General features: G+C 37.6%; 1 protein-coding gene across 1 annotated transcript; it reads left to right on the forward strand.

Annotated features, from left to right (window-relative positions):
* The first annotated feature begins 6,514 nt into the window (after positions 1-6,514).
* LOC149252747 (transmembrane protein, putative (DUF1218)) lies at positions 6,515-38,333 on the forward strand. Its single transcript, XM_089459789.1, has 3 exons — positions 6,515-6,882; positions 8,504-8,709; positions 37,748-38,333. Exons 1-3 carry the CDS (start codon positions 6,787-6,789, stop codon positions 38,127-38,129), a joined length of 684 nt encoding a protein of 227 aa, XP_089315915.1. The 5' UTR covers positions 6,515-6,786; the 3' UTR covers positions 38,130-38,333.
* The last annotated feature ends 33,756 nt before the right edge of the window (positions 38,334-72,089 follow it).

Raw genomic sequence — 72,089 nt, forward strand, 5'->3', positions numbered from 1 at the left:
TCATCACTTCTTAAATATAAAAAAACATTTTCACTAATAAAAAAATTTAAAAACATCTAAAATATTTATCCATACAAAAAAAACTAAAATAAAATACAAAGAGCACACAATTTTTTAATTATTTATTTTTAAAATAAAAATTTCCTTTTATTCTAATTAAATTATACATACTAAAATTAATTATTGAATTTCTTATTTTTTTATTTTTTATTTTTATAAATCTACTTATCATTTATTAATACATATTATAAATAATTAAGACACAAACATCACACCCTATCAAATTACATGATATGTTTTATTAACATTCACACTAAATCCAAACAACATTAAAATTATTTAATTTAAAGTAACATATAACTACTTCTTATATTAGAATTAAATTAAGTTAACGTTAAGAAAAGTTTTTTCGGTAGAAATTACATAGCAGAAAATTTTGCTGATGTGTTTGAAACCAGCTAATGTGGTTCATCATCCGGACCAGATGAAGACGTAGATCATGGTTCATGCTCATAAACTAGTTGTTATATAATTTTTTGGTCCCTACATCGCCTTCTATTTAAGTTTGTGCCATGATATACATCTTCATCTGGTCTTGATAATAAATCACACTAATTGATTCGAAATGGGTAGGCAAAATTTTCTCTTATATAATTTCTACCAAAAAATTTCTTCTTAGTATAATATAGATAAAAAAAACTTAAATTCATAAAATATTTTTATTTAATTTATTTTTTAATAAATATCTAGTAAAATTAAACTTAATTCTAATTTAATTTTTAATAAATATTTGGTAAAATTAAACCTAATTCCTTCCCCTCATTCTGTCTCTTTCTGTCCTCATTGTGTGTCTCAATGGATTGGAAAGAGAACCAATTCTTTCGAATAAAATAAAATAAAGATAATGACTTAAACACGCTTCCCATTTTCCTTTCTTAATATTTTAGCGGTGGCTTCCTACCTTTTGGTGGAGTGGGGTAGGTGTTTCTTTATAGGATTCTCATTCTCAAGAAAAGTCATATATAATACGTTAATTTAAAAAATTAATATATATATTTTTAGGTATTATGTAATAATTTTGAAGTATGTTTTTATATTATAAATAATATACGATATAAAATAGGTAAATATTAAATATAATATTTGATTAAAAAATTAAATGAAATATATAATAATGATAATTGAGATTATATATATATATATATTATATATATATATTTTTATATAAAAATTTTAAAATAATGTAATTAATATAATTTATTAAAATAATGTAATTAATTTTGGCGTAGTTAAATTTATAAATGAAATGATATTTTTCACGATATTTTTTTGGTTAATTTGAATCAAAATTTGACAGAAGATTTTTAAAAATTGAAATTTAAATTGTTTAATCTACATAATTTGAGTGCCCCAGGCGTTTTTTAAGGTGCTGAATCAATTTATGTATTCAAAAACATATTCTAAACAACAAAAAATCTTGAAATTGTATTGTCAAATTTTGGTGAATTTCGATTAAAAAAAAGGTTATTTCGTCTATAAGTTAGACTACACCATTAATATTTATTGAGAAAATAATAATTAACGATTTTATTATCAATCTTTTCAAATTAAACGTAAATTAATTATTTTATAACATTATATTTTAATAAATAAAAATAACATATTTAGAAAATTGTCTTCACGATCCATCACATGAATGAATTAATTGTCCACGCATATCGAACCAACTAATGTGGTTCATCATGAGGACAAAGAGATGAGAACATATTATCCAACAAGAAATTATAAAGAACAAAAAAAATGAAAATTGAAAAAATTAGTCAACTAACCATTAAGAAATAATAATGATGATGATGATGATGATGGTTAACGTCGCTAAGACCAAACATTGGTCTATCAGACCTAAAGAAACAAATTATTTATTTTGATTTAAGATTTTATTCCTATGCTCAAAAAGCTTAGAGAGAAGCCTCACGAGTTCACTATAATAAATTAATATAAATACATAATATAATTATTTATAAAAATGAAAAACAAGTATTAAGGATAAAATAAGGAAACATAATAAAGATATATAAAAATAATATAATATTAATTTAGAACAAATTTTTATGGGAAAAATGGAATGATAATTAGGATTAAAGAAAATGGGATAAAAATAAAGAAAGTTGAGAAAATAATAAAAATATAATTAAGTATTATATTAATAAATAGATAGTATTATATTAAGTATTATTATATTGTATTATATTAATACAATATAATAAACACTAAGAGTAGAGGATAATCAAATAAAGGTTAAAAATAAATAGATAGTTAGAATGAAGACAAGGAAAAAACCAATTAAAAAATCTATTAACACATTAAAGTAAATATTAAGGGAAGAAAATGAGATAAAAATGAGGAAAGAAAAAAAAAAATAAAATATATTATATTAATAATATAAAAATATAAAAATCTAAATAAAATTATAAATATAAATAAATATATAAGACAAAATGAGGAAACATAGATATTGATATTATAAAAATAAATATGTATAACTATAACTCTTAAATAATAATAATAATAATAATTTTACAACAAACAAATCGTGAAAATACAAGAAAAATATATGTAAAAAAAATGAAATGGGGAGGGGGACGGGACCAAGAACTGAAGGGAACTTAAGAAGAAGAGAATTTCAATGCAAGAACAATGATCCAATTTCCATTGATTTATCAGTCGTCATCCCTCAGCTCGCTTTTCGATCTCGATTGCCTCTTTGAACTTTCGGTGATGAAAATGAGAGATCCTAGCAAGGACAGAAGCATCCTCAATGCAAATGTGATGCTTTATTTTAACATAATGTTCAATAAGAGCCGAAGAGCGAGAGCTATTATATCTAGTGTCCACAACATGTTCTTGAATTCTACGCTTAATAGATTGACCTGCCTCACCTAGATAAGGTTTCCCACAAGAACAATGGATCATGTAAACCCCTTTAGTGTTATAAGCACCAATTCAGTCTTTAACAGATCTAAGGGAGGATCTTATAGTGTTAAGCGACTTAAAGGTTATGGATATATTGTTCTTCTCAAGAATACGAGGCAACTTGTCTGTTGTTCCTTGAAGAAAAGGAAGATTAATAGTGGTAATATGATTGTTATGATTAGTATTAGCTCTAGGTCCTCTTGTCGCTTTTTGGAAAGCCTTTAGGCCTTGATGCTTACTATAACCATTGTTCTTGAAGACCTCTAAAATATGAGCTTTCTCTTCATCGATATGAATATCATCAGAAATCCTAAGGGCTCTAGTAGCAAGGGTGTTTAAGACACCAAATTTATGAGTTGGGTGATGATGGGAACTAGCATGGAGATATTGTTCAGTATGAGTTTTCTTGTGGAAAACTTGATGGGAGATAGAGCCATCCTCTTTCTTGGTGATGAGGACATCAAGAAAGAGAATGCTACCTTAACTTCAATCTTGGTGGTGAATTTTATAAATTTGGATTGGCTATTAAGATGTTGCAAGAAGATTTCGAGCTTATCACGACCATGAGGCAAATGATGAAGGTATCATCAACATACCTTAGGGCGGAAGGGAGCAGAAGCCAAGGCTTTAGTCTCAAAGTCCTCCTTTTTAAACGAACCAAGTCATTAAAAAAACAAAAAAAACAATACAACACTAAATATTTTTCAGCCACAAATTTGTAGATATGATAATTACGGACTTTGACGATAAATGAAAGTCACATATAATCATTAAAAATTAGACTAGGCAATACTTAATATTTATGATTGTATATATTTACATTTACATTATTATTTTTTTTATATATGGGGTAATAATTTAATATGAGATATAATTATAATTGTATTCAAGAATTATATCCTTTATACTCTATCATTATTCAAACTAAATAAAAATAACGTAATATCTAATTATACTCAAACTCAAACTTTATTCATAAAACTAAAATATTATACTCGATTACATTATAATTATATCTCATATATAAAATACTTTTATATAAGCGGCTGCACTCAACCGACCCTTAACCCCTCGAAGCGCATTGGACCAACCCATTATTCAGGCCCACGATTGATTCCGCCAGGGATAAATAAAGTCGATTTAGTTGATCCCCTTTCGAATGCGGGCTCTACTTGCACATGTGGGAAATATATGGACTGCTACCTTGTCGGGGCCTGAACTTTCTCATACGAACTCCGTTTTAGGCGCACGATAACTTGTTGGAAAGGTCTCGACAAGAATCAACAATTTCAAGGCTTAGGGAAGCCTAAGGCAAGCCTAAGCTATCACCAAGGCTTCAAAAATGCCCCTAAAGGTTCACTAACAAACTGTATAAAAACTAGCGGGACAAAATTAACCAAGCTTCCACCTTACTTGATTATCTTACTGCCCACCACACAGAACCACCATCACTGGATAAAAAAGAAGGAAGGAAGGATACACTATATATAAAAGTATTTTATATATGAGATATAATTATAATGTAACTGAGTATACTATTTTAGTTTTATAAATAAAGTTTGAGTTTGAGTATAATATTTTAGTTTTATGAATAAAGTTTGAGTTGAGTATAATTAGATATTAAGTTATTTTTATTTAGTTTGAATAATGATAGAGTATAAAAGATACAAATCTTAAAATAGTTTTTTAATATTTAAATATATTTTGAATATATTTAAAATTTTTGTTGTATTAATGTTTTTTTTTTCAAATATAAATTAATATATATATATATATATAATCCATTTTTTTAGTTAAAAATTTCGATTAATTTTTTAAAGGATTACATCATGATAAAATGACAAGCAAAATGCCCTAGTCCTCATTCTTATTAGATTTGTTGGCCAAATGACAAGCAAAATGCACTCGTCCTCATTCCTATTGGATTTGTTGGCCAAAAAGTAATAGCGAAAACAAAAATACAACATTAAGAAAAAACTAAATGATTTCATGTAGACTACCCACATTAGCCAGAAGAGTCTCAAAATGCAAAAACAACCAATCACCATCTCTAATCAGCATCATTACCCAGACCATGAGCATCCATCTCATTCCCAGACCGTTGAGGCTAATGAAAGGCCTAGTGTACATGTGTTTCCATATGCACTAACCTTCCTTTCAGACAGTCTTGCCTGTCCTGAATCCGCTTATGCCCACGTCGGAGAGAGACCAACCTGTCCGTCATATGCCATTGGTTTATGTAAATCATTCATGAAGGCTATGAGCTTGTTGCGGTCATTGTGATGGTCTCGAGCTAATTGCTCCACCATCAATATAACTTGACACAGTTGAGCTTTGATAGAGTCAAATGGAGGGGGAAGGTCGACTTGACTTGGAGGATAAGCCTGCTGCTGGTCAACCTCCTCCCCAATATCCCACTAATCCATTGAATACCTCGCTCCCTCCCCTTGAAGAACAACACCCCTACGCACGCGTCCCCTTTGGCATTGCATTGCACCCCTATCTCCCCCCCACCCCGAATTGACAGTGACTCACACCACACAGACCCCCAACTAAGAACTTCCTTGTGCGACTGACACCAAGATCGGGAGAGCAGAACTGCCAATTGGTAATGAAACCACTCCAGCCCCAAGCACGACCCTTGCTACCACCTTACACACTGTGAACTGTTGAGACCTACTGGCCCGCAACCCCTACCATGGGCGGCTTGCCCAACCACTGCCCAGAAGCCCCAGGGACAAAATACCCTTAGGCTGACTATCCAACTCTATAGGGTGCTTGCCACCGGCGACAACGAACACCAAGCCCACAACAGTGCCTAGGAAGGGACTAAAACTAGATAAAACATAACACCATTCACAAAAACCTTTCAAATATTGCCCATAAAAATGTACTTGCGAGGAAGTGAAGTGGGTTGGCCCAAGAACCACGCTGATGACATTCCCCATTGTAGAAGCCACTTCACACTCAATTTGCACTAAATTATCCCTTACCACATCCAGACAACGCGTCCTAGGGTCCTGCACCAGAGCGGTGCTGCACCGTACTGTGCTAAACATAACAAAGCTTAACCATCTTCAAACTAAGAGTAGGGAATGATTTGAATGGAAAGCCAATCTTCACACCTAAAAAATTTACTCCCAGTGCAGACTTATCTCATCCCCTGAAACTTGTAAATAAACACCGCAACCAAGCCAAACGCTATTAAACATAAAAGTCTCCATAGAACCTTTACCGGGCAGCACCAAACATAGCGTTCCCAACACACCTTGCTATCATTTAAACACCTTGCTATCCTTTATTACATATAAAAGATGAGTTATAATCCATGTTGCGCCCTCCGATCGACCACTTACCATCCCATCGGGGAATAAATTCTTTATTGTTAATTAACAACTAAATTAAAAATTAATTATAATATTAATTATAATTTTTTACACAGTTAAAATACCTACAGAGTTTAAAAAAATATATATCTGCAATGATAATATCAATGCTTAAAAAAATATAATGAACAGACAGGTGGTGATTTTAGTGCGGCACCCACCACAGGCATTTTAGTGCGACACCCACCACAGGCAATGGTAATGGTATGAGCGGATTGTTTTCGGAAATTGTGAAGTCAATAATGCAGTGAGAATAGTAAGAGGAGTCAATGTCCTCCATTCTATATTCAATTAGATTGAGACTTGTAGTACTCTGCGTTTCTTACCAAAGAAGCAAGCAGGCAGAAGAGGCAGTTTCTCTGTAGATTTTGGGTTCTGTATCATATTTATCCAATACCCAACGAGCTTTGAGACCTTGGAATCCACGATGAAGAGGTCGGAAAAGATAATATGCTCAGTGGTGGGTTTCTTGGGGCTGGTGGCGGCTGCGTTGGCCTTTGCTGCAGAGGCCAAACATATCCGGGTGAGTAAGCCTTCTCTGCTCTTTCTTTATTTTCTTTGGAGTTATTTCAATGTTTTCATGGCACCGAGAGGCAATTGATCCCTGTTGGCTGCTAAATGGACGTGCGTTCTTCCTTTTATTAGTGGTTGTTTGTGAAACTTTTTATTCCTGTTTATCTATACAGAGCTTAATGGCAATTTTATTCTGTTTACGATTCCTATTGTTTTCTTTGTTTTAATTTTAGTTTTCTATGTTATCCAAACATGCTAGCACATTCATGGTCTCAAAGTTATGTTGCCTCTCTGTTGTTCCTTTCAATTTACTTTATGGTGGGCGACAGTGTTGCCATTCATATTGTGATGCTGTTATCATACTGATGAACCTGTGTTCTTTATAGCATAACCCAAGTGCTGGTATGCGCAGAATAATACAGATGGATTTGATATGTTAGGCCCCATCAGGGTCTTTGTCACCTTACAAAAGGATCTCTGTCATGGGTTTGCTTTTCTAATGGGCTTTATAGACCTACAGTGAGCACTCATGGCTTGCATGGAGAAGAGTAAGGTTGCAATAACCTCTGAAGATATACCCTGTCACAAGAAAAGCAGGAGTCGTTTGTCCCGTTCAGGGAATCTGGGCTGAAGAATTATGGTTTCTGAGTTTTTAACCCTCCATTGGTTGTGTTCAAGAAGTTTTGAACCGATTTCTTTGGAGTCTATAAATCTTTACAACTTAAGCACCCGGTTAATGCCCTTTGTTGGTTTCTCTGGGTAGGCTTCTTATTCTTTTGATCTCTGTGTCTTGATTCCTGAAAGCTGCCTTTGTGCCTCTTGCTACTCTGTTATTTAAACCTTTGTTCCATAGAAGTTTATCTTCGATCCAATGATAGTAGAATTTGATGGGTGTGCACCACCTAATGTGAAAGAAACTTGATACACATATTTTCATTTAATAAACATATCTGTTTGAGAATGGTCACAGAAGCCTCCATTCTGAGAGTTTGAACTCGTGTCGTATCAATTGCTTTGGGGAGAAACTGTGTTGCGTGCAGAAAACTGTTAGGATCACGAAACACTGACAGAAGTGGTGGTGTCTTAAGACATCTTTGCTGGGATCCCACTGGTCACTGGGACAAATTAATATGGAGTCTTTCCGCCTTTAAATAGGATACATTGGAGATCAATACCATAGGCAAAACTATGGTTTCTCACAAAACTGGAGCCTGAAAACCTCTGATAACTTGACCAAGTCAAGTTTACCTGAACCACCCTAACAAAAACGTCCAATTGAGTTTGTTACCAACATGCAACACAGTTTCTCTCCGAAGCAGTTGATACAACAAACATATCTATGTTTATTTTAATCATGTTACAATATAGTAGTTAATTGATACTATTGATTGTTGAATTGAAAGGTGTTTATCTCTTTATGTGTATTTCATAACTCTGGCCTCGCTGTTGCTTCCAAGAGTATAGCATATATGCAATCCTTGACTCTTAGAACCAGCCATTAGTGTCTTCTAGGTTTACCCCTACTCCCCCTAACTGCTACTTAGTTTCTTTCCATATTCAAATCAGAATTGATGTGTATTTTTTGATAAACAATTTTGATATGCCCATTTAATAATCATTTCATTTAACAGGCTAACGAGGTCACACTCACGGCAGATGGGACGTGCATATATCCCAAAAGTGCTGCTCTGCAATTGGGAATAATTTCAGCGTTGGCTCTTTTGGTGGCTCAATTGATCGTAAACATTTCAGCTGGTTGCCTGTGTTGCGCACGTGGTCCTTCTCATCGTGCAAGCTCCAACAGGACAATTGCCATCATCTGCCTTGTTGTTTCTTGGTATTTAAGATATTCCTCACTGTTTTAATGGATTGCCATATCAAATTGTTCAGAAATGATTATATGTTTCAGAGTTATTGTATTTACAAGATTCGTTATTATCCTTGTGTGCTTGGAAGTCATGCCTATATGTTCTCTCATAGAGTTATTTGACCTTTTCTTGTGAAAATGTCTGTGTCTTTTCTTATACTGTGACTCAGAAGTGCAGAAGTGTAAGATAGAGTGGAATGCAGAAATGAAGGATATGTATTCTCACGCAAAGAGCTAGTACAACTTCCAAATGGCTAATGCTTAGCTTTGAGTTTATGATTCATTAATAGTCACCCTGGTCCCTTAGTTTTACCCCTTTTCTCTGTACTCATTATACTGCCCGTCTTCAACCCTGCACATTTAATGCTTCATGGTAAAAATTGAGTGGTTATAATTGAAATATCAACTTACTGATTAATTAACTTCACTTCTTGATGCTTTTTCTTCACGCTGAACCACTTTATTTTCTCATTGTAATCACAGGTAATGTTTAGAATGTGTAATAGGACGTTAGGCGGCAACGTAGATTCCTTGATCTTAATTGTTGCTATTTGTTAGTTTGGGGTTGCGAGGTAATGTGCATGGGTTGATCCTTATTTTGACAAATCCTAAATTTCTTCTGGGTCATTTCGTTTCTTCTTCGTATAATAGTGATTATATCAAAATGCATGTGTTAGCTCCATTATATTTGAATTGTGATAGGTTTTCTCGCATTCGAGGATTGGTCTGTAAGTGTCAGATTCTGAAATCCTGAGCTAAGGCAAATTGCTAGTATAACACTAATGTACTTTTTATTCAATGTTCCAAATGAAGTTTTTCAGACTGTTGCTGAAATCGTCCTCGGAATAAAATCGGCAAGGGTCTAGAAAATGGAAAAAATGTGAAAATATTGGTAAACATTGACGAAGTTAAAAAAGGAAAAAAAGAAAAAGAAAAAAGTGGGTAAACAATAGCTTCCTTTGCAATGGGGATTTTTTTTCTTGTCAATAATGACAACTACTGAATCACATGATTATTCCAATTCTTAAGAGGGTCACCATATTTTACGAACTTCAACTGGAAAATCAGGGTATGGAAATGTTGTGACTGAAGGAAATTCAGCAATGTTGCCTAAAAGCTATAGCTTGATATTCACGGCTCAAAGACATCCTGCGGAAGAGTTTTCGGAGCAAGGCATAAGCAACATAAAGAAAATCAAGTCGTTGTGGGCGTTCTGTATTTCCTATAATTGATCTTTCGTGAGCTACATTTCTTTATTTTCTGCCTTCAGCTTATCCTGGTAGAAGGTCTCGTGTGACTCAGGTCCTTTCTACATACCCCTCGTATTTGTACGTTGGGTTTGGTTGGAACTTTCTCCCCACTGCTTATGGGAAGCGATCTTATTGTGTTGATATTTGCATGTCAACCATCTCAGCATTATATGTAGTCAGCTTTTAAGTCTATTTGAGCAGGTCGTTCTTGTTTAAGTGAATTGAGCATGTTGCCTACATGCATTGAAGCAACTAAGACAATATGTTACATTTAACATATATGTAGATAAGGATATCCTATCCTACTGATATATGAATCTGTTGGGGGCTCTGGGTTTGTGCTAATAGGATCCAATTTCCAAATAAATATATGTCCTGGAAGCAACCAATGCAGTATAAAATCGGCAAGGGTCTAGAAAATGGAAAAAATGTGAAAATATTGGTAAACATTGACGAAGTCAAAAAAGGAAAAAAAGAAAAAGAAAAAAGTGGGTAAACAATAGCTTCCTTTGCAATGGGGATTTTTTTTCTTGTCAATAATGACAACTACTGAATCACATGATTATTCCAATTCTTAAGAGGGTCACCATATTTTACGAACTTCAACTGGAAAATCAGGGTATGGAAATGTTGTGACTGAAGGAAATTCAGCAATGTTGCCTAAAAGCTATAGCTTGATATTCACGGCTCAAAGACATCCTGCGGAAGAGTTTTCGGAGCAAGGCATAAGCAACATAAAGAAAATCAAGGCGTTGTGGGCATTCTGTATTTCCTATAATTGATCTTTCGTGAGCTACATTTCTTTATTTTCTGCCTTCAGCTTATCCTGGTAGAAGGTCTCGTGTGACTCAGGTCCTTTCTACATACCCCTCGTATTTGTACGTTGGGTTTGGTTGGAACTTTCTCCCCACTGCTTATGGGAAGCGATCTTATTGTGTTGATATTTGCATGTCAACCATCTCAGCATTATATGTAGTCAGCTTTTAATTCTATTTGAGCAGGTCGTTCTTGTTTAAGTGAATTGAGCATGTTGCCTACATGCATTGAAGCAACTAAGACAATATGTTACATTTAACATATATGTAGATAAGGATATCCTATCCTACTGATATATGAATCTGTTGGGGGCTCTGGGTTTGTGCTAATAGGATCCAATTTCCAAATAAATATATGTCCTGGAAGCAACCAATGCAGTATAAAATTATAAATTCACGTGGTGTTATCTCTCTGCTGAACTCTCTTGGTTCTGTAGATATAGCAAATGATGCATAGAGTTGTTTGTGGTGGGTGTACAAGTTTTGGGGAACATGCTACTACCTAAATAGTCTAATTCTACTATGTGGTAAGTACCCTGTTAGTCCTGGAACACTACAATTGTGTCTGTTTCTATTGCCTTTGCAATTGCAGGATTCCTTCTATTAGTAGCAGGATTCTTCACACTATGATTGCTTTAGGCACATGTGTAGATACTGTCAGGGTTATTGGCAGTCTTCTCTGTGCCTTGTTTTGGGCAATAGATGTTTTATGAGCTTCCACTTCTGTAGATTACAGCCCATAATCTTTACAATTGTTTACATTCATGCATATTCAACACAATTTAATCTCATACTTTGATATAAGAAAGAGCACAATATTGTTTGTCCTACGAGAAGAAAATAAAAATTCACAATGGAAATTAAAAGCAATACAAACCATGAAAGATTTAGACAAAGGACTGCATATTTTCTTCTCTTTTTATTGCCAACTGCAATATTTATGGAATTTATACTTCTCATACTTTGATTTAAGAAAGAGCACAATATTGTTTGTCCTACAAGAAGAAAATAAAAATTCACACTGGAAATTAAAAGCAATACAAACCATGAAAGATTTAGACAAAGGACTGCATATTTTCTTCTCTTTTCATTGCCGACTGCAATATTTATGAAATTTATACTTTTCCTTCTCTAACCAAATCTGCTGGTGTGCATCTCCAAAATCTTACATTTGGTTCTTGCGCATGTATTTGCCCATCTTCTCTTTCAGGAAGATTATTGTTTTGTCTCCTTTTTTCCTCCATCCTCAGCCTACCCAATTTCTAACCTCCTGTCCAAGTATTATGAACCAACTGGAAAATCGCTCTTATTACTGAAAGATAAACATATAACTGAAAATATGAGCTGAAAATTGGAGAATCTACAGGTGAATTTTAAAACATGAATTTTGTGAACCGAAATTTGAAACTGGCTTTCTAAACAATAATCTGAAAAATCGTCCAACTGAGGGAACAATACAAAAAACTGGAAAATAAACCCATACAGTTACTTCTGATTCTTTCAGACAGTCACATGAGGTAAAGTAGCTCTCCTGAGTAAGTATGGGTGCCAACTCATATCTAAGTCTCCAAGGAATTAGTCTCTCATAGACTACGCATGGAACAGATTCTTCAATAGATTACTCATAACCTTGGTACTAGCTTGTTTAAATATATTCTTCTCCCTCAAAGATTAGGCAAGATAGCAATATGATAAGAATAGAACAATTCTAAATATAGTCCTAGAGGGATAAGGATCAAGATAAGGTACAATAAAATTTGGAGAAGATAATACTAAATTAGAAAAAGATAAGGAAAGAGGATAGTAATGCTAATTTAGATAAGGTAAAGACATTTTTTTGGAGAAGATAAGAATGCTAATTTAGGGAAGATTAGAATACTATTTTAAGAGGATAAAGACAGTATCCTCAGCCATGGAACATCATGCTCAAGCATGTATTATTGGACGCATCTTCTGAGCTGGATTTAGTTTTTCTTTTGGCCCTTGTCATATCACAACACAATGTTAGAAACTGCGTTGGCTATTACGATATTTCCTTTTTCATTAGTTTTGTGACTGCCTTTTATTTTCATTCCAGGTTGTGCTATCTACACCTCAAAACGTGTGGACCTCCAAAATGTGGATCTCTTCTATGTAATATCTATGACTGCCAACCTCTGAAATTTCTAACATCATGTTATTTAAAGGTAGTTTTCTAGGGCCTAAAGTTGTATGTCTAAGGCAAGATTTGATAGGTTGGAAAAGACCATATTTTTAAATGGGAAAAACTAACATACAAAAAACTTATGTTCAACCGAATCTAAACTTTTTGATACCATTTAAGCTCAATGGCATCAGCCATACTACTCCATGTACTCATTTAGCACACAATATATCACACAAACCATATTGCTTTAATATCAACACGAGGATGAGTGGTAAACACTCTTACCAAATGTGAGATGATTGACTTGAGTTAGCGCTTTGATAAGTGGCTGTAGGTAGGCAAATATTTTGCTGTTTTGTATTTTCAGACCTGCAAAACTGTTGAAAAGCTCAGAAAAAACAGCAAGCTAATATGCCCCTTAAGGCCACCCACAAGTGTGAAATCACATAGGATCAAAGATTTGTGGTTGACTAAGCTTGGGTAGCAACTTGCAAGTAAACAAGAGTAAATATGGCCCAATACTTGATATCTGTGAGTAAATTTGAGTTTCCAACAATCTGGAAACTACTGATAGGAAACAGGGGTCAAATCCCTCCTGGTCAAAACCAGAAAAATATTCCGGTAAGAAAATTTACCTTAAAATGGATAGAATATAGAATATGTTTATTTTCACTCCAGAAAAGCAAAAAATATGCTATATAGTTAAATCTGGAATAAAACGAAGGAGTTCTTGGTTAAAAATACTTACCTAGACAAGCCCCTTGTATGGATTTTTTGCTGGATTTGTTGAATCTGGCTGTAACAAACTGTAGATCTGCGAAAACTCTTGCAATAAGTGTAGAAAAACAGAGGGTAAAATATATTTGGGTTTAAAATAGATCTAATGTTGAAACTTCAAAGATCTACTAGTTAGTAAGATAAAAAATTTAGCATGAGCTAGAAAAATGTATTTAGATGGTTGTTGTAGTGAGGCTTCCCTTTTCATTAACTTCCAAAATGCCCGATTGTGATCACAATGCTTTTTAAATCAGCTTTGCACCTTGGACTAGAGAATGGGCTTGGAGTTTAGCGACTATTGCACCCAATATAGTGTGGGAGTATGGCTGTAACAAACTACAGATCTGTAAAAACCCTTGCAATACCTTAAATCAGCTTTGCACCTTGGACTAGAGAATGGACTTGGAGTTTAGCGACTACTGCACCCAATCTAGTGTGGAAGTATGGCTGTAACAAACTACAGATCTGTAAAAACTCTTGCAATACCCTTGTGAAATATAAAGTTTAACTGCAAAAAAATAGAGGGTATCCAAGCAAGAAAATAAAGTACAAATGCGCAAAAGGGGTCTGAAGTGCGCAAAAGGAGCTGCAGACTATTCTTGGGTTTTAAAGGTACGCAAGAGGAGTCTAAGGAGTTTTCTTGGAGTGTTAAGGGTGCTCTATGAAGGACTAAAGTCTATGATGCTGTGAAGTGTGTTGTTTTTGGGTTGTCATGTTATGAAGTGCATTAGTTTGTGGTTATGTTTTGGGTAATGATACTGTGAGGTTTGCTAGGGCATGAAGGCTAAATCTGACTAGGGTTTGAAGCTATGTCTGAGATATAAAGCAAGGCAAGGCGATGGAGCATGGAGGTTAAGGGTATGATGCTGCTGCGAAATGCATGAAGTATGAAGCATGTAGGTGAAATCAGAAATACTCTATGTATGAAGACCTTAGGTTGTTGCCTATCAAGGTTTTGCTAAGTTGATGTTTAGCTAAGGAAATAGGTATCTCCAGTAGGTGGTCCCTACACAATATCTTGTTGAGTTGGTGCTCAACTAAAGAGATTGGTGTCTCCAATAGGTTGGTGCCTACAAGCTTTGTAATAATAGGTGGGTGCAAATAAACTTTTATAAAGATAAGTTTTTGTGGTTTTCTCCCACAAGGATTTCGGTGTTAAACTATGTGTACTATGATTTGAGTTTACATGCATTTAATGTTTTGAAGTTAATGAAAGCTTGATGAATAATCATTTAAAAGAAAAGAAAAAAGGATCTTATATTGATTCACCCTGCCTCTTAGTATAAGCATAAGTTCAATAATTGGTATTAGAGCAGGTTCCTTTGAAAATAGTCTAACCGTTGGAAGGTAGATTTTGAGAGCACACATGGCTGGTCAAGATGGGTTCTCCACAAACAAAGGCCCATAAAAACTCCTCCAACAAATTTGGCTAGGAATAAGGCTAGTGAACTTAATGCAAAAACCATGAATGCTATCTTGTGTGGTCTATTAGAGTCAAATTTTTTAAGGTGATGCATTATGAATCAATGGAAGAAATGTAGGACAAATTTCAAAACATCTATGAAGGCGATGATAACGTGAAGAAGGAAGAGTTCTAAACTCATAGAATATAGCTTGAGAGTTTGAAAATGAAGGAGCAAGGAAATCTTGAAACATTTCCTCAGTCAACGAACAATCAACAAACCAAGGAATATTTGGCCTCCAAACTCCAGTCAATAGCTTGGTCAAACAAGAGAGAAACAAATCAAGTCAACGTTGGTCAAATAGAAGTAAAATAAGTTGGTCAACGCAGCAGTCAATCCTCTTCCTCTTCTTCGCTCGTGTGAACAGATCTCCTTGTGATTGGTTAAATGAGTGAGTGTGATGTGATGCCAAATGAAGTCAATCGAATGCCAATATATATGTGAGCCAAGAGGTGGGTTTTGACCTTAGGGTCAAACCCCTTCAAGTGGTGGGGCCGACTTGTCCATTTGAGGCTGACTTGGACAGTTGAAAAATACATAATTTCTCCTTCAATTTTTACCTTGAAAATACCAACCAAAGCTACCAATTTCCAACAGAGTCTAATTTGTGCTCTATTCAAAATGTAGACTTTAGTCTTTTCTTCATTTTACTTCAAAATGTAGACTTTAGACTTTTAAGCTTATAGGATTTTCTTCATTTTCCTTTTCTAATGGCTTTGTGACCTTAATGCTTGCATCTCCCTCATGTGCCTTTTGTTTTTCATCATAGCCAAGACCTATCTTGATGAATGGATGCCTTTGGCAATTGAGAGTATTATATAAGATGTCAGCACTCTTTCCAAACTTCAAACTTCTATGTTGTTTTCTCTAGCTCCTTAAGGAAACGATTTCAAATTCTAGCTTCTTGCAATTTTCTTCCTTTTCTTTCAACTAGCTTCTCACCACTTATTCTATCATTTTTGTCTTTTCTAGTTGAGTATTCAGAATGATAACTATTTTTTTGTTTCAACAAGATCATGATCCTTCTTTTCATATATCTGCAATTGCTCCTTTGACTGGTTTTGACTTGGAAATTATTGAGGTCAGAGATTGGCATTTTGACTAGAATATTTTGATGTACATTTTGATAAATTGAACTCTCTCTCATAAGGAAAGATTATCGTGTTTTCCCCCTTGTGGGGTTTTGTCCCAAGAAATTTGGTGTCTCTTGTTCCAATGTCTTACTGTGATCTCTATTGCAAAGTTTATGGTTGATATTTTCAAGTATATTTGCTTAATGATTGGAATGTTCTAAAGAAGTCAAATTGCATCATTGGAAGTAATCAATTTGAAAATTGCTCTAGTCTTGTTTGCTACTAGAAAATCAACAGAGTGAACAACAAGATTCTTTATGAATTATGGAAAGGTACACTAGCTATAGTCTGTTGATGTTTTGGGTGGCATTGAGAGTATTCTCACATGTGGGGCAAGTGGGTTAAGTGGTGGGCCCTTGCACCCATAGACCCATGTTATTACCCATGGTGTTGCACCCTTTGGAAAAGTATTAGGCTGAGTGATTTGTCTTTTGGTTTGGCAAGAGAGCAAAGAGAGCTTGTGAAGGGTTGAGAGGGTCGAGTGAGCTAGTAGGGGTAGAGGATCAGGAGCAAGAGCCTTCTAAGGTTGAGTATGGATCAACAATAAGGACACAACCTGCAGATCTGGAGGAGTGAGATGTTCCTTTAAGCTCTACCAGACCTTGGAGGGCCGAGAGAGCCTGTGGTGGTCGACAAGGGAGCATCTTGTGGAGGAGAAGGCTGAGTAGGCCTCAAACCCCTTGAGGGTCGAGAGGGCTTGTGGAACGTGGCTTGGCAAGAGAGCTGAGAGGTCCGTGTAGGGCGAGCCTAGAGGGCTAAGAGGACTGAGATGGACGAGTAAGGCCAAGAGCGCCAAAAGGGCTTGTTGACCCTGCCGCCTACACCTACCTACAAGTCAGTGAGAAAAGCCTTCAACCCCACAAGGTGTGGTTGGTGGCAGGGAACTTAGAGAAGGGGCTGTCACACTAATCCCGACTCTCTCCGTTTGAGCTATCTCCTAGGTTAGCTAAGGGGGGTGGTCCCTAATGAAAAGTTTAAAAGATGTGAGTTTCTAGGAGAGTGTTATAGTGAAAATGGATTACTTTTAAGGATTTATGGGCAAATAGGAAGTAAGCAACTTGAAATAACAATGCCAATCATTAATATGAATAAAAACCATAAAACCAGTGCCTTATAAGGAATTTGCTCAACAATTTAAAGATATATTTGCTCAAAGTAAAATGCAATGCTCTCAAAAGAGAAAACAAAGTAACCCTGAAATGTAAATAAGAATTATTAGCACAAGATATGTAAGATACAAAATGCCTTTGAGATCATCAACTTTATAAATCAAAACATGTGAAACATATCTTGCCAAAACCCAAAAATTAGTAATTAACTTGGAAATGTAAAAGAAAGGAAGTGCTAAACCAAGACATCAATATGCAATTAGACTTGAAACATGAAAAGAAACACTTGTTTGAAATGATTACAATACTTGCTTTTGGAATAGACTTTGCATATGAAAACTCAAACCATCAAGAGACAAGTAAAGTAAATGTAATGGAAAGTGCTCTTGGTTAATTTTATTAATTAGCTCTACAACAAGATTACAATTTAACTCTTCAATCCTCAGACCTCACCCTCGCCCAATGATATGGATCTCACAGTGAGAAGTCAATAGAGGAGTAGAGGATCCCTAAGATGTCTACTTCAACCAACTTATGTTGGAAGTAAAATTTTAATGAGGTTTGGGGCCTTCCTACACTAAAATGTCTAGATGAAATGCAAATTGTGTTAATTCCCCAAATTAAAATAATGATACATGCAAATGCTTCAAAGAGATTGATTTGCAATGCTTGAAAATGAAATAGTGCTCAACATAAGTTGCAATTATAACTTCAATTGGAGGAATAAAATTAGTTTACAAGTGTTGCATGTGTTTCATCAATGAATTAAGATGATACAAGTAATTTGCTTGAAAGTAAAATTTGTTTCAAATAGACAATGACAATAAATTGCTCCAATATTAAAGATAACAATGTAGCATAAAATTGAAGCATGTATTCAAGTGCTTATGAAACAATTTACCAAGGTAAATGGAAACGAATCAAAGTTTGTTAAGAATATAAAATGCTTGCATGTAAATGATGAATTGCCCAAAGTGAAGTGTAAGCTTGTAGCTCCAAGCAACAATGAGAAAGAAAATGCAAAGCTCAAATGAAATTTTAACAAACTTTAACTTAATGAAATGTGATAGTGAGGTTGTGTTAATTCCCAATTAAAGCATGCATGTAAGTGAATGAAGTATGAAAGCTTAAACCATGCAAATGTTAATCCACCCAAGAGAAGCCGCCCTCTAAATGGGGAGATAGGATACCATGGGAGAAATCCCAAGCTCTCACAAGCAAATTAGATCTTTTATTAATATTACAATGAGAAGAGGGCCCTTCAAAGTTCTCAACTATACTTCAAGGAGAGTCCTCACAATAATTTCTTGAAACTTGGACACTAGACCTCTTTTCTTGAGAAAGTAGTGACAAGATCTCACAAAACTTATGCAAGGGAAACAAGGTGTGAGTTTCCTCCAAATGCCCACGGCTTAAAGAGGAAAATGGGCAGCCCTCTAGTGAACTCGACTTGGCCAAAATAAGCCTCAAAAGGGCTCATGACATCCTTGGAAATCGAACCCCCAACACTTGCCAAAGGTCCTGCAAACACTTGTTAGATGTTGTGGGAAGTTGATCTTCAAAATCTGCCACACAAGAGTTAGCAAACAATCCAAACAATGGCTGCAAAATAAGTTAAGTATTAATGGAAAAATCAACAAGATAAAATGTATATGTACAATTATAATTTACAAAAGGCTAAGCTAAAGAGTGAGAGTAAACTCTCGTCTTTGCTTAGTCATCTTCAAGCTCTTAGATAGCAAATGAAAGAAATGAAGTACAATGTTTTTTTTAAAAGAGATTTAAATTTAGAAGTTCTCGGCTTGTGTACAAGCTATGTGCCGAAATCCCTGCAAAACCACTTTGTAAGATAAGACTATGAAGGTTCAAAGAACAAATGAGAGTTCTTTTAAGAATGTATCAAAAGTGGGTTGGTCTCTCCAAAGACTTCTCCTCACGCTTGATTCTGTAATCCCAACAAGATGTTCCCTCTACAAAACTTCAATCAAGAATTAGTTCCATATAGATTTAGCAATAAACAATGATAAGAAACTCTAGAGATTTATTTAAAACCAACTAGAGCATTCTATATCTAGAGCATACTTCTAAATCAAATGTCAATGCAAGATAGCTCTACATTAACAAATCTACAAGAGCATATGGAAGCAAATTAGATCAAAGCATGAGTAAAATGAATTATACCAATGCTCAACAATTCATCACACTCGAAAAGGAGGAACACCTCATGAATGAAACCCCAAAGTCTTTATTGATATTTCTGAAAGTGTACAACGCAGCAGCGCTTCCGCAAGCACAATAGCTAGTAACAATAATCTTTAATGTGAGAGCCCATGACTCTATTATATAGAGAGTTGGGAGCAAATCCCAATGAAGAATGACAATGACAAATGGCATTGGGTGACAATCCCAAAGAGAAATTCGAATTTGTTGAATGGAGTTCCAATGCCAAGTGTAAAAATCGAATTCTGGCAAGTGGACATCATTTTCTTCTTCCCCATAATTTTCCACCTCATTTCCACAACATTTAGCATGTGTGGATATTTATTTTTCTCCGTTTATTTAATTTCTGGCTTAATTAATTGCCAGATTTTCCACTAAACTTAGGAAAAATGGGTTTTGAGGGTCCAAAACACATTATTAACCCCTCGAAGTGTGTCATAGTATAAAGTTGAAGGTGAGAGGTGTAATTTTGATTACTCATACCCCATACAACTTCTTTAGAGTACACTTATTACAATTTAAATACAATTTTATTTGCAATTTTTGACCTGCGGGAAATATAAAAAATTAAAAAATGACTACCTAGACCTAACCAAATTCCATGAAATTTTTTGTGTGATCTAGTATGGTGATATACATCGACTGTAAACACTAAGATGTGTCAGGGCCTCAATCTTCAAACCGTCACCCCAGCTTTGGGGTAAAACGTGAGTGAAAAAACCTAAAAAATTATCCGCCTCTGAAAAAGAAGGGATAATTAACCAGATAAAAAAAACACTCCAAGGTGTACTTGTTCGCTGATCGAGTCCCAACATCCCAGGCTTGTTACAGACTCAAAACTCATCATTACTAGTATCACTTATTACAATTCCCCGTAGGGTGTGGACTCTGGGTACAAGAAAGATGATGAGAAGATAGAAGTAGAGTTAAAAAACTTTGTTGACTGACGATATCTGATGGTACAAGTGTCCTCTGGATCATCCTTGGGCATGGAGTCTTCATATAATCATCATGTGCCACTCCAGCAGTCAACAGGGCCGAGGGTGCCAAGCAAGGCTAAGAGGGTCGAGAGGGACGAGTAGGGCTGAGTAGGATCGAGCAGAGCACAAAGATGTGAAGGGGCACGAGACATTGAGAGAGAGATCCTCTCAAGTAAGCAAGAGATTTGCATGAGTGATCTTGTAGGTTTGCTGTGAGTGAGATACTCAATTGTGCCAGGTTCAAGGAAAGAGCACGAAGCAACAAAGGGGATCCAGATCAGCGAGATTGAGGGCGAATCTAGGGCTTGATCCACTAGATCAGATCCAGGGTAATTGTTGTATATGTAATTTCCTCGACGGCCATTATCCCAATAAGGGATCACGAGTAGGGTTTGAGAAGAATTTAATGAAGAATTGTTGATTGAGCAAAACTCGTGTGTAATGTGTTTACTATGCATGATCTAATTTCTAGTTTTATAAGTTCAGTTGTGCATAATTAGTTTTTGGTTAGTCACATAAGTGTGTTTCAGTTCAAGCTATGTAAAGTTAATTTTAGTGTTACCAAAACTGGTGTGTGTGTGTGCAATGAGTCTAGTGCCAAAAAATTCTAATATGGTATCAGAGCATGGTCTCAGAGAAGGGTAGTTGGATTTGAGATTTGCAAAGGTGACAACTCTGAGGAGCTGTAGGAATTGTTACAGGTAGCAACTGTGTTTTGAATACCCATGCCAAGAGAGTTGGCTAAGTATGGCAGATTACTTGAATAGGCCGTGAAGGCCAAGATCAGTAGGTCTGGTGAGACATGGAGCATAAACCATTCGATAGAGTAATTATTGAGCATGGGACATGGTGCAAAGTTTACAAGGGTTGCAACTTTGGTCTGCCGTGAGTTTGAGCAAGAGATCAAGGGCAAGAGCAGCTGTCGAGCAGCAATTGCTGGGTGCATGTGACGACGATATGTTTTCTAACACATGGGTATTGCAAACAACCAAGTTGGGAGTATCAACAAGGTTCAACCAGATTGTAATAGCAAAGAAGGAAGAGTGTAGATGGATTTGAGGGTGTTTCCAGGACGACGGATTGTTGGAGATTGCAGGGATGAATTGTTGAATTGAGAAGGAAGTCAATTTTTTGGAGAGGCTGATTTGTCAGGGTCGAATTTCCTGTAATAAAAGAGGTTGTATGAGGGGAAGACACAGGGTCGAGTTGCTAGTGAATAGGTGGGCTGAAATTCTCCAGGCCGAATTGATTCAAAGGTTGATTTCTTGTGTGCTAAAATTCCTAGGGTCGAATTCTTCTAGTGGGGTCGAGTTACAAGTTCCAGCCAATGCATATTTCCTTGGCTGTGATAGGAGGTTGCAGTGCAAATACAATGAGGATTGACAGGGCTACACACACTATAGGAGAAAGCAATCAGACGTGTGGGTGCAGTAGTGCACAATCTACAAAGAGGTTTGGTCAATATTTTGACCAAGACTGTTGATAGGGCTACATAGGAATGGTTTGTGGAAGCAATGTCGTAGAGCGGTGTGAAGGATTGTGCCGCGGGTAGAGTGCCACACTGGGCATGATCGAGTAACTGTAGGATGCAGTGGGCAGCAGGGAGTCATTGGGCAAAAGGATCTGTTGCGATAAACTATGAGTTTCGGCAATGTTTAGTCGATAGTTTGTTGATGTTTTGGGTATCACTGGGAGTATTCTTGCATGTGGGGCAAGTGGGCTAAGTGATGGGGATTTGCACCCATAGACCCATGGTATTACTCATAGCATTCTGATGACCCATGGTATTGCACCCTTTGGAAAAGTATAAGTACAGTGGTTAGTGATTCGTCTTTTGGCTTGGCAAGAGAGTTGAGAGATCCTATGAAGGGCCGAGAGGGGTTGGAAGGGCCAAGAGGGTTGAGCGAGCCAATAGGGGTAGAGGACCAGGAGCAAGAGCCTCCTAAGGTTGTATGAACCAACAACACCAACAACAGGGACACAATGTGTAGATCTGGAGGAGGAGCGAGATGTTAATTCGAGATCTACTAGGAGAAGGCCAAGTAGGCCTTAGACCTTGGAGGGTTGAGAGAGCTTGTGGTGGTCAACAAGAGAGCATCTTGTGGAGGAGAAGGCCGAGTAGGCCTCAAACCCCCCTTGAGGGCTTGTGGAACATCAGAAGGGCTGAGAGGGTTGAGTAGGGTCGAGCAGGGCATAAAGACATGTAGGGGCATGAGACATTGAGAGAGAGATTCTCTCAAGTAAGCAAGAGATCTGCACGAGTAATATTGCAGTTTTGTTGAGAGTGAGGTACTAAGATGTGTCGGGTTTGAGGATAGAGCACGAAGCAACAAAGGAGATCCAGATCAACCAAGTCGAGGATGGATCTAGGGCTTGATTCACTAGATCAGATCTAGAGAAATTGTTGTATATCTAATTTCCTCGAGAGCCATTATCCCAGTAAGGGAGCTTGAGTAGGTTCTGAGAAGAATTTAATGAAGAACTGTTGATTGGGTAGAACTTGTGTGTAATATGTTTTCTGTGCATGATCTAATTGTTGGTTTTATAAGTTCTGTTGTGCATAATTTGTTTCTGGTTAGACACATCAATGTGATTCAGTTCATCAGCTGTGCAAAGTTTTGAGATTGTTACCAAATCTGGTGTGTGTGGTGCACCAAATCTAGATCCCAAAAATTCTAACATAGTCAAATACTTCAAACTATTTGAGAGCAAGTGCTATGTGAAGATAAATTAAGATAATTTAGGCAAGTTTGATTCTAGAAAAGATGATAGTATTTTTCTTGGTTGTGCATCTGGAAGCAATGCGTACAAATGCTACAACAAAAGAATGCACAAGGTTGTAGAAAGTATTGATGTAAGAGTCGATGAAGCTATACATCAAAAAGAAAAGTCACAAACAAATGAAGATCTAGAGGAGAGAATCTACAAAGAACAAGAAAAGGAAGAATAAGAAGAGGAAGAAGAAAAGAAAGAACAAGAAGAAATATAACCCCAACATCCAAGACACCGTTCAAATTTGTCTAATGGTATCATCTGGGAAATCATTGTTGGCTTGTATGGGCCTAACCCAGGTTCAAATGTGATTTAGCCAAGCAAATCTTGGTACTACTAGCCCTTTCGGCAACAGTCCGTGGAGCGCGGACTGAGGTCTCACCCGAAGTAGTATGGGAGGGTGCTAGAACCAGGTTTCCGCACCCTGGGGATGTCTGATGAGCTTCTGGAGGTCCGCGGTTTGACCCGTTGCTACGTGCACTTACTATCCCTTCGCAACCTGCGGTGCTACTTCCGCGCAGCCCTACTCGGGGCGCAACCCGTATAATACCCAAGTTCCTTGCTATTTAATCTGTTATTATCCGATTACTTAACTTGTTTATGTAAGACTAATGATTATTACAGCATATTCAACAATCATATCAGTGTGCGCGATAAATAAAACAATATAAACATAAAGAAGGCAATGCACAATAGATACACAGAAATAGGAATCAACTTCTCTTTATTAATCTTCAATCCTAATTACAGACTCGATACCGCCCTGCACACTCAGCTGCAGGGGTCCGCGCACTCAACTGCGGACTCTACTAGGCCTTTGCGCATTCAGCTGCATAGCCTCTTCCTACTACTACGACCCAGTACACTTAAACTCTTACTCTAAGCTCGAACCATTCGTATTCTTCTCCCTCTCCTTCCTCCATTAACTATCTTTACAATTTAGAGCGTCTCTCTATTTATATAATCATGGTCCGCGGACCATGGGTAGGCCGACATGACTTTACATTACATTACATTACTTTAGGGCTGACAACCCTATGACTTAACCTATACTTCGCGCTTTGCGCCTGCAATTCACAGAGTCTTACAAAACCTTTGACCAAAACTTGGGCTTTGAGCCCCAAAACATGCTGTGGGGGGATTCCATGCCCAACAATCAGATTTTTGATGATATAGATACAAGAGTTTAGACTAGAAGAGGATTGGTAAATACACGAAAAGATGCAAACATTTCTTTGCTATCCAAAATAGAGCCCAAGAACTTTACACACGCTGTTGAAGATAAGCATTGGGTTAATGCTATGGAAGAAGAAGTGAATCCGATTCAGAGAAATGAAGAAAAGCCTAAAATCTACATTTTGAATAGAGCTCAAGTTAGAGTGAACAACAACAAGACACTTTATGAATTATGGAAAGGTAGACTAGCTATAGTCAAATACTTTAAAGTATTTGGGAGCAAGTGCTATATAAAGATAAATGAAGATAATTTAGGCAAGTTTGATTCTAGAATAGATGAAGGTATTTTTCTTGGCTACGCATTTGGAAGTAATGCCTACAAATGCTACAACAAAAGAATGCGCAAGGTTGTAGAAGTAGTGATGTAAGAGTGGATGAAGCAATACATCAAAAAGAAAAGTCACAAACAAATGAAGATCCAAAGGAGACAATCTACAAAGAACAATAAAAGGAAAAAATCTTCAAATGTATTTCTAGCTATAAAATGCAGATTTAACAAAATCCTAACCCTAGTTTACTATAAAATGAAGAAAAATGGAAAATTTGAGTTGATTGACACACAATGACTAGTGCCTTCAATCAATTGGGCAATGGAAGCAATAGGATGAGGTCAAAAGACCGAGAACCTTGTATAGAGGAGGAGAGAGAGTTCTCTTCACCTTCAAACCCACTCTCTATTTTAGGAGATTTAAAGTCAAAGGATGCAATCTAGTTCCTTTGATGGATACTTGATGACAAATTTTGCATACAGGTGGGACTAGAAAGTGTTCATAATTGATATTGCAATTTTTAATATGGCATAAGATAAACCCTAATTTTAGTAATTAATTCAGAATGGAAGAAGAAAAATAACATTAAACTTACACCATTCAAGCAAGCATCACTTCATCAATCCATGGAAGTTTGTCCATGCAAAACATATCCCCCCCAAGACAATTCACATACCCTATTTAGCCATTTCATCCAAGTGAAAGAGAGAGAACCACTGTGCACTCTTTGCAAGAGAAAGAATTGAGTGTGTTTGACAATGATCCATGTAATTCGATTTCCTTCTATTTATAGGAGGGTAACATAGCTGAATTACCTTCATTTACAATTTAAAGCCCTAAAACATGACTTTTAAGTGCTCACAAGGCTAAAAGTTCACAAGTCGACATAGAGATAACTTTTTGTAATGATACAACATAACAAATGATTCTTTTCTCTCCACTCGTGTGGGAAAAGTAGCTCTCTATCATAACATCATCCTTATAAAGTGAGCATCTCATCAAGCAAGGTTTCAAGGAAGGCCCAAGAGTGCTTCTCACTCAAAGACATCTCATCAACAGGAAAGGGTGCATCGTTAAGCCATAACTCCCCAAGCCATACATAATCACTCTAGGGTTTCCAAGGGTGACATTGCAAATGTAGGGCTTGATGTCATCATCAAGAAGGGGTGTACTAGCCCTCCCAAAGCATCTCAAGTCATCATCATCCTTATCTGAGCTTTGGAACAAGACAATGATCATTAAGAAGGTGTAAGGCTATTCTATGGGTGTCCTGGGTCCTGCAGTCTACATCATCAATCTTGGCAACAACTTGGCCTCTATGTTTAGCGTTTCAGAATCTCGAGGTCAAGAAGGTGTCATACATCCATGTGTGGGCCCCTCAATAGCTAATGCTCATCTCTATAGGGGAAATGTTGTGGCTGCAAGGTTATAAGTGCTCTCTTGATTGGGCTAGAAATCCTCTTCAAGGTGCTATAGAAGTGTCAAGCCATTCCTCAAGGGACATTGTAATGTTCCCATTTCCATTTCTCCTTGTGATGCATTCAGGATGGTCTTCTAGGGTTAGTGGTCACTAGTTTATAGGAGTCAAATTTCGTTTACAGAGGTCCCAAAGGGGTTTTGAGGTGTTTTGTGGGGTATAATGGGGACTGCTCACTGTATTTCACCATCAGGGTCAGTGCTGCACAACTTATTCTTGGTTCCACGACATTCCGACAATTCCCGTAAAACAAGGTTATTATTGAGCCTAACTTAATTAAATATGCTTAAGGTGCCATTTTGGGAAGAATATTTGATGAAACGCCTTAGTGTAATAACTAATTGGAATCAGAACGAAGAGATCTACAAGATGGGATGGCGAAAAGTGGTTTTTAGTGGCCTGAGAGATTAGAGAGGCAATTCACCATTTTCCTAGATTAAAAGTCAGTGTAATAGTTTTGTTGGAACCGAAATGAAGAGATCTACAAGATGGGATGGTGAAAAGTGATTTTCAGTGGCTTGAGAGATCATAGAGGCAATTTACCATTTTCCTAGATTAAAAGTGACTTTAATTAGTCACTTAATTAAACGAAGAGGGGAAATGATTAATAGAGGAAAAAGGCCAAGTGATTCAAGTAAACTAAACTAAAGTCACTTAAGATAAGGATAAGAGGAGAAGCTTCTAGAGCGGGAAATAAAATAATGAAATAAAGGCTAGAAGGTTGGAGAGAGATCCATCAGATCTATAAAAGGAGGAGAAGCAGTTCATTTGGGAGATCATGGATTTGTGTATTTATCTTTGGTGAGGGTTGGAGAACTGAGTTCTCTGCTTCAGTAGCCCTGGGACAGAAACCTTTGGGTGATTTGGTGAGAGTGGACGAAAACCCATCTCATCCCTAGGTGAATTCATTCATAATTCAAATATGTATTTAGTAGTTCAGTTTATTTTGGATGTCTGGTTTAGTATTGTAGCAAATTTTTTGGTGGCCATCATTACAACGATTTTCTATCGAGGGCTTTGTGTGTAATTGCCTCGGTAAATGAATAAAGCTGCATTATTCTCTATTTCTCGTGTTATTTGCAGCACTTCTGGGTTTTATTGCAAATTTTACTTGTGTTGGTGCTAATATGTAATTTTGATCAAGATTCAAATAAAAGTTTGTGGGTTAATTTTCTTATAAGCAAAATCCCGAGAAATTTGTAAATGCGATATTACAAATATCCAATGCATTTGGGAGAAACTACTCGTGGCATACCTTCAAGATCAAGTGCGATCAACGTCATTAGGTAAAGAAACAATATAAGTATCATAGTGGACCATATCTAATACTAGGGGCACAAATACTTCATGCAAGCCTTGCCTTCAAGTGTCTTTCTAGCTGATGATTTGTAAGCAAGTTACCACATCATTTTTTAGGATGGCTATTTAATAATCCTATTAGGTGCTTCCAACCCCAAGGGGAAGGACAGTTCCTAGGAAGTCACACCAATCCATAGGTGCATGTGATGAAGGTGGACATGGAATGGGAAAAACTTCAAGGAAGATGCCATTGCCTTGGTACTAGCTAAATGAGGTCCAACATCTTGAGTGTAATGATGAGAAGAGGGGGCAATCATGGGGACCTAGTTACCCCTTTCCTTGGCCTATTTTTTCCACCCCTTTGGTGCACCTTTTTGTTTAATGATTTTCTTTTTTCTTTTTTTGCATAGCTTGGGTAACCAACTTGCCTGATGCTTTGTAGTACCCCTTAAAGATGTAGTAGTTTATTGCTCATCGGGGTTGGGACATTCATAAATTCCTTTTATTTAGATAGAGCATGATATGCTTAGGAATTGGGTGATGGCTAATGAGGGTGGTGAAGCTCAGGCTAGACTTTTGTCCACACACTTAAATTGTCCTGACTATCTTTTTCATTTTACATTTTCTTTCATTTGTGGCTATATATGCTTTTATCTTTCTTTTAGTTGTGTCAACCTTTTAAGGGAAAAGTTTCTTGGCCCTTACTGAAAGATGAGGATAAAGGGTGTTGGTTCGATGACAAATGATAATCAACCCAAAGAATGGAGGTGGATACAAGGGATTGTTGGAAAGTGATAAATATTGATTACCTTTGTGCATGTTATATCAATCAATGCCTCATATTTGTGCCCCTCTTGAACAGTGGAAAGAAAAGGCCTCAATTATGGTCACACTGGACTAGGGACAAGATTGGACTAGGGATAAGAGATAATCTACCCTAGGTGAAGCATGGGACCTAGGATACAATCAAAAGCGGTCAATTAGGCTCTCTGTAAAGGATAAGTGCCCCCCATCTAAGGTTGGGTATAGTGGCATAAGATAGATCCTTTTGAAAATTCCCACCTATAGCAGGTGACCACTTTCTTGATAAGAGCATGCCCTAGGGATCAGGAACACCAATGACAACTATATCCATGAGCATAGCTATAACGTGGTTAACAGTCAGAGTGACCTTGACATGTTTAATCAAATTGTAGACTTGGATATATTTGGAGTCAAATCCACACACATTCATATATGGTCTAGTGATTTGCAACTCATAGTGATTCAGGCATTATATTTGCAGAGGCTCTAGAGTCAAGTATAAAATTCCATAGGATTAAATTATTTACCACTAATGAAATGTAGAAAAGTGCATGTCCCCCATTATTTTGATCATAATACATATTTTGTAATATTACAAGAGGATCTTTAGGCTCTTTCTCAAGGTTAAGAAACTTATTTATTTGAGCCATTTGGGGTTCAAGTTTTGTTAGTTCTAAGAAAGGGATAGGAACATTCACTTTAGTTAATGCATTTCCCAAATCAATATCTAAAGAAGCATCATTAACTTTTTGGGTTGGTGTGGTTTTGGGCTTTCTATTACTAAAGGATAAATATGCTCTGTTCCAACTCCTTGGTGGGGCACCATTTCCACTTGCCTCATGATTTTTTGTTTTTATTTCTCCTAGTATAATGCACACCCTTGAATCCATCCCTAGCTTCAACAACATTAACATGTTCATTTGGGTTTCGTACACGTCTTTTAATCATCTCATCTTGTTGTTGAGAAGTAGGGAAAGTTTTATATGGCAAAGTAGTTAAAGGATAGAAGTCATTTATCAAGTTCAAATGCTTTGAGCTTTCCTCCTCCCCAATCTCACTATGAAGTTGTGTGGTTAAGGATCAAACTCTGAAGTAGAAGGATTTAGTTTGGCCTAGCCCTAAAATAGAGCCTCCCCAACAAAGCATTTAAGTTGTAAATGAAGTGGCTTGTAATATATATGTGTGGTACGCTAAAGTTAAATAAGTTGGAGCCGACTTGCGTCACCTTTGTGTAGCCTGTCACATGCTCAGGAGAGAGGTGGGGCGATAAAAAAAGATAGCTCAATTAAATTAATTGACCATCATTTATATTTTTCCTAAGTCTAACTTTGGAAAACTGGTTAATTAATAGCAATTAACTGAGAAAGGTGAGAATTCTCTAGAAACTCCCATGGATCGACTTGGAGATGATCTCAGCCATCGATTAAGTTTAAATCTTGGCCGTTGGAGTCCCAACTAGAGATTATAAGAATAGGTTGATGGGTAGATGGAAAAACACACAAGAGAGAGCCAACAATGTGAGTTCCTTGGGCAATTCGAGCTAGCCAACAACAGAGTTTGAGCCAGAGAAGGGTGCAAAGCTAGAGAGGGGCAAAGACAGTGATCCAGAGGAAGTTTTCCAGTTCTGGAGAGGCAAAGAGAGAAGGCCGAATTTATTTCTCCAAGAGGCTACACTGGGCCTGCACAGAGCCTCAAAGAGGCAGTTCGATTTCGCTGAGCTGGAGGTGGATTCAGTTCCTAGAGGTCGGGAAGATTTCGAGAAGGCTAGGAGGATCATTTCCAAAGCAACAACAGGCAGGACGACTTGAGTAGCAGTAGTTCTTGTTGAGTGTGTGATAGGCTGTGTAGAGGTGACGAAGAAGCTTTTGCAAAGGGTTTGGACGACTTGCTTGGAGTTGTCAGTTTGTGCTGGATTGCTTGGAGAAGAGGGTAATTTCCCTCAGTTGATTTTGCTAGTCCTTCTCTCAGATTGGATAGCTAGTTGGGCATCCATATTTATTGTACTCAAACTTTCGCTGTTGCATAATAATAAAAACCCTCAATTGTTGCACTGGCTTTCCCGAATTGGGTTTTTCCGGGGACAATCATCAAAAAATAATTGTGTCAAAATTTGTGTGTGCTAGTATTTCTCAGTTTCCAACATTTTTATTTCTGCAACATTTATTTTATTTGGTGAAGAAATTTCAGTGTGATTAATTCGATATTAATCAAAAAATTAATAAATTGTTAATGAGTTTGGATAATTAATTCCAGTTGCTGCATTTTAAGGAATTTTCACATGGTATTAGAGCATATTTGACAGATAGGAGGCTCAGGGACAAATAAGGAAGATTTCACTATTCAGAGGAAGCAACAAGACGAAATTTTCTAGGGTTGCGCAGTGCCTAGTCAGGTAGTGCAAATTGCTGGACAGGGGTCTGATTTTCCAGTTGTAGGTGGCAGGAAAGTTTAATTTGTCGACGAAAGCAGTTCCGACAGATAGAGGGAGCAACAACTTAGTATTTTCGTAGAGTAGATTTCTTGTCTGGGCACAAAGGGTTTGCGACAGTTTGCTAGAGAAGATTAAGTGTTGGGTAGAAGGGAAAGTGCACACACAAAGGGAGTTTCCCTCAGAGGGTTTCTAGCTTCAGAAATCCAAAGTTTGCAGTTATAGTAGACAAATTTTCTCACTTCAGAAAGGAGTGTGAATAATAGTTCAAACCACTGAGCATGTGAAAGAGGGAGATTTCTACCTCAGGTCGAGTTTTTGCAGAAATGGCCACAATTGGGCTTTAGAGATCAAGAAAAATTCAATGGCGGTTCCAACTATATCATTTGGAAGGCCAGAATGTCCTTTCTCTTAGATGAGCATGGTCTAAAGACTTATGCAGATAACGTTGTGGCAAAACCTATAGACCAGCAACAACTAGCGAATTTTAGGAAGGAAATGGCCAAGGCAAAGCGGATGGAGTTCAAGATCATAGTCTCTCACATAGCGACCAAGAATGTGGCCAAGGAGATGTGGAATGCTCTTGCAGGGTTATATTAGAATCCTTTCGAGCAGTGAAAGATGTTTTTGAAGGAAAAGCAGAGGAATGCTAGGATGCAGAAGGGTGAAGGCATTAACCCCTTTCTCACCAGACTTTTGGATATTAGGGATGAGCTTGCAGTTATAGGAGAAACACCTCCAGCTACAGAAATGGTGAGTCGGCCCTTAACATTGTCACCGAGGATTGGGAGAATTTTGTGAAAGGCATTCTAGGACGAGATATGTTGCCTAGGTGGGACCAGATGTGCACAGATCTCACAGGAGGAGATGAGGTGAGCTTTAGTAAAGAGCTCCATTAGAGACAATAGTAGCAAAGGATCAAAGGAAAGCAAAAGGTCCCAATCAGTGACAAGACTCGCGAGGAGAGAAGAAAAAGAAGGATCTATCTAAGATCAAGTGATTCAGGTGTGGCAAGTTTGGCCATTATAATACTTAGTGTCCTCAAAGGAAGAAGGACAAGAAATAGAAGTAGGATCAGGCGACATCATCCCGCAGAGATAGACCAGGTATCCTCTAAACTAGAGGAATATTTCGCCATGCATGTAGCTATACCTCCAGGAGAGAAGTGGGGCAATATGGAGCTTTAGTCCTAGAGTCGTGCAAAGATTTATACAAGGTTCATCATCGGATGGTGTTTCCTCATGGATCATTACCTATGCTATAGGGGCTCATAGTATTCAATAACAGGAGGATCAATGTCAGTTGGTGCAATCAGTTCCAGAGTGACAGTTGTAGACTAGTTACAATCATATACTGAGGAGCGCAGAGCAATGTTGATAACAGTGTAGGAGGCATAGTGCAGAATCAACAACGCAAATTATCCAGTGGACTGAGTAGAGGCAAGTAGTAATCAGAGTCTCAGGAGACATTTGCAGCACAAAGACAACTAATTCAATATTTTTGATGCTTCTCAGTTGCAGTAGTAGAAACAACAATGAGAGGGAGTATTAGAAATTTATTGAGAAAGGTGACAATTCTCTAGAAACTCACACAAATTGACTTGGAGATAATCTCAACCATCAATTAAGTTTTAATCTTGGTCGTTGGAGTCCCAACTGGAGATTATAAGAAGAGGTCGATGGGTAGATGGAAAAACACACAAGAGAGAGCCAATAGTGTGAGTTCCTTGGGCAGTTCGAGCTAGCTAGCAGTAGAGTTCGAGCCAGAGAAGGGACACAGAGCTAGAGAGGGGTAGATACATTGATCTAGAGGAAGTTTTCCACTTCTGAAGAGGCAAAGAGAGAAAATCGAATTTATTTCTCCCGAGGGTTGTGCAGGGCTTGCGCAGAGCCTTAAAGAGACAGTTCAATTTAGCTTGAGCTAGAGGTGGATTCAGTTGCCAGAGGCAGAGAAGATTTCCAGAAGGCCAGGAGGATCATTTCCAGAGCAACAAGAAGTAGGACGACTTGAGTAGCAGTGGTTTCGGGCTGAGTGTGTGACATGCTGCATAGAGGTGACATAGAAGCCTGCGTAGAGGGTTTGGATGACTTGCTTGAAGTTGTCAGTTTGTTCTGGGATTGCTTGGAGAAGATTGTAATTTCCCTTAATTGATTTTGCCAGTATTTCTCTCAGATTGGATAGCCAATTAGGCATCCATATTTATTGTACTCAAAATTTCACTATTGCATAATAATAAAAACCCTCAGCTGCTGCACTGGTTTTCCCGCATTGGGTTTTTCTGGGGACAATTGTCCAAAAATAATTGTGTCAAATTTTTTGTTTGCACTAGCATTTCTTAGTTTCCCGCATTTTTATTTCGTAGTGTTTATTTTATTTGGTGAAGAAATTGCAGTGATTAATTTGATATTAATTAGAATATTAATAAACTGTTAATCAGTTAGGAGAATTAATTCCAGTTGTTGCATTTCAAGGAATTTTCACATTAAAGTGACCTTAAATATATTTTTGATGACATTCAACCTCAACTAGTTTCCATATGTAGAGGGCCCACCCTTGTGGATCTCAATAATGATGTGGAGACGCAGTTCTTCTTTGAATGTAAAGGTTGGGCTGACCTATTTTTGATATTGGTTAGTGCTTGAAAGGAGCCGACTTAAAGTGATTGGTGTGTCCACATTTCAAAAACTTAGCTCACTGGGTAACATGTGTTGTGGACCAGCATACTCACATGTACCCATTGTTGGGGGTGTTGTATCATTTGTGGATGGCCTTTCCACTCACCTCGGAGGACCCTTTTAGAGCATTGTTGGCTGATTTCATGGAGTGTCCATTTTTAGGGGGTTGAGTATGGAACTTGGGAAGCTCTTGTACCCGCCTGGGAGGCTACTATGGGGCATGGGTGCCTACATTAGAGGATGTTTAGAAGGCTTTGGGTAGCAAAATGGAAGACTTGTGGAAGAAGTCATGTTGTTGAATGGCCTATGGAGGATGGATGCTGCACCAAGGCACTCTCATCTCTTCATTTGTGGGATTTGGGTCATATTTGAGGGCTTGAGTCCCTGAATTTTGTACATGTGGCATTAGAAGTCCCATTTAGTATTATTTTAGATTAATTTAACTTGTAGAGAGGGCCTTTTGCCCCTATTAGGCTAATTTAGGGGATTTTGGCTTAGAAAATTATTATTTTATTATGAGGGAAGTTTAGCATCTCCTCCATAAATAGAGGTGTACTTCCTATCATTTTCTCATGGAGTTTTGGTGGAGAAAACCACAACAATCTGAAGTTTTTGTGATTTTTCCTTTTAATTTTTTTTTGGCTATGGATATTTCAAGTTGAGTGAATTTTCTTGGATTAGATATGTATTGCATGGAATAATTTTCTTTGGATTGACGAAGTGACACTTGGATGAATAGTGCTATTTTATTGTGAACAGTACCTTCCATTTTGCTGTAATTGTTGAATTAGGGTTTTTGAGCCGCCTTATTAAATGTCACATCTCTTATGAACTCATCTTCTTCATATGCAAAATTTGTCATCAAGTATCCATCAAGGAAACTAGATTGCATTCCTTGACCTTAAGTCTCCTAGTTTGGAAAGTCGCTTGGGTTAGATTGAGGAGTTATCCTTCTCTTTTTCCCATTCAATCCAAGATCTTCAACCATTGACTCAGTCCTTGTCTGACTCCATATGCCAAGAAATTCATTAATGATCCAAGGTTTTGATCCTCAATTCTCCACCACTTTATACTTTTTGCAAATCAGTAAATTCAAAGTAGCATGTGTTTGGGAATCTGCTTGAGCATCTCCAGGGCCTATCTTGAGCTATAAGTCCTTTGACTTTGCAACTTCATATCACCTGGAGCCACACATTATTGAAGATTATTCTGGGGTGTCTATATAGAGGGATCCTTGGAGGGTAGTTAGCTTTTGAATCGTTGGGTTACTTCATCTTGAATACCTGCTGGGAAAGCCTCCCTTATGGGGATAACATCCGCCCACAAAACAGTAGGGGAATTTGCTACTAAGGTGACAGTGGTGGTGGATCCCATTGTTGCCAGGGATCTAGTGCGGTCTAGCACTAGGGTGATATTGTTTCATAAAAAGGCTGGCTTTTCCCTAGAACCAGGGGCTACCGGCTAAGAGTAAGATTATATTTTTTTCCACTGTTCAAAAAACAGTTGAAATAAACCTGTGACAGAAATTGATAAAATAATTTCTGGTCTAAATTCGGGTTACTCATTTTTCTACTGCCTCACTACTTGGCCAATACCTGTTGAATTTGCTGACATTGGCATTACCTTTACAAGTCTGGGCTCCAAACCTTGTCTGATCTGAGAACACTGCAAGCATTGTAGCAATTTGTGACATTTGTCTTCTCTATGGGGGAGATTTCCCTTCATGCTTGGAGATTGTTGGCTCTGGAAATAGCTGGAGGCAAACCTCTGTAACCTGTTTCTCATTGCATTTTTGAATACCCACTGAGCATTTCTGCATTCTAGATATTCTTCAAGGGCTGTGAAACATGTGGAGATGAGGGCATTGCCACTGGGGAGCAGAGGCAGGGCTCTGTCTCGCTGCCATGCTTGACTCTTTATTTAGCAACTGAGATTCAGGTTCATGAAGCTGCAAAGACTGAATGCTGTTTGCAGTCACAGTCATTAGACCAGTGGTTAATTTTCCATGCTGATCAGGTGAAACCTTAAATTCCAGCAGGAGCGGGATAACCCACTTTCTACCCATTCACCCACAGCTGACTTGACTAACTCATGAAATATGGCTTTTCTCTAACTTCTTTATTTGTAGAGATTTTCACAATTTGTTTCGTATTAATTTTTGTGTTGGTCAGACTCAGGGTTCTTTATCATGTGCCTATGTTCTAGCATAGCTTTCATGTGATTGTGGAAATGTTACTATAGGTAGAAGCATTACTACCTTAATGCTTCCTGCAATTTTTTTTTTTTTTTTTTTGTTGTCTCTTTTTATATTTATTTATTTTTTTGTTGGTTTTCTCCTCTTTATTTTTTTTTTTAAATTTTTCTATCGACTTTCCTGTCTATTGTCTTTTGTGGGATTCACTGAGAGTTACGGCGAACTTTGCTCTATACCCTTGCTAATATTGCTGGTCTTTGCTGAATAATTTGATAATTGTGAGATTTTATGTTTATCGATCAAGCTTTACATATGTCTATTGTTCAAGCTTTTCATAGCAGTGTGCTTACTAAGCCCAAATTTTATAGGAGCTGTACTTGAGCTACATTCTCGATTACACCTTAGGATGACGATCATATTTTAATGTTGACTATTGATTTTTGAGTTGAATCAGGGTTCTTTGTCGTGTATCTATGTTCTAGCATGGCTTGTATATGATTGTGGAAATGTTACTATAGATAGAAGCATCACTGCTTTAATGCTTCCTGCAAATATTTGCTTTTTTTCTACCGACTTTACTGTCTGATGTCTTTGTGGGATTCACTGTGAGTCACTGCAAACTTTCCTCTGTACTTTTGCTAATATTGCTGGTCTTTTGAGAGTAATTTGATAATTGTGGGATTTTATGTTTATTGTTCAAGCTTTACATAGTCTATTATTCAAGCGTTCATAGTAGTTTGCTTAGTAAGGCCAAACTTTATAGGAGCTGTACTTGAGCTACATTGTCGTTTACATCTTACTTAGGAAGATGATCACATTTTAATGTTGGCATTTAATCTATTGATATGCCTTTTTCTATATTGATTTTTGAGTTTGTCAGACTCTGGATTCGTTGGTATGTGCCTATGTTCTAGCGTAGCTTTTAGGTGATTGGGGAAATGTTACTATAGATAGAAGCATTACTGCTTTAATGCTTCCTGCAAGTATTTGCCTTTTCTCTACCGACTTTCCTGCTTATTGTATTTGTGGGATTCACTGCGAATAGTGACAAACTTTCCTTTGTAGCCTTACTAATATTGCTGGTATTTGCAGAATAACTTGATAATTGTGGGATTTAATGTAAATTGTTCAAGCTTTTCATAGCAGTAATGCTTAGTAATCCCAAACTTTATAGGAGCTGTATTTGAGCTACATTCTTGTTTACACCTTAGGATGATGATCATATTTTAATGTTGGAATTTAATCTATTGATATGCCTTTCTCCGTATTGATTCGTAAGTTGGTCTGACTCAGGGTTCTTTATTATGTGCCTTTTGTCCTAGCATGGCTTTTATGTTATTGTGGAAATGTTAATATAGATAGAAACATTACTGCTCTAATGCTTCCTGCAAATATTTGCATTTTTTCTTACGGACTTTCCTGCCTATTGTCTTTATGGGATTCACTGCAAGTAGTGACAAACTTTTCTCTGCCTCGCTAATATTGCTGGTCCTTGCGATTTTAATAATTTATGTTTATTATTAAAGCTTTACATAGTCTATTGTTCAAGCTTTTCATAACAGTATGCTTAGTAACCCCAAACTTTATAGGAACTGTACTTCATCTACATTCTTGCTTACGACTTAGGATGATAATCATATTTCAATGTTGGCACATTTTAGCTGTAGGTATTTGTCAGAGGATTCAAACCTTGTGTGTATGGAAAGCAAGTTGCAGTACAGATGGAGTTTACGTTTCCTTACACACTATTTTAGTGTTTATGTAGTTCATATTTTGTTGATCTTATATGATTCCTCAAGGTTTCTAGGTGGAGAAATCCAAGTGTCGTTGTCCAATTTAAGGCCAGTCCATTCATTTTGATTGACATATTTGCAACCATTTTAATGTCACTGACTCCTAAATATGCAATGTCACTGCATGCAAAATGTAAAGATAACTCTTGACTATTTGTCATGTTACAGGATTACTTTCGGAATTGCCTTTATCTTACTGATGGCTGGAGCTGCTCTTAATGACCAACATTATGCAAACATGAGGAACTTTGATAATTATTGTTATGTTGTGAAGTCCGGTGTTTTTGCAGGAGGAGCAGTACTGGCCTTAGCCACTGTGACTCTTGGCATATTCTACTATATCACAGCATCTGCAGTGAAGAAATCGGCTGAATGGGGACCCCAGAATCAGAATATTGCTATGGCACAACCACAGTATGGGCAGTCCAGTCTCCAACCTGTTTTTGTACCTGAAAATGTAAACTCACAGTACAGTGAGTATCCTCAATATCCTTATGGATCGCAACAGCCTCCACATGCAGGACATACGCAAAGAGCCCCTTGGAAATAGGAGATGGTGCTCTGTAATTATAGCTTTTGAACTGGATAATGTAAGCCTGTGGTGGCTACTCATGCATGTTGCATCTGTCATAAGTTCTTTTTTTCTTAGTTTCTGATCAGTTCAGGCCAGTATCATTTGGTGTATGTACTTCACTGTATCTTTTTCATAACTGTTTACTGTGAAGAAAAGAAATGATATTCAAGTTTCTAGGCATGCACATTGATAAGCTGTTGGATTCCTTGGTTCATTTTTGATATTCAGTGCTATTATGTTTCATTTCCAAAGAGGTGTTGGATGAAGTTGACATTCAAAAATAATACTGGAATATGGCACTCCGTGAATGATTCGATGCCAGTCAGAGTGGTCCACTCTCCGAGTTCATTTCAGTCTAATTGGTCCACACAAAGTATTCATTCCAGTCTACTTGTTCCATTCTCAGAGTTGATTCTTGTTGGTTAAAAGATGAAGTTGATAATTATTTTTAATGGTATTAAGCCATTTTGTGCTATTCCATTTATAACCGAATTCACCCACTCTTATGGATATCAAGTTTTTCTTTCACATTTTCAAAAATTTGATGCTGGTTGCAGAATGTTGTTGCAGACATCGAGTGTGAAACCTCTGTTGTTTGTCTTTCACACACGCCATCATATTTTGTGGGATCTAAAACACATCTATGCATTCTTTTGAAGGTGAATTAAGTATATTTTGCATGGTAGGCTTCCACATCTAATGCTTGGTGGTCACGGGGAGTCCTATATTGTTTGGTACGTATCTTTCATAATATTGTTTTTTAGATGTCATATTTACATCTTGCCTAGATGCTTGCATGGACCACGCCTAGTGGTCGGTACTGGTGGGCAAGTAACAATGAGGACATAGGTGCCCAATAAGAATGGAGTTATGTTTGAGCTGTGACCTTCACCAACATGAAGGAAAAGGATAAACAAAATGGTAAAAATCAACATGCCTAACTTGTGTATGGAGTTATGTTTGAGCCGTGGCCTTCACCATCATGAAAAGGAAAAGGAAAATATGTAAAAATCAAGATGTTTGACTTGTGTGTTGTTTACAAATCAAGAATTCTTGCTATGAGAGGTTTTGTAAACATACCATTTTTTTGGGAGTTTGTGCAACCATGAATAGTTACATAAAATGTTTAGTCAGGGGAGATGATTTATCATCAACAAAATCAAAGAACCGAAGGGTTTAGATTGCTCATTTTTCCGAACTACATTATATCATATCAACTTACAAAATGTAAGGATTTAAACCAAACACTTTCAAGAAATTAGTTTGAAAATTTGTTCATTGTTGAATGGACATGTCCATTTGAAATAAAAAGGGGTTTGGATTATTGTTATCAGAACCATACCATTATTGGATGGATATTTCCATTTGCAATAAAAAAAAAAGGGTTTGGATTATTGTTATCAGAATCAGGCTGATCATCAAACTAGTGGATTCCAAAAATGCGAACCAAACCAAAACTGAAAAAAAATACAGATAACAAACTGATTCATTTAAAAATATATAAAATATCAAAATTTTGGGAAAAAAAAACACGTATATATAATGGTATGCAAAGTCCAAAACCATAGTACTAATGAGTAACTATACTGACAGTCCACCCTTTAGACTCTAGACTCTACTGTCTGATCATATAGTCTTCCGTTTAGACTCTAGATTCTACGATCTGATCATATGGTATTGATCTTTGGTCATGGTTGCATTGAGTGCTGAATTCCTCTTTCATGATTCTAGTGAAAATGTACTTTTCAATCAAGCCATGGAGATGCTAGGATCATGATAAAGAAGTTCAACAATCAATGCAATCAACATCAAGGTATACAAGGTTTAGTGCTCTTAATTAAATACTAGTTCCATATTCTCATACATGATAGAATCTAGTGGAAATGGTGCAATCTTACCAATCTTAAAATCTTGAAAGTTGTGTGAATTTTGCTGAATTTTGATGGAATCCAAGATTCTACTTTCTCCAAATGTAAGTCCAATGATGTTGGAACCACTTTCAAACACCTTGAGACAATTAATGGCGATGTTAAAAATTTAAGGGTATGAAAGAAAAGATAAGGGAAATTCCAACTTTTACAAGGAAATATAAGGAAAAAAAGAAAAAGAGAAGGGAATGTTAACTTTTATAATGATAAATAAGGAAAATGTCAATTTGTATTTCAAGAATTTGACATTACCATTAATTATTAGGGTTGAGTTTTGTAGGGCCTTAGGGTTGAATGTTTGGTTTTCCTTGTAAATTTTGTTTATTTATTTTTATAATAAAAAAATTAAGATTTGATGATCTATGGCCGTGTTGAATGGTATTGTATCGAATTGATTGGTTTGGTGCTTTAAGCTTGGTTTCATATTAAACTAGTTGGTTGAAGTACAAAAATGGCCTTAACTTGTGTGAAACACCAAACTTGATTGATATGAAGTTGAAATTGGTTGGACTAGTAAGTTTTGTGTGGTTTATATGGAATTGGCTGGTGCAATAAGACATTGACCATAATCAGTTTGAAACATTGAATCGAATTGGTACAACGCCAAAACTATGTTAGCGTGGTTGATGGTGTTGATTCCGACCTATTTTCAATAACATTGGTTTGGATACCCCTACTAGAAAAATGTTTACTGTTTTGCATATCAATAAATGTTTTATTGGAAAAAGTTACATTATGTTTTTAGGTACTTCTACTTTACGAGAACGGGGAAACTTCTAATTACACTATGTTTTGAGAAACTCCTAAAGAAGAAAGAAGTCTCCTTTGAGAGGAGAGGAGTGTTGGTATTGTCAAGCGTCATTTATTGGAAAAAAGTTACATTATGTTTTTAGTGACTCCTACTTGACGAGAAAGAGGAAACTGTAGAAAATCTTCTAGATTCACAAGCTTATGCAATGTTCTAAAGCACAAGACAAGAATCTACTTCTACTTTCAACCAGCGAAAATTAATAGATCGATGAAAACAATATGAACAAGAAGATAAATTAATGGCACATAACACAATATGTATATGGGGAAAGCCACTGCTCAAAACCCCGCTATTTGTATTGCATATATCAGAAATATGAGTGAAAATACAAAACTTGTTCTCACTAGAACAATTCCCCACAAGTATGCTCAACTCTCTCAGCTCACAAACTAGTTCTTGGCCAACACTAAGCCAATTCTGCAGCTCTCCAAGCCCCTAATCTCTTGCGTAATTCCTAGGATGAATAACCTGTATTTAAAGGGAATTCATGCTTCCAAAACTACGCAATCCAAACATAGGATCAATCTCTGATGTATGCATGATATTTACGCTCCAGTAAATAATACAATGAATAGTACGTTGTCCCTGCACTCTAGTCTCAATTAGGTTTTTCTCAGAATTGACATGCATCAGTTTCTCATGAGGGAATCTTCAGTTAACTTGAATGACATTTGTGGATGCACTAGTGCACCAATTGATTGTTAACTCTCTATTAGTTCCTCAAACAATTTGAAATTAATTTAACTTAACTTAACTCAGTGAATTTAGTGATCTAATTTTCAACTCAATTTAAACTCATACTCGACACCTAAAATTTAGGGAGAACATATACATGACTTTAGAAAGACTTTCGACTCGAAATTCCTAAGTTAATTAAACTTAATTGACTATTTACAAGTTGCTATAAGAATAGAATTCAATTTAACTCTCAGTTTAATTCAAGGACAAATTAAATTGGAATTTTTTGTTGCCATTTCTCAACATAAACCTCTAGTTAGACTATGCTGATAAAGTTACATTATGTTTTTAGTGACTTCTAGTTGGCGAGAAAGAGTAAGCCTTTAGTTAGACTATGAGTTGAGTGATTCCTAGAGAAGAAATAAGTCTCCTTAGAGAGAAGAGGAGCGTTGGTATTGTCAACCTTAAATTGATAATTATTTTTTAGAGAAAAAATGAATTAAGACAATATCGAAGCAGCTAGACAACATGCAATTTATGTGGTAAAACCTAGAATGTATTAGGAAAATATCCATAGGGGAAGGTGTGGTATTTTATTGCTTAAAAAGGAAATTAGGTTTACAACCAATTCAATCTATATCTTGGGAAACACAAATATTTCTGTCTTGGCACCATTCCACCAGTTTTGTAAATAAGTGCCATTATACAAACCACCAAAAATTTTCATGAAGTAAAATTTTGGTCTTTAAAATATATTAATTTTAACTTATCAATGGTTGTCATGAATTCTAACAATCTCCATCTTGACAACAATTTCCATGAAACCTTGTCCAAGTCCAATTATCACCTCTTTTTGTAAGCTAGGAGAAGCTAAACATCGTTGTAGTTTCCCTGACATCATTGGTGTTGTAAGCATATCTACACAATTTTCTTGAGTGTGGACTTTTTTAAGACCTATTCCACCTCCATCAATAATCTTGTTTTGCAAAATGTACTTATATCGATATGCTTAGTCATATTATGATAACTTGGATTTGTAACCATATGGATTAAATTTTGACTATCACAAAATATAGTTACACTCTCTTGGATTCTTCCAACCTCACCCAAAAGACCATCCAAATTTCCTCTTCATAAGCTTGTGAAACAATGATATATACTGTCTCAATTGTGGATAAAGAAACTATTTTTTGAAGCTTCGACATCCAACTAATAGATCTTCCTGCATAAGTGTAGACAATCTTAAGTAGATTTCCCCCTATCCAAATCACCTTCAAAAATCTCAATCAACATAAGTACAAACATAGTCATTACAATTGTTAAAGGTGATTCAATAATTAGTTGTGACTTTAAGATATCGAAGCACCCATTTCACTACATTTCAATGCTCTCTTCCTAGATTTGCCATGTATCTATTGACGACACCCATTACATTTAAAATATTTGTTCTAATACATATACCATTGCATACATCAAACTTTATACTTTCACATACTTAGATTGTGAAAACTTGACCTTACCATTTTCCCTGTCTTTGTGTATTTTTATGCCCAAGATTTGTTTTGCTACTCTTAGATCTTTCATAGCAAAGGTCCTAACCATCTTGAGCTTATTAATCTCATCCATGCTTTTTCTTATAGCAAGCATATTGTCAACACATAACACCAAGATAATAAATATAGTATTTAAACATTTGAAATCAACACAATGGTCATATTGCTAGTATAATCTTGGTTCATCGTGAAAAAATCAAACTTCTTGTATCATTCATTGGGAAATTGTTTTAAGTTCTACGATGAATTTTTGAGTTTAAAACTAACTTTATATTGTGATGTTGAACAAATCCTTTTGGATGTTCCATGTATATCTCCTCATCCAAATCTCAATGTAAAAATGTTGTTTTAACATTAATTGCTCAAACTCTAAATCAAGTTAAGCGACTAGTGCCAATACAATACAAATAGAAACAAGCTTAACAATCGGTGACAAGATTTCATGGAAATCTATACCTTCTCTCTGAGAGTGCCCCTTTGCAACCAATCTAGCTTTGTGTCTTTCAACTTTACCATCAACGCCTTTCTTTAATTTGTAGACCCACTTCCACCTAACTTCTCTATCTTTAGGAAGTTCTACTAGGTCCCAAGTTTTGTCTTTCTTCAACACATCCATCTTTTCTTTCATTGTCATCTTCCATTTAACATTATAAATATCATCTATTGCTTACTAACAACAAGAAGGTTCTCCATTGTCAGTGATCAAAGAAATATATGAAACAAAATCAATATACCTTTTAGGAGATTTTTTCCCATGTAGGTCTTGGTGTTCTTTGTGGAAATTCCACATTTTCTTGAATATCTTTGGGTTTCACAGATTCTTTATCCTCAAAGTTTCTCCCTGCTTCCTAGCTTTTGTGGATGGTTGAGTTTCCAATTGAATTTGTTGATTTAGTGGCACTTATTCCTACTACAAATCAACTTTTACAATATTTGATTTATTTAAGGGGGATTCATCAAACACAACATCTTCTAATGATGATTTTGAGTGCAGTAGGATCCCACAATTTATATCCTTTAGCTACATCATCGTAACCAACAAAGACATATTTTTTGATTTCTTGTCTAACTTAGAATGTTGTTTTTTAGGAGTAACAACACAAGCTTCACAACCAATTTTTTTTTGAATTTGAATAATCTCGAGGATGGCCTACCCATACCTCTTTATGAATTTTACAATCTATTGCAACCGATGGTTATTGATTTACAAGACAACAAACAATAGTGGTTGCTTCTGCCCATAATTCTTGTTGAAAATTGGCATAGTTGAGCATGCTTCGTACTCTTTCTAGAAGAGTCAATGCTCACACCATTTTTCTAAGGAGTATATATAGTGATTATATCCCAATTTTTTTGCAATATTTTTTGAAAAAAGATGCAAACTTGCTTCTATTATCTATTACTTAAACATTAGATTGTCCAACCAATGTTCTTTTCTACCATAACTGTAAATTGTTTAAATGTATTAAACATGTCACTTTTCTCTTCAAGACTTAGACCCACACTTTTTTAGAGAAGTCATCTATAAATGTTACAAAATATGATGATCCTTTGAAAGAAACTGTAGGGGATGGTCCCCAAACATCTGAATGGATATAATCAGGATTACCTTTACTAATAGGACTGCCTAATTTAAACTTTTGTTTACACTACTTTCCAAATATATAATGTTTGCTGAATATTTCATCTTTATAATTTGATGCATGTATTATTTGCTTGTTATCAATTGTATTCCTATTAAGGATCATTACAGTGGTATCAGAGCATGATCTTGGCCTAGCTGTGGGAAATTAGCCAGAAGATCATGGAAGCTTTGGGTATGAGTGCACAGTGACGGGTGAAACCGGAGACAAACCCATGGCTCAAGGGAAATCCAGTATGCAGAAATTCTAGGGTAGAATTCATTGGGACAATGAGAGATTGGCCCATTTGAGGAGGGTGACAGACCAAACCCATCCTCACCCTTACAACAAAGACATTATAGGTGAGCAGGTTGTGGGGGTGCAGCCCTCTGCATTGTGTGGGGAAATTCGACCAGATCTCCTAAAAAGGAGCAGACAGGACAAAGATGATTAGAGGGTGAAACGAGGGGGCGATTTTGCTGGCAGAAACCTGGCTTTAGATATCAGGAGCCTAAGGAGGAGGTTGAGCATGATGTTGAGAGCCCACAGGATGGTGAGGAGCACATCGATATACCTGGTGTGGCGCAGGAGTCACCTTTATTAGAGACCTCTTTGATAGCCCCAGTTGACACCCTGGTGGAGAGGATAGAGCCTACTCACATAAAACCATTTGTTGAGGGGGTGCCATCCTTAGACGAGATACCAATAATTGCTGAGGTATCTGGAGCCGTGACCGAGTTTACATGTGATAGATGCCCATGAAAATTCCATTAGTTTCAGGTTGACCTTCTAGCATTAAAAAGGAAGGTCGCGTTAGTGCGAGAGGCGATTCTGCAGCAAAACGAGGAGTTGGAGGGCATGAGAGCAGTTTGTGTCGAGTCCACGACCAAATTGACTCACGTTGGGGAGAAGTTGGATTCCCTACTGGTGCAACTAGAGTGCATGTTGGAGTGTGAGAGCAGCCCTCTTCGGACATACATAGACGGGGCTGGCAACACTGTTAGGTTACCATGGCCCATTGGATGGAGGGAGTCAGAGCTACCTAGTCAGATTGTATGTATTGACCAGGATAGCGAGACAAGACGACTTGAGTTGCACATGGTGCAACATCCTCATGGTGGGGTTGTTCTATGTGCGGGTGTTCATGCATTTGATCCCTCTTTTAGGGTTGGGTAGCGAGAGATTCTGAGTTGCTACCTGGTGGAGTGGACTATGGAGATGGTAGTGGACCCAGGTGGAGCTCAGCAGGAGTTTCCAAGCACTGGGGATGCTAGAAGCCTCGACTGGCATTGGGATCTGGGAGGGACTATCTATTATTTCCCATGCATGTTGGTTGACTACAACCGGGATGGTGTAGTTGACCTAGCAGTTGAGCATGTGCTTTCGCTAGGGTAGTCTCGGTCAACACCAGTGGTTGACCAGTTTATGGACAAACTCTTTTGGTTTTCTTGGTATGACATTTGTACATAGGATCACTAGGTGACCAGCGTACTCTGGCAAGAGTTTGTCAAAGGAGGTGGCATTGGAAGGCCACCAGACGATGCCTTGCATGGAGCTAGGGGCTCTTCACTTTTGTGCAAGGCACAGAGGACGCAAAGGAGTGGAGCAATGGTGGCATCACTGCTAACACATAGGGAGAGTCACTTCTCGAATCCCTTAGGGGGGATTTTGAGGGAAGATCCATTCATCGACGGGGATAATGATGTGATGGTGGAGGTGATGACACTGATCGGGTGTGCCCTGACACGTACAGACATAGATCTAGGCCATCATATCCAGGGATGTGTGGGAGCATATAGTGTTGAGCAGTGGTCTACAGGCGAGCATGGAGATGCATGGTGGTGTGTTGTAGTCTGTTGCACTGCGTTGTAGAGTGGTAGTGCCTCAAATCGCAGTGAGTAAATGCGGGGAGTGATAGGTGCAGTGACATAGGTAGGAAGTAGGATGGTACAAGATGGCATAGCTGTAGCCGAGGGTATCCCGCAGTGTACAGGGGTAGGCCGCGGTGTACAGTGGCATGTCCAGGAGTACTGGGATGATTGGTGGTATGCAGAGGCATATGGTGCTGCACAACGAGGTCTTCGAGTGCTACCTCCAGGGACACCCATGGACAGAGACACCAGGCATACCTTTGGGTGTAGTTCACCCAGGATCGATGGGGACACAGATGAGCGATACTTGATGGTATCTGCGGGGACTCACACTCTTGACCCTCTTCTACGTCACTTATAGGAATGGGCGATCTGGTTGTTTTCCTTTGACACTTTGGGCACGAGCACTAGGGGGCAGGGAACTCACCCAAGATATTTGGAGGACACTTGGTGCGATAGAGGGGAGACTTCTCAATGGAGGCATCGAGTCATTGCACGAGTTGACAACCACATGTCGAGGGATGAGGTGATCACAAACAAGGATGGCATATGATTCATCAATGATTCTATGCCTGGGGAGCTGGTCACGGAGGAGACATGTTTCACTCTTTCCACGGGGCATGTCTGGACCATGCATGAGCAGAGGATACTGTGTGCGGCTGAGATAGTTGTCCATCATGTATACGAGATCCCAACATTGTATCAACATATTCTCTAGGGGGTTGGTAGCCGAACCAGTGGCAATGGTTGGCAGGAGAAGGACAGATCCACATACATTGAGTCGATTGCGTGTATCATATACCCATCTATTGGTTGCATTCAGGGGGTAGCTATTTGGCACACGTGGTTTCTAGTGGTCATTAGTACTACACAGTGGCAGGCACCAGACAGTTTAGCATGCCTCAGATTAGTTCATGATGTATGGAGCCTATAAATGGGTGGCATGCATGGACTAGAGATGAGGGCCAAAGGGATTCCATCGGTTGTCAGGGCTATGCCACAACAGGTATGCAGGGATTCAGTTGTTCGATAGATCACTCATGTTGAGCGAAGTCGTGGTAGCGAGTGATATAGTTCGCTCTTGGGATGACACATGGGGGTTCACAGAGGGTTTCATCATATGGGGAGGCAGACATTCTCTATTGTTGCACAGGTTCAGAGTTAGATTTGGATGGGTAGAAGTTGGTGCCATGGAGATGCCCAGGAAGGATGTGTCTCACATCTTTAAGTATTCCACCATCGAGTTCCAGGAGAGTAGGATACAGTCTGCGCATGATGGGGAGTATGACATAGTCAGAGTAGCGCAACATTAACATGGTGGCACCACTCTGGGACTAGCAGGGAACTGGGGCATCACAACTCTTCACAACTCAATAACCTTTAGGGATGTGCCAGATACTGTAGGGGGAGATCATACAGATCTTCCATTTGGATTTAGCGAGTCACTGATGGAGCAAGGGACTTCTGGTACTTGCACCGGGCAGGATAGTGAGTGGAGCGAGGGGAGCTTCATGTTGGACAGGATGGTCTGGGATCCTGGTATTGAAGGATTCTTTCATATCAGGACAATGTTGAGGCCAGGGAAGATTCAGTGGCACATCTGGGACCTTGGCACATGTTACAGTGACAGTGGGGAGCAACAATTAGAGAGGATGCTCGTTTAGGCATTGCTTGAGGACAAGCGATTTTTGGGGTGTTGGAAGAACTTGCCGGATGAGGATGCCACCTGGGAGGGTGAGCCCATATTGGAGCACCCAGCTTTGAGGTTGCTTGAGGGAAAGCAACATTTGGGAGGGGAGGACTGTCATGTCCCTTCTCAAACCCATTTGTAACAGGGTGCTGCTACACAATTTTGGCAGCAATTTTGGTTTAAGAGGAGAACCCCACACGCAGAAACTTAGGAACTATAGGCAGTTCAAATTATTTTTGGCAGCTAGTGGAATGTGGAGGCCACCCATGCATAATTCGAATTTGGCCAAGGAGGACGTTGGAGGGAATTTGAGTTAGTGGAAGGAGGGGCCCACAAGAGGCTAAGGGAGCCCAAGGTGATAAAAGGGGATGGAGCTCTCATTTTCGAGCATTCTGATTATTTTGACAAACAAAATCATTTTGTACGCTCTGCTGTTTAGCGAGTTTACCTGCTGTTTATCCATGAGTCTTCCGCAGGGAAGATTCAACCTCTACTTCGGGGGAGCATTCGTGCCCTCCCTAGGGAGGCTGTCACACAAGAGTTTCCTGGGAGTTTGGTACAGTGACACACTTCAGTCAAAAACGCAGGGAGGAACTGTGTATTCCTGGGAAGTGAGAGAACATGCAGGAAGGGTTAGAAATTAGCAAGGGGGATTCACAGCTTGCTGGGAGAGCCGGGAGTTGAGGAGGCAGTGTAGAAAGGGCAACTCTGCTGGAGTAGCAGCCAACTAGACTAGCGCAACAGTCAGTGTAAAGGCCATTGTAGCAACAAACTCGTGGTGCTGGGAGAGAAATCATCCGGACCAAGGGTCATCTGGGAAGCAAGGATTTAGTTAGTACAGGTGGACCCAACGTTCTAGGGGTATTTTTAGAGGGCTTGGAAAGCTATTTCTTGCAAGTCGAATTTGGCTGTAGCAGCTGGGGAGAGGCTCCAAGGAGGCCAAAAATCCAAAGTCAAAACCAGAGAAATTCCCTTCTGAGTTTTTCTGGGTTTTTGACAAGGATCCCAAATCTAAAGTTTCATAATTTTATGAGCACTGGAGGTGGGGTTTTAAGTCGTATCTTTGTAGCAGGCAGTGTAGAATTGCTGGGGATTGAATAGTGCCTTTGGGGGTCGATTTTGGGAAGTCCAAATCAGGCCAAACTATTTTTGGGTTTTTTTGGGTTTTGGCCAAGGAATTCAGGGTTAAAAGCATATAAATTTTTGGGCAGTTTCAGTGCACCTTCCATCCATTCGAACTTCAGTAAAGCAATAGTTTCTGGGCAGCGCAGTGCAGATTGGTGCAGTAGCTGGGTAGCCTTCAGCTCAGCCATTTTCCTACCTAGGTTTGGTCCTGCTTGTCCTTTTAGACAAGCCCAGGTGCACCATTCCATCATCTATTGTATTTGACTTGCATAAATATAATAAAATGAATTAGAAGTTCTCCATTTGCAACTTTATATGGGTGTTTGCTGAGTATTTCGTTTTTGTAATTTGCTACATGTTTATTTGCTTGTTATCACTTGTATTCCTATTAAGGATCATTACAATGAGTCTCTTTTTATCACCAGCAAAATGCCCCTCTATGGGTCAAAATTCTTCATTTTGCTATGCACAATCGATGACTACCTAATCTCCTATGTGATTACACAATCAACAACCTAGGGTTTAAAATTTATCTACTTCTTGAATACATATACAAAATATGAGCCACTCTATATTTTCTCAGGTGTTTGTTAGGGATTTGCTGCTTGTCCTCCTCAAAATGTTGGATAGATGGCTTCGAATTGGTACAACCTTCCTTGGTAAATTTATCTATGCTCCACGAGCCTGCAACTGGCCCATATTCCCATAGGTGAGATGGAAATAACTCAACCCTTTCACCTTTTATTTGATGCCACTTGTTGGTATTGTTGAACCTAAATCAATAAGTAATTTTCATAGATAAATGAATTAAGACAATATGGAAGCACATAGAAAACATGAAATTTACGATGTAAAAAAATGACAATGTATTCAGGACACATCCACGGGGAAAGGTATCGTAATTTATTGCTCAATAAGAAATTCATGGTTACAACCAATTCAACCCAACTCTCAAGTTACATAGATATATCTATTTTGGCATTGTTAAATGTGTTACACAAATTGCCATCGGTTTCGTAAACCAATATCGTTATACAAATTTGGTGTGTATACGTGTTTTCCTATTATTTGGGTACACTCGTATTACACAATCATTTAATCTATCAACCCATAGTCATATTTTATATTGTGATGAACTCAGTATAGTATACACAAAAGAGAAGGTTTCTTTAATAAAACCAACTACCATGCAATCTAGTTTTACTTGGCATATAAAGTAAATGAAAACAATTCCAATCACACTTGTAAATTAAAACATAAAGAAAGGGAATCATCAATGTTCTTGATATTCATACTAGTGATGGCAACTCACAAGGTAAAGAACTTGGGAGTTGTGCCCATCAATTTTACCATTAAGCTCTATCTACCAAGTGAGAACAAGAACAAGGTGATTCCATAACACCCTGATTATGTAGCAAAAGTTGCAGGAAACTTAAAACATAAAATAGGGCACACAAGAAACTAAAAGAAATCAATGACATAGAAAGTAATTAACTCACAACAAAAATAAAACATAAATAGGTATAGGTATCAATGACACAACACTTTACCTCGAAGGGGCCCTCTCAAGGTTTGGCCTCTGCAGGCACTTACATAATCACCAAAATAATGTTATGTTATGATCCATGCATAAAGTTCAAGCATGTATGTAGATATGCTAAGTTTTATATCATTGCTACAAAACATGAGTTCTTTACATGCGAGCTAACACCATCATCCTTGAGTCTGAGTGGATTACGACATTTATATATAAGAAGGGAGTTTTTCAGCTCCATAAATGGAGTGGTAGGTCCCCTCAAAATTTTATTACAATTTTGAAACAAACATACAAACTTAAAGGATTACAACTTTTCATTGAACCTTTAACTTGATTGGTTTTAACAACTAACCCTTGGTTTAGTTCTTAGTTGACCAAGTCATAAAATTCCTCTTTCCAATTGGTAGATTCATAGTCAACTTGTGACCCACTTTCCTTTCCATCTTCTAATGGCTTCAAAAGCATCAACATGGTTATGCAACACTAAGGTGGTTCAAATTAATATTTGATTCAACCTATAAGTTTATAATATGGAATTAAATGTACAAGTGCACTCAATTCATAACCATCACAATATTCAACGAGATCCTCATGGCCATGTTTGAAGATATTCCTAGTGATCAAATACTTTTCAATGTACTTGATAATAATCTTGATGATGAAAACCCTTGCAGTCACCTAATGGTATGGTTCAAGGGTTAGTTCCCTACAAATGATTTAAAGGTATGATTGGTGACTAAGCCAATGCACTGACATGGAAAATACAACTATATGCTTTAGACATAATTGAGTTTGTGCGTTGAATTAGAAATGCACTTGTATATGACCACATTTATAATAATCAAGTTAGTAAAGCCTATGCGTAGTTATAACATATTTTATGCAACAACATAATTAACCTCAAAACACACCTTAATTCTAACTGTAAAATAAACTAAGAGATAAAATGACAATTATGTGTACCTTTGAGCAAGATCATAATAAGGATAAATGAATGATCCCTATACACAATAGGAGGAGGAAAAATGTATATGTATTGGATGAAAAAAGGAAATGTTTTTGTAGCAAAAATATGACAAGATAACAATCCATCATCTTCCCGTCTACTCCAATTTTGGGATCCCCTGTATGTAGTTCTCCCTAGTCAAAGGTAGGGTGTCCAAATTCCCATGGGTTATAATAGCCTAGAGTTCTATCCAACTATATCCATTGAGTCCTCTCATCTTGGTCATCCTATTTTGTTAGTTTCTTATAAAACCAAGTGGGGAACCAAATGACATGATTCCTATCCATCTACGCCCACACTTCATCAAAGAGTTTGTATAAAAAACAACCTTATCGAGGGATAGATTGAGACAAGGATATCCCATTGGATTTCTACTTTTCAAGTAATTTTATAATTTCTCATATATATCGTGAGAGTTTAGTAGAGATTCTAGGGAGTGAGCTCTTACCGCTTCTTGCTATTTTGCCACTACATATATCTGGTAGTGCTTAATTGTCATAGACTCACTTGGATCATATCTCAACCTTTGATAGTCATCCATAATTACTCCTTGACGTGGATATTCATATTGAACTATTAACTTGGTATATGACTTTATTTGGGCATAGAAATCTTCCACTTTCTTCCACTAGGCCAGATTAAGAATATAGGATTTTAAGGTTCTTAATTGGACATCCTTGACATAAGGGGTTCTAACAAGTTTTATCCTAGAGTAATAAATTAAACTAATACAACTCACATAATAAATTTTGGTCTCTAGAATCAATAGAGAAAAATGTGTCCATAAAGTCTTGTTTTTGTTTTATTTCATAATGTTTTGTTGCTATCAATCGTCTTAGTCTAAAAGAGGTCCATTGATCATGCATAAATGTGGGATATTACTAAGAGGGTGTTTTGCAAGATACTTCTTCAAGGTCTAATTCAGATGCAATTTGTTTCAGTTTCAAGGCTTAGGCCTATGACAATTGTTCTTTGTACTCTTAGATATTTCGATTTCCATCTTTTCTTGGGTAAGGTAAATGGATAACCACCTTTGTCTCATCTCCTTAATAACTTGATGCTGGCTTTGTTTGTTTATGATCCCTAGATCAAAGATTTCACCTTTTGTTCTCCATTATGGAAAATAAGGTTTCATCTAGACAAAAGCATAGGTATTTGTGATTTTATTTTTTTGGCTTGACCCATGGGGGATTTGAACCTTGAATCTCATGGTTTAATGGATACTTCATAATGTGACGATCACCAATTAGGCTTCCCACCATGGGAAAGTATTTGTGATTATATAATCAAGAATGATATTAATATCTTGTTGGGAATCTTTTGCACACTCCCATGAGTAATTGTGTGCCCTAAGTTCTTGGCCTTCTGCTTGATTGATGGCTTCTAGTAATGTGTCCAAACTACTAAATTTTGGTCTATTTTGTCAAATATTGGCTCTAAGCCTTTCATTCTTTAACAACAATTTTTTGTTTTTTATGCATAGGGTTTGGTAGCTAGGACTGCAAAATTGAAATAGTTTCAAGCCAAGCATCATGCCTTTTTTCCCTTTAATATTATTGACTCTGCTTGGTCCTACTTCCTTAGGTCCTATGACAAAGCCTTGGTGCTAGGGTTATTTGGCCATAAGGCCGTTGGTGTAGGTTTTAACCCCTTACAGAAATTACCTGCATATAAATTCTAAAACACTAAAAATAAACAATAGCGAGAGCATAACACATAAAACAAATATACACAGAGATTTTCCCCTGGATCCCAAAACCGGGACTACCAGATTGATTTTTCATTATGTTGCTTTCAATGTTACAATACATATATATACATGCCGAAGCATCCAATACAATGGACCGAAAACCGTCGCGCCCAAAACCATGTGCGAAAACCATGCACAAAACCATAGGTAGGTCCGCCCACCTAATATAGGGTCCAATTTTCTTTTCCCCGGGACGCTGCCCTGGACCCCATAGAGGGGGCTAACCTCCCCCCTCAAACCCCCTGTACAGGGGGGGCTTACGCCCCCCTTGTGACCCCCCCATTGCGTAATCGGAAATAAAGGGGGGGCTCCCCCCCCCTTCTAACCCCCTGATTAATTAGGTTGGCTAATCGTGGAAAGAATATAACAAAACCCAAAACTTGGTTTGATCTTTCAAAATCAAGGATATAGGTTATGATGATTTAAATTCCCTATCCATCTTATAAGGTCTACTTGCACTAGTAGCTGAAGTCCATACAAGAAGTTCCATGGAGTGAAAGATGGACTGTCCGAAGCCATAGAGTGAAAGCCTTAAGCAGTAAGTTCCATGCAGTAAGGTCATAAGAGTAAGATCCATGTAAACATAAGGGTTCTTCATACCTTTCATTAAATTGCTCCTCCATTTTATCTAAGGACAAGTTAGGTTCTTCGTTTGAGCCTAAAAGGTTTTCTATGTTTGGTCTTGCTTGTTTTCGACTAGAGGAGAACTCCTTTCGGTGTTCATTGTTCCTGGCCCCATCATCCCTAGACTGGGGTGATTTTGTAACAACCTAAATTTCGGGGCTTGCATCCCTCTTCCACTTTACTATAAAGTGGCATTGTGAATCCCTTGTTGTGTAATGTGGATCTAGGACTCGAGTCGAGGTAGTTCTTGTGACTTTTTCTGAGCTAATTGACCCTTTGGTGATGGTTATAGGTAGGGATGGAATTTGATAGACAAATTGGCCATCACAGGGTGATTTTCCCATCAAATAAAGTTTAAAATTTTACAAAACCATCAATATCCTTCTTTGAAACTTTGATGATGAGTCGGGGAGGTGTAAAAATCGTCAAATTTAAGGGGCAGGTCTGTTTTGAAATTCCGACCCTGGTTGTACGTATAATCAATAATTCAACAGAGCATTGAACTCAGGGTTACCAACGACTCTAAAATTGACTAACTCGATAGGTTATAAGACTTCAAAAAATGATATTAAGTTCACTGTGAATTAGTATGGTAACGTTGGATAAATCCTTGACATGTGTGGGGATATGAATTGTTTCAAACATCACATCATTTTCATGATGCCGAATGTACCATTTGATATGCTACTGAATTGACATACATTTGAAGCATTGTGGTTTGTTATTCTACAAAATGGGTTATTGTTATGAAGTGTATCATAATGACATAGTAAGGCATGCGACGAAATGGACCAAAATTATAAAATAAGGCATGCTACGAAATAGTTATTATTAATATATTCCTCGAATAACATATTAAATTAAAGGGTAACATTATGACATATATAAATTTAATTTTGGATATGACTGTTATGATACCAAATACTTTTTGGTTAGTAATAGGTCCACCAAAGTGTTCAAGTTGTGCATTATGACATATAAAGTTCATTTTGGATATGAATGTAATGTTACCAAATAGTTTTTGGTTAGTAATAGGCACACCATAGTGTTTAAATTCAAAATAAGTGTTATGAATGTTGAAAAATCTAGGGAAACTAGATTAGGTGATTTCTCTTACTTTGATAACTACTTGTGATGTATTTTTACTTAACTTGATTAGCTTCTTCTTTCACTTGATTTATAATTATGTTCTTATCATCAAACAACTATCAAACAATGAAAGAACAATGAGACAAGAGGACACAAAATGTAGGTTGCTAGCCAGGGTCAAAACCTCTCCTCTTGAGAGGAAAACCCACAAGAATTCTTCTCTTCTTATAGAATCTTCAAATGACGAATTCCAAGACCTAATAACATTGAGAAAGACCCATCCAATACCAAGTCAAACTTCCTTCTTGATTATAGTTCCTTACAAAACTTACAACAAAAACCTTTTACCTCCAACAACAACTTTGACCTCAACAACTTCTCCAACAAGTTTGACCCCAACAACTTTTCCAGCGACTTCAGCAACTTCTAGCAATTTCGACTTGCCTAACAACTTCCAACAACTTCTACTTTCCCAAAAAATTCCCACAAATTCGACATGCCCACCAAGTTCTAGCAACTTCGACTTTCCCAACAACTTCCAACAACTTCGACTTGCCCGACAACTTCCAGCAACTTCGACTTGCCCAAAAACTTCTAGCAACTTTGACTTGCCTAACAAATTCCAACAACTTCAAATTTCCCAACAAATTCTAGCAACTTCAACTTACCCAAAAAATTTAAAAACCCTAACACAAGAGAGAGAGAGAGAGTTCCAAAACTTCGATCTTTCTTCCTTTCTTCTTATCCTTGATTTTCATCCTTTTCTTCTAGCCTTGCCGCTTCTTTCTTCTGGAGATCGAACTTGCTTCTTATTATGTCCAAATGAGGTCGAGTTCCTTCTTATATATAGGATTTCTAGGGATACGAATTGATTCCATGAGGACGACTTGATCTTTCATGTAGGATGACTTGATTGACAAGGTCTTGGAGGGCCTTTATGACATTTTTGACTCTACAAAAATTTTCTTTACAAAATACAACATGCCCAAAGGGGTCTTATATGTATGAAAATGACTCTTTTGACTTCATAAATCTATGACAAACCTATAAGCACTCAATGGATGCTTTAAATAAAAATAAATTCACCTTGAGCATGAAACCCATGCATCAAGAATGAAAATAATAAATTTATTTTTTCTCTTTTCATAAAATACATAAAATCATGATTACAATAGACATTATGAAGACTGAAACTAGTTACACATTTCAACACCTCCTGTTAACTAGGGAGGTATTCATAATCCATACATGGTACTTGGAAATTCTCGTACTGAAGAATTCTCATAAGAAGAGTCAAATTGGTAAGCCGTCTCATAAGCTATTGTTTCAACTTATCTTATTGCATCTCATCATACAAACTAGCATTTTCACATAGCAATGCCTTGACTAACAACTCTATATCTCCACAAGATCATAACACAATGTTGGTGGGACAATCATTGATAGACACCATCATCATTGTCTCTTAAGGCACATGACCCACCCAGATTTTAACATGGTATGTCCTTCTAGGACAATTCTTGTCTTGGAATAACACATCCCCAAGAAATTTCCTCTTCGACTACTCTTACCTATTGGATGCCCTACCACATCCTCAAAGAGTATTGGAAACCATATTCTTACACAATTTTCCATTCTTTCTTCATAACATAAAGACAAGAATGATGTTTCCATCTCTCCCTAATGCCCTTCACTAAGACTTACGACTATTAGTCCTAGTAGAGTGCATGACACATGAAGTAGAGAGCCATATTCGTCACTCTCTCTTAACCAAGGAAGATCTAATCATTCCTATAAAAGGAATATACCCCAAATCCCTCTTACTTAGGGACTTGTTACCAACAAAACTATATGCTCTTTGGTGGAGATCATGGTACTATCAGCTGCTTGTAAGGCTCCTCTTTCTGCATCATGTCATGAACTTCATCTTCTTCATCATGGAGCTTTCTTCATCATCACTTCATTGTAGGGAATCGACCATCTTCTCCATCACTTTCCCTTCAACAAAATATAGGGTTGAACAATAGTCATGTCATAATTTTCTTCATCGAAACGTGATCTTCTAGTCCATATCTAACTTTTCCTTCATACAACTACATCTTCCAAGTTATGTTTCTTTCAGGATATTCCATCTAATCTCAGGAGTACTAGTTGTAGGTGACATCTACAACTCTCTTTTGGTAGCCCTGTTTCAATCCAACTAGATGTTTTAAAAATAAAAAATGAACATCAAATCAAAGTTACTTTTTTTATGATGGCCTTTCATCATGACATATGCTTCTTGCAACATCAACATCCTACACATGTGTAAGACACTCCCCCAACATTTACCCAATCTAACTGGTCAACTGGGGTAAACATGTGACGAGAGGCTACTATGATGTGATTCAACTCCCTAAGTACAGTTAAGGAGGTGGAAATGAAAAACACAACCAAACTGACCTTCCCCAGGAGCAACAAACCCTTATGGAGGTAACCAATCCTTCCAGGTGCTTAACCCCTGAGATAACTTGTCTTTTTAATGTACTAGAGCCTTATTTGCTCCCATGAAAATGCATGCATGTGACCAAATCCTTCCAGTTTCTCCCACAACAAGGCATGCCAATGAATATGGACATTTCTAGGCAGTTATGAGCCAATGACCCCAGATTCTATGCCACTTTTTCAGGGCCAGAGCCTAAGCCATTGCCCAAAACTTCATGAAAATTTTAGGAATGATAAATGACACTGAAGCAAAGGTACTAATGCAAACACTTGAGTAAGGAATTTACCAGACCGCTACTAGCCATGACAGGAATTTCGTAAAAAATGTCACAAATGTGCAATCTACAAGTCATAAAATTAGATTTGAGCATAGTTGTATCATACTTATCTGAGATTCATAAAGAAGCATTGTTGCCTTATCAAAATAGTTGAATTATCATCTATTAGGTCATATATTCATTGCACTTTAAACTATTAATAAAAACGTGATGAGAGCCATACATCAAGTCTGTCATAAAACATACTCATAACCAACATATAACCAACAAAAATAACAGGATATAACAGCCATAAGAATAACATATGAACCAATATATTTACACATGAAAAACCATTGAAGAGGAACTCTTATTAATGAATGCAAAAGCAAACTAGGTACGAGACTTCCACAAACGTCCTAACCATAGATTGGTTGAACCAAATATTTTAGCCAATCACCCCCGTGCCATATTCCAAGCCTGAATGTGGGACTAAAAAAAAAACAAACGAGGTTTCTTTGTGCTTTACCGCAATCCCCACTGGATCACTAGGCCCTAAACAAGCATGGATGCCATTGGATTCCTCCACCTACGCCATGAGGAATTTTCCTATCTCATAGTCTCTAGGATTTACCATATATCACACCATTCACCGATCAAGGATTCCTAGGCTTGATCAAGGGTACACACCTCTAGGATTTACTATATATCTCACCATTCACTGTTTTAGGATTCCTAGGCCCACCGAGGCACACAAAATCTGTATTTAACGTAATCCAACCTTCTCCAATCCATAGATTCCTAGGCCTTGTGTTCTTTCTTTCAGAGACCACCTCACTCAATTTCGAAAACCATCCGGAAATCCAGCTCAACCAAATACAAGAGAACCCATCGCACCATGAATATCTGGAAATGGAAAGCCAAGGCTAAAAAAAACTATCACACCTGGAAAAACCCATGCCGATGAAAACAAGAGAACCAAATACACACATGCATGTACCATGCATGCCAAATCTAGCAAGGAAATCACACATGAAAATCGATACCTGCAAGTAAACCCATTATAGATGCTTGATCCTACTCTTCTTTGCTTGATCTTTGCTTCCCTTTTCCTTCTTTTCTTTCCTTGATCCAACGTTGAAGTGCTCCAAGAAAATCTAAGTGTCTAAAAGTGTGAGAGAGAGAGAATAAAGAGAGATCTCCAAAATTGAACTGACAAAAGGTTGTCAACTGATCCTCAGAAGCCTTCTTATTAATGAGGCCTCTATTTTCTTTAATTTTCCATTATTTTCCTTCATTTTCCTCCTCACATGAAACCTGTGACCTTTCTCCTTCCTTTTCTCCTATTTTCCATTATTTTCATAAATAAATTGCCAAAACTGCCATTTTGCCTTTCCAAATCCTTTGCCATTGCCTTTGACAATTCCCTTAGCCATAATAAACCAAATTTACACCCACACTAGGATGCTTTTCCCAACTCTCAACTTGGAATACGCATCCCATGACCTTGGTCATTATTTTTCCTTTATTAACTTTATTACACGGATTTTTTACTAGGGCTGTTACAAAACCCTCCTCCTTGGGGGAACACCGTCCTCGGTGTTTAATGACACCTTCAACCAATAAGGCTATTGAAATCAAAACATATTTCCCATGGAAATTTATAACTTAGCTCGATGAAGTATTTATAATGATCAACCTGCTGAGAATCAACATGAAAAACATAACAACATGACAATCATGACGGCATGACACCCATATCGCTTATTGGAGATTTATAACACAACTCATGGCAGAATTTACATCCATATACATATGTACATATACCAAAACATCACAACAAAAAATATACCAAAAACATTCTCTCAACCAACGAATAGAGAAGGATACATAGCCCGCACCTGATCTCCATCTCCCATGTAGCTTCATCGGGCCCAAAGTGCTTCCACTGCACTTTAACCCGCTTGATTGCTCAGTTTTAGAGCATGAGCATATTTTTCTGCAATATATGTTGAGGTTCCAGCTAGAATTCTCCATCTGGATCCACCTGTAATACAAACCAATCAATCAAATGATCAACATATTTAACATACTTCTTAAGCAATGACACATGGAAAACATCATGGAATTTCACTTTCGGAGGTAGTGCAAGTCGATAGGCTACTGGTCCAATCCTTTCAGTAATCTTCAAATGTCCAAAAAACCGAGGTGCCTACTTGGCACATGATCTAATACTCAAGGATCTCTTCTTCAGATTGATTCACAAGTACACTTGTTCCCCAACCTGAAACTCCTTAAACAACCTATTTCGATCTACATAACTTTTCTACCTGTTCTGTACTACCTTTATATTCTTCTTGATAACCTACATTTCTCGTTCCATCTCTGCCAACATGTCTAATCCTATCAATAACCTATTCACTGGATCACTCCAACTAATGGGAGTATTACAACTCCGCCCATATAGTGCCTGCAATGGACTCATCCTCAAATATTCCTGATACCCATTGTTGTAAGAAAATTAAACCAACGAAAGGTACTCCTCCCATCTCCTCTACTAATGCATCACATACATCCTCAACATGTCCTCCAATACCCTATTGACCCTCTTTGTCTGTCCATCTGTCTGTGGATGATAAGCTGTGCTGAAGGCCAACTATGTCCCCAAACCTGCAAACAACTCCTTCCAAAACTTGGAAGTGAACTTAGCATCCTCGTATGACACATTCTTCCTTGGAACTCCACGCAGCCTCACTACATCTTTGATGATTACTAGTGCCACATCACTAGCTGAATAAGTAGACTTCACTGAAATGAAGTGCGCTACCTTTGTCAATCTGTCAACCACAACCATGATGGAATCATGTTGTCTAGATTTTCTCGGAAAACCTTTGATGAAATCCATGGAAATGACCTCCCACTTCCACTCTAGAATTGGAATTGGCTGAAGCAATCCACCTGTATGCTTACACTCTACCTTCACCTACTGACAATCTAAACATCTAGCCACAAACTCTACCACTTCCTTCTTCAACTTCGACCAATGATAAAACTTATTCACTGCTATCAATTTTTTCTGGTATCCTGGGTGTCCTGAATATGTTTTTGCATGAAACTTTCATAAGATAGTATTATTTCTCTCACTTTCATTCAAAACATATGTCCTGTCCCTAAATTTGACGAAACCATCTACTATAAGACGATAGTCCACATCTTGACTACCTGTACCCTACTGTAACCTGTGCATAAGCTCCATGTACCTGCCATCCTGTTGTCCTACCTGTAAGATCCAATCCTGTAAGTCTATTCCATAAGAACTCCTAGCTGCTATGTGATTCACCTATACTTTCCTGCTAAGAGCATATGGAACCCTGTTCTCCTTACCCTTGATGTACCTGATCTCAAAGTCGAACTCACTGATCATGCCTAACCATCTAGCTTGCCTGGCATTCAGATTCAGTTGGTCAAATAGATACCTTAATCTACTGTGATCACTAATGAGTACAAGCCTCCTGCCAAGAAGATAATGTCTCCACATATTCAATGCATGGATGATTGCTTCCAACTCAATATCATGTTTCGGATAATTATGGTCATGCTCATTCAATTTCTGTGACTCATAGCATACTACTTGTCCTTCCTACATAAGGACTCCACTAATTCCTCTCTTGAAAGCACCTTTACACACCACAAACTCTTTTCCAGATCTGCAATCTTTAACACTAGAGCATTTGTCAACAACTGCTTCAATTGCTCAAAACTGGCTGCACATTACTTTGTCCATTCAAATTTCTTACCTTGCAGTTGTAGTGACATAATAGGTTATGCAATGAAAGAGAAGTTCTTGATGAACCTCCTATACCCATAAATGATATTACCTCATCTGTATTTCTAGGAGCTTCCCAATATATGATAGCCCTTATCTTCTCTGGATCCACTGCTATGCCTTCCTTGGAAACAACATGTCCCAAGCAATGTACCTCTGTTTAAAAAAAATCACATTTGCTATGTTTGGCATACAAATGATGCTCTCTCAACAATCTCAATACTGTTGTTAAGTGTTCATCATGTTCTTCCTCATTTTTAGAGTATATCAAGATGTCATCAATGAATACAATAACAAAATTGTCTAGATAATGATGCAACACAATATTCATTAAGCACATAAAAGTATCTGGATCATTAGTCAAAACAAATGGAACTAAAACAAAGTCATAATCCCCATAATTGGTCCGGAAAGATGTCTTCTAATTTTCCTCTTCTTTAATGCATACCTGATGGTATCTTGATCTTAGATCAATCTTCGAGAACATTGCTTCTCCCTTCAACTGATCGAACAAGTCATCAATCCTTGGCAACATATACTTGTTCTTGATGCTCACCTTGTTCAGCTGCCAATAATCAACGCATTGCCTGAGAGTACCATCCTTCTTCTTCACAAATAATACCGGTGCACCCCAAGGTGATACACTTGGCCTAATGTATCCCTTGTGAAGAATTTCTTTCAACTACAACTTCAAATATATTAACTCTGGAGTGCTCATCCTATATGGTGCCTTTGATGTTGATGCTTCCCATGGTACCAACTCAATGGAAAATTACACTTCTTTGTGAGGTGACAACTCTGAAATATCTGCTGGAAACACATCCTAAAAATAATGCAAGATTGGGTACCTACTCAATACATCCACATCCTACACATCCTTACCCCTATCACTAGAAATATTCACTATAAATAGCACACACCCTTTTTTGCGACTACGCTTTACTTGCATAGATGTCACCATTCTAATTGATGTTGCCTTCTTCTTACCCTGCAAGATCCTCTATTATCCATTGTCATCTAGACACTTAATGGCCTTGTCATAACAATCCACTTTGGTCCTATGAAGATACAACCAATTCATACCCAAAAGCATACTATATGAACCCAACAAAAATACATTCAAACGTGCTGAGGTAGGCATACCATTCAACTCGAATGCACAAGCTCTTACCCAATGATACACTCTCTTCTTTGTACATGTAGCCAACTGCACTAACTGGGATTTTGCATGCACTTATTTATTCAAACCACACTTATCTGTTGAAAATGGCAACAAGAAATGCTAAAAATAGAAATGCTAAAAATAGCATTGCTATAAATAACATTTCAGGATATACTCCAACTCTGTTGGAAATAGAAAAAAATAGAAATGATAAAAATAGCATTTCTATAAATAGCATTTCAGGATAGATTCCAATTTTAATTAGTCCTTGAATTAAAATTCGAATTTGGTCTCAGCAGCTGTTTGAAAAATAATTAATTAATTCATCTTGAGTTAATTAGTTGGAGAAAATCAAACATGAAGTCTATGTAAAGACATGCAATAGTTCTCCCTTTGATTGAGGAAGTTATCCCTTAATTAGGGAGATAAGGATGAGTTGTAATTAGTTAGCTCAGTTAATTGAGTTAAGTCCAGTTAAATTAGTTCCAAACAGTTGGAGGAACTAATTGTGAGTTCAGTCAGTTAATGCATGCATGCATGCAACTAGTGTTCTCCAGATAATTGAATATTCTCTCACAAATAAATCATGCATGTCAGTTCAGAGAAAAACCCAGTTGAGATTAAAGGAAGGGACAGTGTACTATCAGTTGGAGGAATTTTCCTATAAAGGAAACTCATCCATGCAGAAGGAATTATCTCCTTCAGGATTGCGCAGTTATTTCAGAGGTCAGTGTTGTGTGTGAGGTGAGAATCACACAGGTTGCAACTGGAGGACCCAGGAGAAATTGCACAAGGAAATAGGAGGCTTGGAGGACTGAAGGAAGGCATATGTGTTGTCTATTATGTATATGAGCAGCAGTGAGGGATTATACTGAGAGCTGGATAGCTTGTGAGCTAAAGCTTTGTGTAATCCTGAGATATTTCCACTTGTATGATAATACAAATAGCGGGGTTTTTAGCTGAGGCTTTCCACAAAGTATTCTTCTATGTTTCATGTCTGATTGATTTCTTCTTCATCTGTTATATGTGTTTTATTTGATCTTGCTCAAAATCGATTAAGCTTCCGCAAGTTTGATTGTAGAAGTAGATTAAGTATATTGCTTTAGTTACATTGCATTATCAGGTGATCTACAGTGAAATTTCTACATGGTATCAGAGCAAAGGTGATCAAAGCAGAGAACAATATACAAAGAAGTTCGAAGTTCGAAATTTGAAGTTCTTGATTCTAGGTACAAAATCGATTTCTTATCACATCTCAAATTTCACCAATGGCGTTCAATGGCTTGAGACTCGAGTATGCCCTGGATGGCAGCTCAAATTACATAGCCTGGAAGGATCACATGGAAGTGGTATTAGAGGACAACAGTTTGAAGGACTTCATTGACCAAGAAGTCCCCAAGCCAGCAACAGCTAATGCCCAAGAATTGGCGGAATGGAAGAAATGTGTGGCGAGAGCAAGGAGGATTCTTTTGGAGGGAGTTTGAGACCATATTGTCTCAAGTCTCCATGGGAAGGAGACTCTGTTTTCAATGTGGAAGACATTGAAGGATCTATATTAGAACAAAAACAACCATAGGAAGCTGGCGCTGAAGGACAGGCCTCGGAAAATCAAGTGTGAAAAGGGCGACATGATCTCTACATATCTGAACAAGCTCACCACCTGCAGAGATGAGCTTGGAAGTGTAGGAATCATGATAGGTGATGATGATATGGTGAGTCTTTCTCTCCTCGGTCTTCCTAAGAGCTGGCATAGCTACCAGGACTCAGTGAATGGAAGAGAGAAACTGCCAGATTGGGAACAACTGTGGTCGGATCTCATGCAGGAGGAGATCAGGAGGAGCACTAGAGATGGTTCTTCATCCAAGGACGATGAAGAAAATCTAGCCTTAGCCAGTAAGGCAAGGAAAGGGAAGGAGAAGGATTCTCATCCCAAATGGAGTTCTTCTCATGGAGGGAAGAAGATTGAAAAATCTAAAGTGCGATGCTTTAATTGTCATGAGGTGGGCCATTATGCAAATAATTGTCCATTGAAGAAATCCAAGAAGGGATCCTCGGAAGGATCTGAAGGTGAGGCATTGACATCTCAGTTTGAATTGGATTTTACCCTCATTGCATGCATGGTTTCATCGATGATGGGTTGTGGTTGGTTTCTTGACAGTGGAGCCTCATTCCACATGACCAGCGATAAGAGTTTATTCAGTACCTTGGAGGAGAAATACCTCAAGATACTCATAGAGATGGATGACGACGAAAGGTACTGTGTTTCAGGTGAAGGTACGGTTGCTTTTCAGAGGGAGCATGGAGCTTCTATCACCTTGATAGATGTGAAGTATGTGTCAAGACTGAAGAAGAACTTGGTATCAATCGTGATGTCGGAGGACAAAGGCTATGATGTAGTCTTCAGTAAGGGAAAGGTTTTCCTTAGACACATCACCATGAGACAGGTGAAGCAGATTGGTTCACGAGTCAAGAACCTGTATGCTCTTAAGGTTCAAGATGCATGCAAAGCCTTGAGGAGCAAGGCAAATGTTGGAGACTTGGTGGTTGAGAGGGAGAGTACATTACCTCTCAACATGTAGCACCAGAAGAAGTCTCAGACAATTGTGGAGGAGCCACAATTGGTGAAGCAGCTTCAGGAGGTTGTGGAGCAGCCACAACTAGAGAAGCAGAGAGGAGATCGAGTGGAGGCATCCACTCATGCAGAGACCTCCAGTAGGGGGAAATTTCGAGCCAAGTGGGCAGAGGGATCACATGCAACCATACCTCCAGGTGGGAGGTGGGGCGATGTGAAGTGATAGTCCCAAGAAGGCTGAAATAGGGGCAGGATCCTTGAGGTACCCAACCTCTTTGATTAGACCTTGCTATGGGAGCCTCGACGAGGAGTAGAAAGACTGGCTAAGTGGGTAGAGACAGATGCGGATGGAGCGGCATAGGAAGCTTCAGCATTAGAGGGTGTTTCTAGCTCAATAGGGAGGTCAGTTGCGAGATTAGTTACTTACTTCTCAGTAACTGAGTTGCAGTGCATCAGTGGGCAGCACGATGCAACATGATGAGAGGAGGTGTAGTGCAGATGCAGTGCTGGCAGACAAGACTAGCAGCAACACGGATGTAGCAGGAGGAATCAGTGTGATTTATGCAGTCAAAGATCAAAGTGATAGAGGCTAGAGTAGTCAGATACTGAAGAGAACAGAGGTGCAGAGTTTTTCAGTTGACAGAGGCAATAGCAGTCAGAGACTTTGATGACAGAGGCATCATTTTGATTCAGGTTGGATAATTTTTGTTTCTAGAGTTGTTGGAGCAACAACACTTGAGAGAAGTGTTGCATGGAGAACATTTCAAAGGTTCAAGATTGGGTTCGAGTTGAATGCCTTTCTTGTTGAGAGGGAGTGTTGAAAATGGAAACAATAAATGCTAAAAATAACATTTCTATAAATAGCATTTCAGGATATACTCCAACTCTATTGGAAATAGCAAAAAATAGAAATGCTAAAAATAGCATTGCTATAAATAGCATTTCGGGATAGATTCCAATTTTAATTAGTCCCTGAATTAAAATTGAGAATTAAAATTCAAATTTGGTCTAAGCAACTGTTTGAAAAATAATTAATTAATTCATCTTGAGTTAATTAGTTGGAGAAAATCAAAGATGAAGTCTATGTGAAGACATGCAACAGTTATCCCTTTGATTGAGGAAGTTATCCATTAATTAAGGAGATAAGGATGAGTTGTAATTAGTTAGCTCAATTAACTGAGTTAAGTCCAATTAAATTAGTTCCAAACAATTGGAGGAACTAATTGTGAGTTCAATCAGTTAATGCATGCATGCATGCAACTAGTGTTCTCTAGATAACTGCATATTCTCTCATAAATAAATCATGCATGTCAGTTTAGAGAAACACCCAGTTGAGATTAAAGGAAGAGACAATGTACTATCAGTTGGAGGAATTTTCCTATAAAGGAAACTCATCCATGTAGAAGGAATTATCTCCTTTAGGATTGCGCAATTATTTCAGAGGTTAGTGTTGTGTGTGAGGTGAGAATCACACAGCTTGCAACTGGAGGACCCAGGAGAAACTACGCAAGGAAATAGGAGGCTTGGAGGACTGAAGGAAGGCATATGTGTTGTCTATTCTATCTATGAGAAGCAGTGAGGGATTGTACTGAGAGTTGGATAGCTTGTGAGCTAAAGCTTTGTGTAATCTTGAGATATTTCCACTTGTATGATAATACAAATAGCGGGATTTTTAGCTGAGGCTTTCCCTAGAGTATTCTTCTGTGTTTCATGTGTGATTGATTTATTCTTCATATGTTATATGTGTTCTATTTGATCTTGCTCAAAATCAATTAAGATTCCGCAAGTTTGATTGTAGAAGTAGATTAAGTATATTTCTTTAGTTACATTGCATTCTCAGGTGATCTACAGTGAAATCTCTACACTCAATAGCCTTGTCATAACAACCCACTTTGGTCCAATGAAGATACAGCTAGTTCATACCCAAAAGCATACTATATGATCCCAACGGAAATACATTCAAATGTGCTGAGGTAGGCATACCATTCAAATCAAATGCACAAGCTCTTACCCAATGATACACTCTCTTCTTTGTACATGTAGCCAACTGCACTAACCGGGATTTTGCATGCACTTCTTTATTCAAACCACACTTATCCACCAGGTCAGGATTAACATAACTATAATTAGATCCAAGGTCAATCAAAATAGAAGCAAATTTACCACAAATCTTACCGCCCATCTTGATAACAGTTTCCTGGTGATATTCCTGCTTGTTATCTAGCACTACATAAATTCGTGGAATGCTCTAGCCAACATCCCCAGCTATGTACGCTTCCTGTGTACTCTAAATCTGAGGCCCACCACTCTGATTCTGCAGAAAATCCCTCTTAAGAGGCTTCTTACCACATGTCCAACACTACAACTATTCTATACCATCACTTTTATTCTTCTACCCTCCATACTTTGACCCATTAAACTTCTTGTGAGGTGCAACAATTTTATTCTCACTTGCATCTTGAGGCCTTGTTATTTTTAGTTGCCATTTACCTTTACCTTTATCTTTCCCTTTCCAGCCTTGCTACGATTCTGGCTTACACTTTGACCACTCCTAACGATGTGTCAATTTCCTAATAACTTTATCAAGAAACCGAGGCTCATGATATTTAATCTGACCTCTAAATGCTAATGGTAATCTACTGGAAAATCTCTGAAATTTTTCCTTCTCATCTTTAATATACGGTGCATACCTCAATAACTCTAGGAACTTAGTCATGTACTCCTCATCTGACATCTATCCCACCTTTAACTCATATAATTCCTTGGATTTTTTGTCGTAGTACCTCTCTGACAAGTACTTCTTCTTGAAGAGTCTCTTGAATTCAAGCCAACTCAAGTTTGCTTTCATGATGTCTCCAACCTGCTTCACATATTCCTACCATGTTTGCTTTCCCTATGAGGCTAAAGAGTTATTCTGACCTTCATATTCTTTGCGTATTCATGCAACTCAAAGAATTTATTCATTCCAAGTAACCATGTTTCTGCAGACTCCGGCTTATTCAAATCTCCATCAAAGTTAGGTGGATTTTCTTTCTTGAACTCATCTGGAAAATATCCCCTATCACTCCTCCTGTAAGCATGATAATGATGACGATCATAGTGCCTTTCAAAACCAAAACAAGAATAGAACTTGTGTACATCACCTTTCCTATGTGGAGTATCCAAGAGTCTACCATCTCTGATCGTATCATCCCTATATGACCTGTGCCCACCATGAGAACTATTTCCATATGCCCAATTAGTTATGTCCTCCTACCCTTGGCTGATCCAAAGTGGCCCCCGTCTCTGCAATTCTGACAAACCTTGAAGGATTACTACATTGAGTTTTGCTTGTTTCTCCTATGCCTGCATGATTTTGTCATTATATGCCTTGCAACTCCTTATTTATGCCTTCAAACTTCTCAATGTGTCTGCTAAGTTAGAAGAGTTCCCAACACCACATTTCTCATCTGATCCATAAGGAGAGTCTCATGAACTATAGTCTACCATCTTTCTAGTCATCTTTGATCTCTTTCCTGCAAGTACACCATGTCAGCTAAAACCAAAACATAACATAATCAACATACCTTAGTATAGTTCAGGGGACGATATCTCATCTGAAAGATCAACTAGATTAGCATGATGCATGTATAATAATAATCACATCAACATATAACATCAGTTTACCCACTATCCAGTTATCAATGTCTGATCATACCAACCACATACGATGACCTCCTGCATGAAAACTAAAACCATATCAATGTATGCATAACAATACATAAGCACTGACATGCATAACCAATGCATAACTGACATACACTCATGATGACCACATCCAACAACACACAATCCAATTTCACATGGAGACACAAATGCAACCATAACTAACACCATGCATACACAACATGAACATACACCACAAGCATGAAGAAACACATATATGAAATCGACATGAATGCATGACCAACACACCACCCATCTAGTCCAAGGGGTGAACCATGCTCTGATACCACTCTGAAGCACCCTCCTCCCACATTTACCCAAGCTAACCGGTCCACTGGGGTAAACATGTGACGAGAGGGTACTATGATGGGATTCAACTCCCCAAGTATAGTTAAGGAAGTGGAACCAACAAACACAACCAAACTGACCTTTCCTAGGAGCTACAGACCCTTCAGGAGGTAACCAATCCTTCCAGGTGCTTAACCCTTGAGACAAATTATTTTTTTACCGTCCTAAAACCTCAGTCGCTCCCATGAAAAGGCATGCATGTGACAAAATCCCTCCAGTCGTTCCCACATCAAGGCATGCCAGTGAAAATGGAATTTTCCAGGTAGTTCTGAGCCAGCGACCCCAAATTATGTGCCACTTTTTTAGGGCCTTGACTCATGCCACTGCCCAAAATTTCATGAAACTTTCAAGAATAATAAATGACACTGAAATAAAGGTACTGATGCAAGAACTTGAGTAAGGACTTGACCATACCCCTACTACCCATGATAGGTATTTCGTCAAACATGTCACAAATATGCAATCTATAGGTCATAACAACATATCTGAGCATAAGGGTCTCATACTTATCTAAGATTCGTAAAGAAGCATTGTTTCCTTATCAAAATAACTAAATTATCCTCTAGTAGGTCATATATTAATTTCACTTTCAATTACTAATAAAAAATGATGAGAGCCATACATCAAGTCTGTCATAAAACATACTCATAACCAACATATAACTAATAGAAATAACAAGATTTAACAACCATAAGAATCACATATCAACCAATATATTTACATATAAAAAACCAATGAAAAGGAACTCTTATTAATGAATGCAACATCCAGCCAGGTATGGGACTCCCACGAAACACCCGACCATAGATTGTCTGAACCAAATATTTCTTTTATCCAATCACCCCCGTGCCATAATCCAAGCATGAATGTGGGACTCAGAGGGCTACTGCAAGAAGAAATTTCACAGATTGGAGATCCTCAATTATAGAGATACAATAGATTCAATATCGAGCTTCTACAAAGCAGAAAAAGGTGTGTAGTCTTTTTAAAATTTTGCATAAGTTTGGGTTGAAAAATTAGTTTGAAGTTCAAAGGGAGTAGTGAAGCATAACTATCATTAATTTATGCCCCAAAGAAAGAAAATTGAAACACCTAGTAAGCAACCTGAAAGCTCTAGCATGACTCCTGAAGAAGAGGAATAAATGCAACATGATATATCAAAATTACGAGACCAAGTGCAACAAATTTCACTCTCACAAAAGGTAACCGAAGCTAAGATTGATGGTTTAAAGAAAGGAGTGGAAGCTAAGATAAATGGTGTGGAAGCTAAGATGAATGGAGTGGAAGTTAATATGGATGGCATGGAAGCTCAGATGGATGACATGGAAGCTAAGATGAATGGCATAGAAGAAAAACTGAAAGGTGACATGGAAGATTTGAAGATAGATTTGACTAAGTTGCTACAAAAAATGCTTACTAATGGCAAAAGGGTAGTAAAGGAAACTCATGATGAGAACAAAAGAAATTTTAATCATGATTTCATAGACTCTAATGTTGGATTGAAGACCCACCATGTTCCAAATATTGATATGAGGAATTTTGATGGCAAGGATCCTGTAACATGGATATTACAGATGGAGCAATAATTTGATCTCCATAATGTGAAAAACATACAAAAGGTACGCATTGCAACTTTATATTTGGAATCAAATCAGTTTGTACTGTATCGATGGCTTTGCTCTCGTAAACAAATTGTCACTTGGGCATTTTTTATGGAAGAAATGATAGCACATTAAGAGGATACAAAAAGCAACACTTTTTTTTAGCCAATTGGTAAACCTCAAACAAAAGGGTTCAATGATGGAGCACATTGAGGACATCCAAAAATTGAATATAAGGGTAAAATATATTCTAGAGAATCATATAATTGATGTGTTCATAGGGACTTTAAAGGATAACATCCAACATGAGGTTCACCTTTGGGAACCTGACTCGTTGGAGAAGGCATTCAGGTTGGCAAGAAAAATGGAAAGCAAAATTATGGCAACAAGGAAGCCTACCACTCACAACTATAAGGATGGAACTATTGTTTCCCCTAGCCTTCCACAACCTAAAAGGTTGACACCCCAAAAACTAGAAGAAAAAAGAGAAAAAGGGCTTTGTTACAGTTGTGATAGAAAATACACTAAAGGTCATAAGTGTGCTGAGAAGAAATTATTTTACATAGATTGTGAAGAGGATGAAGAAAAGGCACAAGAAACGTCAAAAGAAGAGGATATACACCAGGAACAAACCCTAGAGAAAGAAGAAATGAATCCGACCATATATTGTAATGCATTGTCCAGAATTACCACTCCT

Source organism: Pinus tabuliformis, chromosome 7 (assembly GCF_031772625.1).
Source record: "Pinus tabuliformis cultivar Carrire ecotype Pingquan chromosome 7, CPIR1, whole genome shotgun sequence".
Classification (NCBI taxonomy): Eukaryota; Viridiplantae; Streptophyta; class Pinopsida; order Pinales; family Pinaceae; genus Pinus; species Pinus tabuliformis.

Coding starts and splice junctions, on each gene's coding strand:
- LOC149252747 (XM_089459789.1), top strand. CDS start 6,787: ATGAAGAGGTCGGAAAAGATAATATGCTCAGTGGTGGGTTTCTTGGGG. Junction 6,883..8,503: donor CAGAGGCCAAACATATCCGG/GTGAGTAAGCCT, acceptor TTCATTTAACAG/GCTAACGAGGTCACACTCAC. Junction 8,710..37,747: donor ATCTGCCTTGTTGTTTCTTG/GTATTTAAGATA, acceptor GTCATGTTACAG/GATTACTTTCGGAATTGCCT.